This window comes from Strongylocentrotus purpuratus, unplaced genomic scaffold (assembly GCF_000002235.5).
Source record: "Strongylocentrotus purpuratus isolate Spur 01 unplaced genomic scaffold, Spur_5.0 spur5_scaffold_12, whole genome shotgun sequence".
Lineage (NCBI taxonomy): Eukaryota > Metazoa > Echinodermata > Echinoidea > Camarodonta > Strongylocentrotidae > Strongylocentrotus > Strongylocentrotus purpuratus.
This window is the reverse complement of record NW_022145597.1, coordinates 15,959,785-16,020,732: the sequence shown is the minus strand read 5'-3', so window position 1 is coordinate 16,020,732 and position 60,948 is coordinate 15,959,785. Positions and strand designations below refer to the sequence as shown.

Genomic DNA, 60,948 nt, shown 5'->3' with positions numbered 1-60,948 from the left:
TATATAGTCGTTGAAAAAAGTACTGCCATTAGAATAACACACATAGAAAATTTACACGAAATATCCACTAAACCCTTAACATATATAAATATAAGTATTAAGATTGCAAGGTAAATTCTTTTATAGACACCTATTGATAGACAAACGAAATATTTTTAATTGAGCAGCCTGTGATTAGCATAGTCAATTCCATTTTATATGACATAATAAAGCCTGTAATTCACATAAGTTATACATTTTGTACGAAAGAAATCAATTATTAATGCTATTGATGAGGTAAACGTCGTAAATGACTTGATTTGTGTGCTCTTTGAATACTGAATATAATCTAAATTTATACAATCCTTATATATATTTTTTTTTTTTTTTTTTTGTATTCATGAATTTTGTTTCTCAAAACTCGAATTATTTTACGTACATAACATAATTTATAAAAAACCGCAACATAATTATAACAAAGGTGTTATATCATCGATAAACAAACGTAAATACAACATAGTTCACTGTTCATTTTTAAATGAGTTTCATATTTCTCAACACATTATACAGCATTAAAATTATGATTTTTTCTTTTTTACTCAATTTACCCCAAATCCTCTTCCTCTCTAACTCCTTGGACTTATTTACAATATAGTTCGAAGAAAGAGAACACCTACAATGCACTTTCTTCAAAATTGTATTGTTTTTTGCAATAATATCAACAAACTATTTACAACTTACACGATATACTACAATATAGATTATGTGGCGCATAAAAACGCTACATACACAGTTTTCATTGAGCTCAGGAGAAGAATAGAAATGTTTTTGTCAAGTATTTGTTTTAAATAAATGAATTTTACATTTATACCAGGTCCGTGGTCCCATTCTCAATATGATTATTACATCACGTTACATATATATTTATATAAAATGTAATTGACATTTGTGCTACAGTTATATTAACGACATAGAACACAGAAACAAATGCGTTTTAAATTGTATTAATTCATAACTGAATTGAAGAAGTCTGGAAAAAACGATACTCAAAGTTTGGGTAAGTTCAAGTTCAAGATAGTTTTAAATACAATGTCTAGTACATGCATATCATACCATTTATTGTCGGTATAACTTGTCGAGAGAAAGAGAAGAAATGTAACAGACACCAACATACCATGGTTTAAAAATAGTGTACCAAAAAAATGGTGAAATATGCAATCTTCCGCACTTTAACTCCTTTTGCTATTGTTGCTACCAGGCCATAAAATACCTGTATATGGAAATTAAAGATTAGAGATTCACTGCCACATACTGTAAATCGCCTTTAAGAGCCAGGAGGGCTTTAAACTCTATGTTTAACTATATATATATTATTTTGCTTCTGGCTCCAAAGAGACGGAACTCAGGTTACTTGATTTAAAGGTACTATATCCCATTTGCAGGCCAATTTTGTTTGTAAAGGTTAAATTCAAACGGCAATTGAAAGATAATACGAATTAAACAACCTTCCTCAAAACGAGAGGGCTTGAAAATGGCTTTTAGTGGGAAAATAACGACCACTAGTTGTCGAATCGACTTAAGTGAATGCAATCACGTAAGCAACAGTCTGATTTTCAGCCCCTTTTACCGAATGGACTTATGTTTTGTGCTGCACATAGACTTAATCAGTTTAACGTTGGCCATTACAAGTAGTGGGTTATTGATATATATATATAAATGCTCATGTACCTGTTACAGCTCATTTTATGTATGTTATTACCACAAAAAAATATGTCAGTCAGTCACTCCATAGTGTCTGACAGTGAAATATAGAAGGTAAACGGGTTTTCTTGCATAATTGAAAGCGTGGTCCACAACTTGTAGCTGTTACATATCATATTTTTTAAAAGTGAAGCCATTTGAAAAGCCATCATTTACAGTTGACATCTTTTTCATCGATACTCTTCCACACTAACATGAAAAGATAGAAAAGCTCACAAATTAATCTTCACCTATCCCAGCTTTTCTTTAAAAGGTTGATGTGGCGGTTGGCTTGGAACTCCTCCTACTTGCCCAAGTGCTATCTGCAACACGACGACCAAGCCGAAGCTTAAGCGCTGTTTTCACCTAGATGAATATCGAGAGAGAGAGGACAAATATGGATAACATGATCGCAAATACCTTCGAAAAATCAATCCAAGGAAATATCAGTGGCTTTGTCAAGCACCTTTCTAAATGTGCGAACATTTATTTATTTACTTACTTACTTATTTTTTATTTGTTTGTCAATTTAGGTAATTAATTATTCATGAATGTATTTATTTATTTTGTCAAAACACGAACGGAAAGAGTTTGGAGAAAAAAAATATGGGAGTTCCAATCTGCTACGTACTGAATTGTGCGATTTATTTGAAAATATGAATTATGCAATGCGCATGCGATTTCTGTGGGCTATATACAATTGCTATCGAATAGCTTAAACAAAGTTCACAATGAGAACATAATAAATGGAGAGAAAAAGAGGATATATATATATATAGGGGTCGCTTAAGTGAATAAAGGAAAGAAATCATAGAACAAAACCTTACTGTGTAAAAAAAAAAAAAAAAAAAAAAAAAAACCTCCGTGTGTATTATAATAATAGCAAAAATCACTTTATTAAAGCTAAAATTAAGGTTCACTTTTAAGCCACCTTAAGCTTATTCCAGTACTCTCAGTAAACGACTGTAAATGCATTGTAAAGTTGATCAGAAAAAATTAGGAGTCCTTAAATAATCAAAGGTAGTATGACATTATAAACAAATAGAAAAGGGGCATTTTCTCGTTGTATAATGTAAATATTCAACAAAATATCTAATCACATGAGAAATGTTATTTATCGCCGTATTACCTCATTTTAAGCTTTCAAAAAAGATTACATGTAGTCATGAGATTTTGTTTGAATAGTGTTAAATGACGAGGTAAGAAAGAACTTACAGCCGGAACTAACAAGCAGTGAAACACCAAGATGGAGACACCCTGTAAAAGCATACAAAATAAAAAGAAATGAGAGAAACGGTGTTCTTTTTACCACTTTTGATGATGGGGGAGGGGGATATTACGTATCGAAGGTAGGAAAAAATAAATTCAATTTTAATTCAATTCAATTCAAGGTTTATTAAAGGCTTGTGTCGCAGCCCAATGGCTGAATTGGTCATGTGTATAATTAAACGATTCATTGCACATTTTAAACATAAAATACAGTTACAATTGATTTGTCAATATTGGAATATATATAGTTTATATGGTAAAATTGCTTGGGCAGCAAAATAAAAAAACAGAAGATAGCATGAAGTCAGAAAATTGTATTATCTTATAGAGAGTACAAATCAGGGAACTTCACCATTTGTGAAGAAAAAAATTATAATACAAAAAAAAAAAATAATAATTCATCTATTTTGATTAATTGGGCTTGGCTTTATTGAGAAGATCGACAAAGTAAGTTAGGGGGCTATTTCGAAAACGATTGGGTTTGCACTTGAATTGTTGATATTTAGATGCATGGCGTAAGAAGGTGGATATGTTTTTTCTAAAGAGGTAACCAGGTACTACATGTTGGGTGTTTAGCTAAGGATGTAGCACAATCCAGACAAAGCTTTTCCCTTCTGGATTCAAGCGTTGAAAGATCACATATTTGGCAACTGAAGCATTGGTATAATTAGTGTATTGTGGACCCAGCATGGTTCTACATACTCTTTTTTTAACTTGCTCCAAGTTTCTTACTTGTTTCTGTGTAAGCCCACCATTAACAACTGGGGTACAGTATACCATGACAGGACGAATATTGCCCGTATGTATCAGTTTCAGATCAGCTAAAGACAGTCCATATCGTTTCAGAAGCCTAAACATATACAACTTTCTATTACGTTTTTTGAGGGTTTCATTGACATGTAGATCCCATTTCAGATTGGATTGCACAATGACACCAAGAAATTTAACAGATTGGAGGTTTTACAGGGTGAGTCATAAATATAAAAGTTAGTTCGGCAGGAGGATTTTTGGAGAATGTCATACAAAGTAAAAAAAAAAAATGTAAAAATTTTTAAAAAATAAAACACTTTAAAGGATTTAATTGCATGTGATTTTGACAGGACCACTGACCCAAACGATAGGGAACAGCGGGTAAGTCGAATGGATCGGTTTTTTAACGACATTTCAACAAAGTAGGATCATCTACGTATTTATAGCAATCGATTGGTATGTTTTCACAAGCATCGTTGATCATCACTAGAAAGAGGATGGGGCCCAATTAAGTTCCATGGAGTACACCAGCATATTTAGGTATGTATTGAGATAGGGTGCCTTGGGATTTGACTCACTGTTGACGGTGTTCCAAAAAACTAACAATCCATTCAATGATGCATGGCCGCACTTGATCAATTTTCTATTAAGAATGTTATGATCCAGCCTGTCGAAAGCTTTGAAGAAGTTGGTACACACAACAGTGGATTAGCTCTTGCTCTTTTCACCATTTTCATAAAGATTGTGGAGTAAAATAACCAGATAATAAGTGGTCGATAAACCAGGGCGGTTTCCAACTTGCCGGGCGTCAATTTTGTCGACGATATCCTCAAGGAGCCATTTGGCTATGAAAGATTTTGCAATTTTCTCAAATTGACTTGTTAGTGCAATTGGTCGGAGATTGTTAATGGGTGCAGGTAATGATTTCGGAATAGGGGCTATTTGAGCTTGCCTCCACTGTTGCGAGGCGATTTTTCGTAAATTTGTTGTAGATGTATCAGGTAAACTGGACATGACACTTTGGCAGTAATAGGGGTGCTATTCACAAACGTTATACCTGACCCTTTTAGAGTTAATGTTTGATTATTCATGAAAGTTCGTGTAACCGACGACCAACGGGTCGCGACGCGACACCCGATTGAACGAAGTGAGCCATATTGAAAAGCTTCCGTTTTTCCTACCTGGAGGGAGAAACAGATGATGAAGATGTACTGAAAGCAGATGACAGCATCAGATTGGGTGAAACTGGTGATGGTTCCAGCGATCCAGGTTAAACCAAGGATTGGTAGAAGAATGCATAAGGCACGAGCCGTTGCCCTGTATAGAAAAGCGAGAAAAGAACAGATTAGTTGATAATAACGATATGATTTGTTTACCCATGGTAGCCCCATCAGTTTTATAAGGGTTCTCCCTAATGACCCTGCAATCAAATTATTACCTCGGCTACGTTTAGAGAGTGCAAATGTAGATCTATAATGTCTTGCCAGAGGACATTAGCGCCCTAGGTTTCGAACCCAGTATCTTGTACATCGTAGTCTTGGGCTTATCCACTGCACCACGACACATGGATTAATAAAGTTGCTATACAGGAGTAGGTGGATAGCCCGATTTTGTAAGCTAGGTATGAGAATCCGGACCATCTTAGTCAACGTCATTGATTAAGTAACAATAAGATTTTTTTTTCCTTTAAAGTCTTATCTTTATTTCAGTCCACCTCACTAGTACATATACTTGAAGACATACCTCAGGAATACTTCAAGATGTTTGGAATATCTGTCAAGCTAGCGAAATCCATTTCCCCTTTGCATGGCATTTTTCTGAATTCAGAAGTCCTATTTTATATTATGTAAGGAGTTCTTGGGAATGAATGGCATCTTATCTAAACTGTTATTTTAAAAGAATGTGAACCGTAAATCATTCACAACTGAGTGAGCCGGCAAAAACCAAAAGAAATCTATCTTTGTCGGTTGGATCTTTCATAAAGTAATTTCTCCAAATGCAGACGTTTCTGAATGACAGTTTTTAATCAAATTATAAAATATAAAACGTTAGTTTGACCTCTAGAGGCTGTTTACACCGGCAGAGCTAGCGCGCGCTAGACCGCGCTTTCTCTGCGGTTAGGAAGGTACAACGTCGATTCGGTCCGCCCAAAAGCGAGCCACGGCGAGCCTAAACGGCGTGCCACTGGAGCACCTCTTAGGGTTGGTCCACGAGAGATAGCGCGGTCTAGCGCGCGCTAGAAAAACAGGGGGTGCTACGATAGACCGCGCTATCTCATTGCGGTGTGAACAGCCTCTATGACTTTCGGGAACATTGATGATTACTTTTGTCTAACCCAGCCTGTTGATCTCAGGCAAAGCAATGGGAGAGAAATCCGAAGAACGCACAATATTTGGGGGGGGGGGGTGAATAATTTCTTGAAGAACTGGTAAACAGATCTTACTTGATCTTGTCGATTTCATCTTTCTTCTTGTTTGCCTTCAGGGAACTGAATGCTTTCATGACGAACCACAACACCGTAAAACTGAACTACGGGTACAAACAAAAGAGAATGCAGAAATATCGTTCACTAAAACTTAACACCTAAGTTAAAAACAATAAGTTAATATCATTTGGATAGATAGACAGATATTTTTTTTGCCGTAAAACAAATTTAGATTTTTCATATCGTCCTGTGATTATGTAAGTTCATTTAAGTGATATTTCATATATTATGTATACGTATGAATATATAAGATTTTACAGTGTAGCCATGAGCAATTAGGCTAAGTTTTTCAAAAAAAAATAAATAAATAAAAAAATGTTACCATATCATCTTATCATATCATATTACCAAATTCATGACTTCATTAATTACGTTTCTTCTTTATAGATTGACTTCTTTCTTTCAGAGAAATGCAGTACTTTCTAAGTAATAATTACGTTAAAGCTCAATATTTGCCATAAGCTAGTAAAAACTGTATAGCCAGTTTTTACTTTAGTCCTCCTTTAAAAATCAGGCAAACTCCAATCACTACATCTTACCAGTTCTGTTGCGTAGACACATCCTGCAAATATGTAGATACTGTTGTCTTCAACGTGTAACCAGCAGCTGAATAAAAAATATATTTATAACACCATTATTTGTATTTAAATAAGATTATATTACTATTTATTTTGTTTGTATTATTGTTATTATTATTATTATCATTATCACTAGTATTCTCATCACTTTAAATATTAATGATTTATTATTATAATGATAATAAATATAATGATTATTATTATTTTTCATTATTATTATTATTATCATTATCATTATATCATTTTCATTATATCTTTAGTATTACTCTTACTATTATTATTATTATTTTCATCATCGTAATCACGATCAATAATTATCAATAATATCATCATCAGCATTATAATCATCATCATGATTATTACATTATTTTCTGTAGAATTCACCAAGTATCGCGAGCCATTAATAAGAAACACATTATAGCCCAGTATACTAAACAAATTCTGTTGTTTACAAGTTGTTTAGTATATTAAGAAAAACCTGTTTAAAATGATAATTTAAGATATTACAAAAGGAATAACTGAATGTTATTGTATAATCTGAACAGAGCAACTAATGCGAAGTCCAATGCTATAACTAAAATATTTTTTAATTTCTTTAGAATATCCAATGGATCCTATGGAAGTTGTGAAACAATAAAAATTCGGATTTTCACTTCATATCCAATTACAAAAGTAAAGGAATGAACATTTAATTAACATGTAGATTAGAAACTTTAAACATGTCAACGACATAACTACAGCGGAATTTACTCTTTAAAGGGAAAGTACACGATGATATCAACTTGGTTTTAATAAAAGCAGAAAAATGAGGGAAACAAATAAGTGAAAATTGAGCAATATCCGATTAAAAAGAGGAATTTTATGAATTTGTTAGAGCTGTCTTCAGGTAAAAACAGATTTTAGCAACACTGTGACGTATTTTGCGAGCTCCTCTCCAGTTTGCTCTTTACAGGATATTTCATTTACTTTCATTTATTTATATATTGATGACGGAATTGATTGTTTCACATTTTTGCAACGATTATATAAAGGGTGAATATATCATTGGACATTTTCTTAAGGGAAAATGTAATTTCTTTGATTTTTTTTTGTTATTACAGGCCCAATTTCTACTTCTATTGAATCAACTTAATATCAGGGTAGACTTCCCCTTTAATAGACAAGTGATCAATGATATACAGAAGCCTCAGTTACTTACTATGCAGATGTTCCATACGTGTCGAAGAGAACACCAAAAGACACCCCGACAACCACAAGGGAGCCTCCTGAAATAAGTGAATTGAATCGAATTGAAATTAAAAACTGAAGGTTTATTGATAAAAATGCAAAGTCACAGCTCGAAGTTACAAATAAAACTGCAACATATAAAATACATTCAGATAGTACAATGTAAAATAGGCAAATACGAGATTTTGACATTTAGTAATTAAATTGATATGATAAGGGATAAGAAAAAGTGAAGAAAGTTATAAGAAGGAGAAAACAAAAGAAATAAAGGGAGAAAAAAGAAGAAGAAAATATGGTTTAATGGTAAAATAAGAGTTTAGAACAGACATGTTTTTATATCAGAAATAAGATTCAGTATAAAATTAGGAATTCAGTGATGAACCTGTCCCTGACTAGTGTAAAATATGTAGATACTATTTTGATTAACACAAAAGCCTCGTACTTTAAGCATTAAACAAATTATATAAACACATTGTACAGTGTAATGTTAATAATTGAAAAATATATAATCATCGAAACTTCGCAATGAATGGCTAACTTTGGTTTTTCTTTTGGAAGAACAGGAGGAAATAAGGAGATGAGGTAAAGAACAATTGAGCTACCTCAAAAAAGGATTAGGGATGCAGGAAAGTGCCTTGTATATGTATAAAAACAATGCCCTAAGTGACATCGGCAGATGAATTTGAATGATGTGATAGTACCGAATGCTTTCATATTGTAAACATCTAAATAGATGAACTGTCATCAAATATTCTATTGCGAATTCAAAAACAGATGGTTGAAAAATAATTGAGCTAGGAAAAATATCTTCAAAATCGATTGACAAGTCGAAAGATAACAACAAGCAAAGAAGATGGCATTAGGGTACTGGATATAAGCATCGACTGATTAACCATTGGCCAAAGAAACCGCCATATAATCATAAGAGATATACCTGTATTGTCATATTCACAACATGTACATGGTTGGATATAGACTTTTTAATAAAAGATCAGGTGGTGTGTATGCGCCCCCTATAGGCAGAGCCAAGTTAAGAACGGAAAATCGCTATTTTAGGCAATAGTGGACACTTGATTCCGGTCTTACCGTAAGCAATAAGACTCAGCCACCCAATCCTAAGTGCCTTGAAGCCCACGGCAGTCGTACGGTACAGGAACACGCCCTCGATCATGGTCCATGCAAGAGCTGATGTGAACAGATAGTGTAGTGTCACTGTCACGCCCTTACAGAGTGCCTGTCGTAAAACAAAACAAAAAATGTGTTTACACTTCTATTTGAGAATGGATGTTCTGTGTAACTGAAGAACCCTAAAACAATCTAAGTCGTCTATCCGAATTGAAATTAAGGTCTTAAAATGTATGCTTCCACTAAATACAGATTGATTCCTCCCCCCAAAAAGAGTCCAAACAAACATGACCAACATCGAATAATTGCTTTATTTAAGTCTTGAAATTGAGATGTTTTTAAAATGTTACCACCGGGAATCACATCCGGGTTGGATCGCTAATGCCTTAATCTCTATGCTACAGGAAATTACTAGTGATTTCGATGACAACATTTTTAATTGATCGATTGGCAAATCTTCAGCATTGTTTGGTTCATCATTTCCTTTGGCATTTGAGATTTTGTTTTGTTCTTTAAGGTGGTCATGATGGTTCTGAGAAAGAATAGGAGTCTACAATTCTCACCCTATTTTCTGTTGCCTCGGCCAAGCTCAGAAAAAGGATCTGTCCAAGGGCCGTGCATATTGCCAGGTTCATGTGAATCTGAATCTTCAGCATCTTGCAGGCTCTGTAACAAACCGTTAAACATTTTAGTGAGGGGTGAAAGAGAAAGGCCTGAGGTGATGCGACACCTCAAGATTGTTGTTCTACCTGTCTACCGAAAAACGATAACAGAGGCGTTCCGAATCGACTGCAGGCAACTTCAGTAGCTTAAAGAAACACCTTTTTTATGAGGGAAGAGTGCTATGGCATATTAATTTGATCAGATCATTATTTTCATTAGATGAGCAGGGATTCGAACCACGTACCTCGTGGTTCACCTTCCAGAGATTTATCCACTATAGACAATAAACACCTTTACAGAAACTACCGGGTTCCAGGAGCTAATTGGTTAAGGACGTTCCGCAGAAATGTTCGTTTACATCTCAGCTGCGCAGGGCCAGCTGCTCATATCTTCATAACCAGTTGGCCCTAAACAGCTAAGGTGGGCTCGAACATCACTGCGGAACGACCTCAAAACACACTCACCCAGTCACACAGTAGATGAATACAGCAAGAACCAAAGAGGCGATAGAAATTCCACCAAAAATGTAGGACAGGTAACTCTGTACTTGAGCATTGACTCCTGTAGGCGGCTACATGTAAAAAGAGGATAATAACAATAATATTTATCATAATAATAATAATAACTTCATCAATAATAATGATAATAAACACCCCCCCCCAAAAAAAAAAATAATAATAATAATAATAATAATATATATATATATATAGTAATAAAAGGCGAAGAAAAAAAAATCAATGATCCATTCGATTAACCATTACCTATCCTTTCACTTAATTTATCCATGAATTATTCAATTAATAAAGGGAACCAATACCCTTTCCTCCGCTTCAATTTATTGATTTTAATTTATTTTTTTTAAATTGCTCTGTATTTGTAGACATTTCATGCCATGTTTCTTTTTCACCCCGACCGCACGACAAGAACTGAACTTTATTTTTAAGCAGATAATGCAACAATGACTGACTGACCTTGAGAGAGAGCAGAACAGCGAAGCTAGTCAGATGACTGCTGCTGCACACAACCGAATCAGAGTCGACAGAGACGACCTGGACGCCATCAGTTGACCAAACGCTATCGTAAACAAATATTTTATAAAATCATACACAAGCGTACAATAAAAATATTTTAAAATGTTAATAAAGACTCTTAGTAACGTGTTGAATCGTTTGGTTTATCAATCTCGGTATTTAGAACTTATATATTGAATGTTGGAGCAAGTGAAACTTACTTCAAAATATAGTCATGTAACTCTTATTGTACATATCATTGTTGGATTAGAAGTTTATTATTTTGAAATCGCCCCCCCCCCCTACACAGACAAATCTTGATAATCATGATTATAAATGAATTTAGGTGAGGCACATGTGTTAAAAAAGACCCCCCCCCCCCTCCACGAGAAAAAAATGTATATACATACTTCAATTATAAGTCAAGACTCTTGATTGCAATGCATTTTTAGCCAATTGGTTTATTGTTACAGCTCGAAATTTCGACGTATCATTACGTCTTACGAAAATGCTCAAATGCATTGCAAATCAGACACGTGACTCGTCTTTACAGTCCATAAATGATTTTGTGAACAGTGTCTGATTACCTGCCGTTGACCTGGTAAGCACAGTGCACCACATAGGAACCGTCCTATTAAATAAAATACAAAATAAACAAATAAAGAACTCAGAAAGATAATAACATTTTAGCTTCGGGCTTACCGTTCATGTTATCAGAAAAGGTGGATAATTCAAAGTACATTTTGGATATAGATGGACTGTTCCGCTTTAAGGAGCTGGCCCTTTTGCTGATGTAATTAAGCAAAGGTTTGTCAATCAAAACAAATAAAATAGAAAGGATGATAGTGGTGATAATAATAGTATAACTAGTAGGATCAGCAACAACAGTTTAAGTTGTGGAAGTAGTAGTAATGATAATAATGATCATAATAATATTCATGTTAATAATGATAACAACATCAAGAATGATAATAATAGGATATATTAACTTTAATAAGTTTATATTAAGGATGTAGATGATAATATTCAATCTTAAGGATGATGAAAGTGTATAACTATACAGGATATAAATTATCTTGAAATGATAGATCGTCATTTTAGAAGGCTTCCGTGCCTTATTGTCACTTACTATATTTTACTTATCATCTCATGACCCATCAAGCATATACGCCTGATTTTTTTTCAACAAGAATTTTAAAAGAGTTGTATAGTACCTGATAACGAATTAGATAAGTATTATTATTATGAAAGATTAACGTAATGGTCAATCCTGGGCATATCTCTGGTCATCGGCTTTATTCAGCATTCCAATAGTTAGTGTAATGAAATTTGTTGTTCGGTTTGGTATCGAGCTCGATTACCTTCTTTCGTGGTCTTATGTAGGAAGGGGAGCCCTATTTCTACGCACCTAACATTTCTCTCGAAATCGGAAACATTTTTCTATTGTATTCCTTTTGTCCTAGATCTCTTTGTACTCTTTATATTCCAGGGAGTATGTGTGCCGATTTTTTTTGGTCAAAAACACCCCAGAACAGTGTAATTTTCACAAGAGAAGGCGATGTTGTCATTTTAAAATTACAAAGACAAAGGTTCCCATGTCCGCGCACTCAATCACTTTTCTCGCAGTTGTTATGATATGAGTATTTGGAATCATTAAAGTTTAAGAAATCGGCCCAATGTTGCTAATATTCACATGCCCTGTACATATAAATGTGTACACAGGACTACATAAACATTTGGCATAAGTTTGTGGCCCGGGTTGTGTTCCCAGCATTTAGCTGTTACGTGTCATATTCCAGGGGACTTTTGTTTCTATTATGCTCTTCAACACTAAGAAATAACATAAACAAAGGATAAAAGAGAACACAAATTATTTGTCGCCTTTCACAGAACTCAATCTTCCCTTTAACCGAGTAGCGATAGTGTTGTCTCACCGTTGGGGGAAAACCTTTGGTAGGCTGCATCATGAAGGTTATTTGCACAGAACCATTGGAGAGATTGATGGTCGTGCTGCCGTCAATGAGTTCGATCTTGATCACTGAGCTAATGATGCTGACAATGTTGTTCTCGTCAGCGTTGTCGGTGAGCTTTACAATTTCCGCGCCATCTTTGATATCCTCCCGGTCCGTGTAGGCGTGGTGGACGGTCACTGCTCGTTAAAGATGAGACAGGAAGGGGGAGTATCACACACTGCGTATCAAGATTCTAGACCTCTGATTAATACAAAAAACTGCAGGCATGAAATTTACCTGTTGACAGCTAGCCAGTATAGCGAAAGAAATTGATTGAGCATAGCTCTGCTTTAGCGTGCAGTGCAAGGACGCAATAGATGCATATGAAGTTAAAGGAGACCTCACCCCAAAGAATATAAAGTATAGGTATTCTTAAAAACAATTAGACGTATTCCTGCCCTGCGATGTACAATATTCCTTACGTAAAAGTTGTGCTTTATGCGACTCTATTTCACTTTGGTGGAGAATATTGTAGATTAATGGGCAAGAATATAATAAATCTCTCAGAATAAGTAAATTTATGTTTTGGGGTGAGGTTTCCTTCAACGATAGATACGCGTACTGCTCTTAGATTGCCCTGCTTATAAATAAACACATATTTTGCCAGATGCGGTATAAAAAAACAAATACTAATTTTCTTTTTTCTCGAGAAACCATTGCACAATTACAGTGTATCCCGTGATAACAGCACACGATTTGGTTGGTAACAATAGATAAATAATAGTTGTGGCTTCTTATAAACACTTAGGTCCGTAGATCATGACACGGGTGGCGCTCATTTTAGAGAAGATCGACATTTGTACATGCCCCTACCATTTCTATCATTCACTGAACCGAAGTGGAACGTGAAGGTTAAGCGGCACTGCTGGCTTCCAGATGAAAGGCCCTCAAGAACTTCCTCAGATGCCCCGCTGCCGCAGACCTACGTACAAAAAAAGTTAGGATTAAAACCAGTGATCCATGGAGCAACGGGGGCACAAGCATCCCCCAACCCACAATTAAAAAAATATGAAAAAGGAGAGGATTGGAAGTAAAATAATGGGCTTTGGACCTTATGCAGACAGTCGCGATCCATTTAAATCGCTGGCAAATTGACATCGATCGCAACTGTTTGTTTGCGATTTTAATTGAAAGAGTAAAGTGAATGAACCACTGTATCACAACAACAAAGAATGTTACTTGTATTAAAACTGTTTCCGAAATTTCGGATGAGATTCTTTTTCATAACCTTGTATTTAAGAGAGAATATTAATTTGTCTTGTCTCACGGATGAACTATGTTGTTCCTCATACCGATAAAATTCTGATACTTGATATTTTGTTTTCGATACCAGATAATGGCTATTTAATGTTAACTATAGATACATGCATATGCGCGCACTGCTCTTAGATTGGTTTATTCCCTACAAGTAAATATATTTCGAAATACACATTTCGTCAATATATCCCTTTTTGACAATCCACTCGCAATATGCAGTAAATAAAAGAAATATCGACTGCTTATTGTTGGGTTCACGGTTAATCATGTAGCTCCTCAGTGATCTCGAGACTTTATGACGCCGTTCGATTTCGTCTCGGTGGCACGGTTCAAATTTGACATAAACCTGGGCAATAGTTTTAACCGTGCCCCTCAGAGCGGTCGATATTTGTATTTTACCGATGTATTTACCGTTGTAGGAAGCTGCGTCGATGATAATGACATACTAGTAGTAAGATCAGGTGCCATTGATGGTCCTGTATTAGTGTAAGTCGGTGTTGTAGGATCCGGTGGAGATGATGTAGCTTGGTCCGATAATTGTGATATTGTTGTAGGAATGTAAGGTGCCTCTGTTGTTGTGTCTGTAGTAGGGTCCTGTAATAACGATCAATTTGTGGTACACTAAGTGCTGATTGATACTGACTAATTGTTGTGTATGCAATCCAAACTGTATATCTCATGCCGACTGAGGGCGTAGTCCCCTGATTGTAAATTGAAGCCGCCATATTAAACATACAACTGAAACTCAAACTTCTGTCTTAGTTTGCATTATTTCGGACTCAAACATAATACTAATTAAATTAAATGGTGATAAGAAATGCATGGTAAGATAACATATTATGAAAAATTAAGGTTACGGTTGCTAACGAGTTAATTAGCCATTGACTTAAGCGTACCACTCACTTAAAACAAGAATTGTTAACAGCTTGGATATATAAATCAACCCAGAAAAGAACTCCACCCGCCGGAATTTAATGGGCGAAGGGATAAGGATTATCGAGAAAATAAAGAATCCGGGCTACCTTGGCTCAAAGACAACTAGGCCAAGCTGCAGAAAACGGTCAGTTTTTGTCATTTTACCCGAACCCTAACCCTAACCCGAAACATAACCCTAACCCGAAACCTAACGCTAAACCTCCCAAAACTAACCGTTTTTGCAGCTGGGCTGAGTTGTCTTTGAGCCGAGTTGTCTTTGAGCCGAGTTAGCCCGACTCCAACATAAAGGCGGCCCTTTTGGAGCCCAGCTCGGACCTGGGTTCCGTGAGGGCCCTATTCTATGAGAGCTACTGTGGGCTTGTCGAATAGTTTACTAACAAGTAATTTGATGTAAGATGTCTGTGGGGGGGGGGGGGGGGAGGGAAAGGGAAGGGGAGAAGTAAGTGGGAAATGATAGAGGAAGAAAGAGAGAGGGGGCAAGAACGGATTAAGGACCAGCCATTGTATAAATGAGACGACATGAAAAGGTCACTTAATCATAATCATTTTTTATTCTAGACCATAAGTGAAGAGTGTCATATGTTTTTTTCATTATGATACCAAAAGAGTGTTCTTGCATAATGTGGACATATACCCGTACATGCAACAAGAAGAAGTAGAAGAAGAAGAAGAAGAAATTACCTCCCAATATAATATAACATCTAAAAAAAGGAAAACACTTTATTTACCAAGGCTGGAGTGGTATTTTGAACTGGAGGTGGTGTTCCGGTTCCATTCCACACACCTACGTTTAAACCAGACAACAGAAATTGCTCTTATCTATTAATTGAACGAATCCTACATCGAACTGAAATCAGACCGAACAAAATATAACGATATCCAATTTTTTGTCAGTTATGAGTCAGTTTGGCGGTATGACTATGGGATATCTAATAATAATAATAACGACAATAGTGGAGTCTTGTATATAGCGCTCATGTCTGGCACATTGCCATTAGTGGTGTTCAATTATTAACCGCCTCATACCATTGAATTAATAAGCAACGGAGCAAGTGTCGCTCGAGCAAATTTTGGATCACAAAGACAGTTTTTGTGTACCTCAAGGACTCTAGCATAATGGTATTCATCAATCCAACTAATTCAATAACATGGACAATCCCACACGCTAAAAGCCACAGTTTATTGAATTAGTGTAATTTAATAAATTGACAACCAAATCATTTCTCACCACCTAATGAAAAAGAAATATAACAAGCGGGGATGTTTAATATGATTTTTTTTTCCATTAAGGAAACCTAGATGATTACCATATTAATCATCTATCAATATGTTTACGTCATTAATTACCATGATGACGGATGTAATATTTACTAGCGCATGAAAACAAATGTACGCAAAATGAAAATTAAGTTTTTAAAGTGCTTATTGATTCGATACATATCCCAACTTATCGATTTAAACACCCATCATATCCAAATTAGATGAGTTAAACAGCTATACAAAATGTTGGTATTTAAATTAGGAAATGAAAATGCGTCTCATCAGCCTACGAAAACAAAATAATGAAGAAGATTTTTTTTTTTAATTTGGGCCAGTGTCGTTTTAAAAAGGTGCCAAATAAAATCATCTTTTGGTAACGCAACCCATTTTTCCCTCTCTCTTTGAATGACGATTTCTCAGTTACAATTCGTGTTTTTTTTTCATCCTGCAGCTGCATTATGGTCGTTGCACACGAGGCGTCATTGCTATTTGCATTATTACTAGCGCTACCCAAGCTATAAAAGCATTAGCCTAAGCACACGCTTATCCACACACGCTTAGCCATGTGCAATATTCATTTTGCTTTCACTTGTTTTACGATGCCACACTCCCTTAAACTGGTAAATAGGGCGTTGCACACGATGCGTTATCTGCCGACGTAAGACTCAGCGACTTGTGCCGTTGTTTTACACATAGGCAGGGGCGGCGATCCCGGGGGGACGGGTGGACACGTCCCCCCCCCCCCTTCAATTTTTGAAAAATTGAAAAAGTGAGAAAAAAAAGTGTATAGCAAATACTGACTAAAGACTGCAACAAACTTTTAGGCTCTGGAGGGTCCTAGAGTGCAGCGTTTAGACAAATAAAAATGCAAAAAACTCCGGAGCTACGCTCCCTCGCATAATATTCTTCGAAGTGTACAGTAAATATTCTAGAAAAGTGAAGTGTGAAAAAGGTATATTGCTTGTTTTTATACTATTCTTTTGCTAATTAAAGTATGTAATTTGTTAATACAACAAAACTTCAAAAAAACCTGTGAGGGGATAGTCACTTCCGTAACCTCTACCCCTCTCGTTCACTTTGCTCCCTCGCTTTGGCGTAATGATGGGGGGGGGGGGGGGCTTGGGGGCAGTTGCCCCCCTAATAAAATTCTAACGTGGTTTATTTCTAACTCGATACCAGTGATTTACAAATGTTGCTGAAATGGCATGGTTTTCCCTGAGCTTCTGGGGGCTCTGCCCACTGGACCCCACCAAGGGCCCTATGGCTGGCCCCTGTTTGCTCATCTGACCGTGATTGAATGCGTAAAACCCTGAGCTTCCGGGGGATCTGCCCCCTGAACCCCACCAGGGGCTCTAAGACGAGCCCCTGGATGCTCATCTGACCGTTATTAAATGCCTAAAACCCCTGAGCTTCATGGGCCTACGCCCCTGGACCACACACCAATTTACGCTCCACTTGATATGCTCGCTTTGCTCTACCTAATAAAAAACGTTCCGCGAGGCCTGCATGTACAATGTTAGAGTGGGGATGCGGATTTTTTTTCTCCCCCCTAACGCATTTGTTCAATATACGCCAATGCTCCCCCGTCCCTCGCATTTCGTCCCCCCCCCCCCGGTCATGAAAAGAAATCGCCGCCCCTGCATATGGGTATGGTATATGTGCGTCACAGGTTTTATTAGCCCAGGTAATGACGCAATCGAAATGACACCTCGTGTGCATAAGGCAGTACAAACTCACAGTCATATTCAGCATAAGCATAGGCTTGTTCTCCAGAGCAAAAATCTTGATCTCCTGTGCATGTGATGCCACATGGGTTCCGTGTACTACAAAGCAGTGCCCACTTTGCTGTCTGCAATACAATACATTGTCACGTATCAAAATTACGGAACAAGTTCAACCGGGGCCCCGTAACATAAAATTCGACTTATGATCAATCGTTAAAATCTTCAATCTTGCACTAATACATTGTATCCGACCATGCATTGTTTCTATCTCTTACATAAAATTAATTGTAAGGTGGTATATATATTTCTGTAATCCTATTACGCATGGATTGATAATAATAATAATAATAATAATAATAACAAGTTCTCACCGCGCTTAGGAAATGGTAAGAAACAAGTACCAACAAAAAGGTGTACCCAGCCATAAGATGACAATGAGAAATTGAGTTTTATGTTGAAATAAAGTTTCTTGGATCATTTGGTTACAGAATTGGTGTACATTTTTCAGGATTAGCAGAGCATTCTATTAAACAGAGGACACAACTAGATCATAATATGCATTTATAACTACCGGCCCTTGTGATTAAAAATGGAGAAGTCCAGAACGATTACTTTCGAAGTTTAAAAGCAATCCTGCCAAAAATCATGATTTTAATGATGCACATTCTTATTCAGAAAATGAGACCCAAAGGTAGTTATACCTTGAATGCGTTTAGTGCCCAAATGCATATTGGCGATAGTCAGGTTAATAATTGAACTATATAAGCAGCTTCATATAACAACAAAAAAACTATGTAAGCAGCTTGAGCATCCTCTGGGATGGAGCTGTGGCAATATAGCTATATTTATGTCAATATTGCTGTTATCATTAAAATTGTCCGGATGTGTTTGTCCGGAAGGTAGCTATCGGAAGGTCGCTGTCCAGAGGTGGTTGTCCGATGGTAGCTGTCTGGAGCATTACTGTCCAGAGGCAGTTGTCCATAGGTGGTTGTTCAAAAGGTAGTTGTCCTGATAGTAATTTTTTAGAGCCTAGATGTTCAGAGGTAGATGTCTAGATGTATAAAGTTGTCTAGAGGTTGTTGTCTAGAGCCTAGTTGTTCAAAGGTAGTTTTCAAGAGCCCACTTTTCCAAAGGGTAGGCCCTATACGCTTTGAGGTAGTTGTCTGGAGGGTCGGCCCCATATTAACAAAACCTTTCATAGGCTATATGACAACTAGGCTCAGTAAGGCAAGCACTAGTGTCAGGAGGGAAGTTGTCCGTAAGTAAGATTGTAAGATTTGTATTGACTCTATGAGAGTGTATGAGGAGTATGAGAGTGCAAACATATTTACATGGTATCAATATAACAATAGTATAACAATGATACACATGTGATAATATGAACGATGATATTATGATAATATGAACAAAGATAACGTGTGATAGTATGGACACTATTAAACATGTGATAATATGAGCAATAATAAACATGTGACAATATGAACAAATAAATATATTTACAAATCAGGGTAGTTGTCTGAACACGCCCTCACTCACCCTTTCCCCAATCATGATACAGGGTGCAACCAAAGACGTGTACAAGGCATCACATGCTGTCACGCGCACACAGATGCCTTCCTTTACGACGATCGTGTAGTTCGGTGGGCAAGTCAACGAGAAATGTGTGGTCGGTTCACCCCTTTCGCATTGTGTCTGGATAACAGGGTCGCCAGCTATTTAAACAAAAAAAAGGGTTATTTGCAAGGGGTAATTAGTTCTTCTCGCTTTCCTTCTCCCCACATTGAAAAAATGAACGTTTAAATTGCCACCTAAATGGCAATATAGCTAGAACAAATTTCTTAAATCTTGCTGTTTCCACAAGCCTTGGTAATTGCCGGGGCAGGATAAAATTACGTATTCCCATTATACTTATGTCGTCATATTTTGCACCGACGGATTTTGACAGCGGTGGTGTTCCACAGCCTATTTTTTTTAATATATGAACGAGCCTTAAAATTAAAGTTGAGTTCGGATCATGCAGTTACACAGTAAAAGCCTGGTTAGCAGCAATTATGAGAATAAAACTTAATTATGTAGTATAACAGTTAATGTATGCTGTGATAGGGGACATTTTTTATTATGATATTTTTTCAAATTGACAAAAACAAAATGGGCAAGCTCAAAATTTCTTTTCATTTTTACCAGAATTCAACCTTTTCTTAAGGCATACAAATTCAAACATCTGTTGGGGTTATAGGTTTCAATGTTACAATTGCAACCGGGAATGAACGCGAATCTTCCACTCTTTCTGGAGTCATATCAAGGTTCAATTCGTTTGGAGCGGAGAACACAAAATAGAAAACAAACAACAACCAAACGAACGAACCAACAAACAAACACCAGCAGCAACAATAACAATAAGAGTCAAACAAAAAACATGTAGTACAATCCACGCCCCAATTATTCACCAATACTTCGGAGTGGAATTTACTCAATCCGAAAGGTAGTAATCCCTAATATGACTCCTTAGAGTGGATTTCCACTCTTAGTGGAATCTACTCTCAAAAGAGTGAGAGATCATACATGCATTGTTATGCTATTGTCCTCGATAAGCTATTAATGAAATAACTGATTTTGAATAGAAAAAGGACATTTTAAAATGTCTTTTTCATCAAATCAAAGAGAGTCCATATAGTAAAGATATGTTCAGATTCAATTTAGCAAATGTGTGCCCCAAACGAATGAAGAAAAAAAATACCAGGATGACAAAATACGATATTCGTGCAATATTTCATACAATACGAATGATGTATTATTAACTTACCTTTGCATTTGAGGATGAAGTATGATATCTGTGAAAAGATAAATTATTATATAGGTATGATTACATTAAACCGAGAGGAATCTTTCTTCCGCAAGCACATGCCGGCTCAAGAGGGGAACTTTTCCATTCAATTAATTGTACTGGGAATAAGCTCCCGTGGGTTATCCTGTTCAAGCTGACTTAATTTGATCTGTTATTCTTGTATATTGTTGCATGTTGAAAGCTTGGTAAATAAAAATCAACAAGGAAATCAATCTACTATGTTTCCATAACTCTTATTCATACAATATAGTATACAATAATTGATATTCCGGCAATATACAATCCCCTTTAGTATAAAAGTAAATGTGTAACATTATTGATACGTCATTAATTCGATAATTTTGTATTTTCCTTTTGTTGATAGCCATCTTTGTAACCATCATTTTTTATAAGGAATACTTCTTTGTTTGTTTGTTTTTATTTCCGAAATCTATATACACATACAAGTTTAAAAAACATACATATAAAACACATTTCAAACGATAAGAAAGTAAGTAAATGTGTAAAGTATAGACAAACGGTTGGATAGCCCATTTCAGAACCATTTTCAAAATGGTCCTGTTCTTCCATAGGGTCCAAAAGCAAAAATCATAGTAATTTACCAATACACTACCCCCTTATCGATCCCCCTAACCTCACCCCCCCCCTCCCGCCACCCTCTCGATACTGCCAACCCCTCCCGTTACCCCTTCCCAAGTCCTCCAGTGTATATTATCTCTGTCATTACATTTCAAACTAAACATTTTATTTCTTTATTAAATATAGCCAAACTTCTTGATTGTTGAATGTGCATAGACAATCCATTATACAATTTACTTCCGCGATACAGAAACGTACGCTTACAATTCTGTGTTTTCGGTTTAGGCAAAACTAAATTAGTACTTCTAAGGGCATACTTAGTAGTCTTAACAATAAACTTCTCTTTCAAATATACAGGTGCCAAATCGTGAAATATTTTATACATCAAAGTATAACTGTGCCTAACTTGTCTATTTTCTAACATTTCCCAATTTAAAATATCATGAATTTCACTAATTGGTTTATGTTCAGATAATTTATATTTAAGAATAATTCTACCTGCCCTGTTCTGTAATGTTTGTAATATGTCTACTTGAGACTTAGTGCCCGAATGCCATAACACGTCACCATTATCAAAATGTGGCATTATTGCGGCATCATATACAAGTTTTAACCCAGTCTCATTAACATAGTTACGCAACCTTCCTAAGAAACTAATAATTTTTCCAACCTTTTTACATTGGAAAGAAAAACAAGAAGAAGAAATCGAGAAAAGGTGATAGCAAGGCAGAGAGAGAGAGAGAGAAAGAGAGCGAGAGAGAGGAGAATAGAAAGAAAGAGAGCGAGAGAGAGAGGGAGAGAGAGAGAGAGAGGGAGACGACGGGGACGTAGAGAAACAGAGGGAACTATAGGCAGAGAAAATACAGTATAATGAGAGAGGAAGAAAAACAGCGTCATATCTGAACGAGCTTTCAGGTCTCATTCACTGTGACGTGGAAAATCGCACACCATGCGTCATTTTGATCGCGTCATTAATTCCGCTAATCAAATTAAAGAAAATTTGTGCATACGTCAGCGAAATTCATTGCAGTGTTTCCATTGCTCATTTTGCGTTCATCTCTTTTAAACGACGTATCTAACGAAGTGTTGAACGATTTTGTTTTACCCATTGACGCAGTCCTGCGTCAGAAAAATGACAATTCAATTCAATTCAAATGAACATTTATTTTCTTCCATTTAATTTGACAACATATTTGACATCTGTTCAAACAAAATAATTTATACGTAGGAACATAAATATAATTGAAAAACTTGTATTACAAGGAAGAAGGTGCCAAACCCTATTTTAAGCAAAGCTTGTAATGGGTACGCCTGAATAGACAAATACATAATATACATTTCAACTAGAAGAAAGGAAGAAAGAGATAAGCAAGGAGGAGAGGAGGATAGAGAGCTTGGAGAAAGAGAAAAGAAGAGAGGAACAGAAGAGGACTACAACATAGTAGCAAAGGAGTGTATGACATGCATGGACAACGGCAAGATATAGGTGAAGGGTATTACATTTTTAAAAAATTGGACTGCATATATATATATATATACATACATATACTTCGTTACAAGTACATGCATTAATACAACATATGCCTATACATACATACATGTATTTTTACATAATTATACATATGCGTACAAAACATACTTACACATCCATACACATCCCCTTATACAATATTTATATATATATATATATACTCGTCAACCTAACCGGGTATAGGGCTAACACTTATGCACGTGTTGTCTCTTAATGCAGACTAGAGAAAATCCACATTGTGGATCACTGCGTGTGGGCATGGAAATCTAAATTGTGGAATCCACTCTCTGTGCATTAAAAGGGCGTCGACCGTAGCAATCCCCATTGTCTTCGTGCGAAGACTATTCTAAAAGTCCCTAATAATGACTTCTAAAGCCTTGTTCGGATTTTTGATGACGTAATTTTGATGACGTAAAATGTAATACCCTTCATATTCCTAATCTTATAACACATCGCTCAGTGAATACGCGAAGAACCTTTGTTGCACCTTTTTGCGGCGGTTTACTGCCCCATATCTGAACAGGGAGGTGAAAGAAGACACTATGAACATGACTGACAAAGAAAGCGGACAAAATATACAGTTCCTCAGGTGGACAAAGGAACATCCCTTCACTGCTATTATGTAAAAAGGTGAATATGCATGTGACACCTGTTCTACACATTTTTACATAATAGCAGTGAAGGGATGTTCCTTTGTCTACCTGAGGAACTGTATATTTTGTCCGCTTTCTTTGTCAGTCATTTTCATAGTGAAAGGAGGCGAAACTCTTGTAATTTATTCAAACGCATTCTTGAGTTCTAAAGCGTAACAATGGGATGTGTAACATTCCATCTGGCTTTGGAGTTCCATGCTCCGAACCGCGCTTCCACTGCGGGGACTTTCGGAAGCCAGGCACCAGTTTTACATTTATTACAAAATATTAAATTACCGGCAAAATTTCAGTGTAAATCAAAAACTTTATATGGGGATTTTATTTGGAATAGTGCATCAAACAAATTTTCAAATTTAGAACTCCGTCCTTCCTTTAATTTGTGTGCCAGAGTTGGTAAAAGAAAAATTACATCATGTCAAAAACTCAATATTTTAGGATGATGCGCTAATTTGTGCATGCTTTAATGCCCCGTTATTTGATCCATGATTTACAATCTTCAATAACATTAAGTTTGCTAATGCGTGTTTTCGCGTGTTTTTTTTGTATTTTTCAAGTTTAAAAAAGGATGTAAGTACACAAGTTTGTGTTCGCTTGTTCTACTCTTTACACATTCAACAATGGATGAGAAATCATTGGAAGGGACAGCGAACAGTTGCAGTGATACTATTTTCTGATGTAGGAATTCTAAATCCTGAAATTTCATGCGCTCTTTTATCTCACCACCTGGTCAACAGTTGCAGATTAGCGTATAACTTTTCGGCGGCTTGGGGCATGGGGTCAAAAGAGAGCGGCTTGATTCCAGTCCTTCTGTATAACGTCCCTGATCTGAACAACGATTAAAAGAGAGGATATACTACTACCATGCCTTTTTTGAAAGCAACTCGCAGATTCCGTCACTATTCATGTGTTAAAGTGACTCGGTAACATTGCCTCAGATTCTTAAACAAAATCCTAGATTAAGCTCATGCTGTAATCATAATTATAAACCTTTAGGTCAGTCAGGAATCCCATGTCTTTTACAAGCCGGTTATCTGTCTGATTATCAACATATTTTTGATTGGAAATCGAAATTTCATTTTTCGTTTCCTTAACGGTTTTTATAACACTACAGTCTATTGGATAAAGTGAGTAGGTAATACTGGTCACTCAAGGATTTTCACTTTTTTGAGGCAAGTCAAGATATTTTTGAAGCGCAATATTACACCATATCACAGACACTGATAACACGTAGAGTCATGCATCTCAGATTCAACATTCTTAGACTATGCCTTTAAGTTGTAGGGAAAGTTTTTTCATTATCACTTTTTTGTAGAAGGTGGAACGCTAAACGCGTCTGAAATCTGCTGATCCCATGATAGTTATACATGTATTACCCTAGCAACACCATCACCAATTTAATAAGTAAAACTAATGCTGTAGCACATCCATTTTTTCTTTGACAACTGTGCTATTTTTAAAATGGAATATCGACATCAATATCCTTAATTATCATCGGTAGGCTGACTTTTTTTTTATTTGTGTGATGCCCTGCATTTCAATGGAGACCGCATCCTACCTATTCCTCGTATCATTGCCTGTATAAGTCGATGTTCAAATATTCAATTAAATTGGATTGAGACGAAATGACACGACATTAGCTGATTACTGATGTATAAGCAGACTTTGATGAAAAGAGATTAACAGAAGATCACGCGACTTTTCGTAGATTTGCTGTTTGGTTTTCACAAAGTGACGAGTTAATTAGGGAAGGCCATTTGCCGATGAGTGGGGTTTATTTCACAAACATCACCCCCGACATTTTGTAAATACAGGGGCTTGTTTTCACAAAGGTCGGGTAACGCGAACTCAAGACCCTAAAGCCCCTTTCACACCGGATCTGCGTAGAGTTGCGTAGTGTTGCGTACCGACTACGCCGAAGTTAGGCTGCGTATTCACGAAAAAAATGATGCTTCGGCGTAGTCCCTACGTAGGTAATGCGTAGGCTGGCGTACAGTGGCGTGTGGTTACGTACCCTGTGCGTAGGCACCGCGTACCTACGTCGTATGCAATTGGCGTAGGGTTGCGTACGCTTACGTAGGCCTGGCGTAGGGTTGCTTACGCTCGGCATAGGGTTGCGTACACTCGGCGTAATCGATACGCAATACTCCGCAACTCTACGCAAGGCCCGGTATGAAAGCCTCTTAAAGCGAAGACCCAAAGATTGTAACTGTTTTGTTAAGGTTGACTCTGGTGCAACACTGCATTGACTTACTGGTACATGCGTGGAATTTGCTTCCCAGGTTCTTTAAGCGCACGTAATAAAGCGATCGAAATGATGTCTTGCGTGCATCATGTTTCAAACCCTAGATGCGTCATTTTGTCTGACGCAGGACGGCGTCAGCGATTTTGGCGGTTTAAGATTCATCATGTGTTGATGAGATCAAAGGAACGAAAGATTACTGCACACTAAACAGTGCAATCAATGCTTCGGATAATTCGGGTATGGGATGCATGGCTTCAAAGGCTCGATCGGCGCAGGAAATGACGGAACAGGCCATTTACTTAATGTATGCATTGCCTACATCACGCGCTGCTAGGCAGGACAAGCCATATTGTTTGCTTTACCTAGCAACAATTAATGTATGCTAGTCGCATTCTGACTATTGAAATACAGTTATTAGTGGCAGGTGCATAAAATAATTTGTAAAGAGGTACGTAAAGAAAGATAAGTGTATTAAATTTGATTACATTACGAAAACGGTCTATTGAAATGACACTTCGTGCGCAGATAGCCTCAATAGCTGCATATTGATTGATGCACGCAAAGCTTTTTAAATGACGTATGAGCGTGTCTCTCCAATCTCCCTTATCTCTTATCTTCCACCGGATCCTCATTTTCATCCTCCTCTTTCTCAATTCCTCACTCTCCCACGAAGGTTTTTCTCCTTCATCTATCTCCAAGTCATCCTGTGTCACGTCTCATTTGATATTTAAGTTTTTATTTGATATTATATATCTAAATAAAGCTTCAAAATAGTAACTCGTATTCCTCCATGTCATGTTAATGGTTAAAACCTTTTAGCCGTCAATTAAAAAAAAGAAGACTTAAAGGCTCATCATCAACAAAACATGCATAAAGAATTATTAATCGTCAGGATAGAAAGATATAGGGCTAGCGAAATAAGAAGAAATCAAGACGACAAATAAAAGTAGTAGTAGTAGTAAGAATAGTAGAAATAGTAGAAGTAGTAGTTGTAGCAGTAGTAGTAGTAGTAGTAGCAGTAGTGTTAATAGTACTAATATTACTAGTTTAGTATTATAACAATAATAATAATGATAATGATAATAAATAATAATATTTTCAAAACATAAATAACAATAATAACGATAATGATAATGGTAATAATAATAAAAATTATATTAAACGGTTATATTAACAAGAAGAAGACGAAAAAGAAGGGGACGTCGCTTTGCTTAATGTAAAGATTTACGGCAAATATTTAGTTTTTATTTAAGAGGAAGTTCTATGGTTAAGACCTCGTATACTTTTAGGTAAATTATTAAGGGTGAGAAAAATAATTTTCTTGTATTCTCTTAATTTTTTACGAATGACTCCTCGAAATATCTTCAGTGACACGTTAGATCAAAAACACCTACTATTGTTTTCCATATTGTTTTTTAAGGCAAATAAATTGTATACAAGCAAAGGTCCACGGGTTTGAACACATTATATACATAATTTACTTGACATTTATACTATTACAGCACAAGTCTGGCGGTTATAAACATATTAACACGTCGGTAAAATTTAAATGAATTTGCATTTAATATGCACCTTGGAATTTAATAGTTAAGAAAGAAATCAAATTAGAGAATGATCTTACAATTCAATGTCTACTGCCCCCTACTATTCCCCCTGTTTTCCGATTAGATAACATCTGAATGCATTTCCCCTTCTTCTTCATATTACCCTGACCCTCCCCTTCTTGTTCCTTCTCTTTCTCTTCTACTTTTCTTTCCTTTCCTTATAACTATAAGCGGAGGGCCAAAGAAAGAGAAGAAGGATTTGCCTGCCACTACAATACAAACTAAGCACACCTTGTTTATTCTAAAGATGTTATCATCATACACAATATTCAGAGGTGTGTTGTTGTTTTTTGCAGCGATCACCCCTAAATCGGAGGGGACGACCAATAAAGGGGCCCTTTCGACGAGAAATAAAATGATACTATGAGAAAACCTTTAACCACTATGCGTTTGCTGCCATATGAGAAGGAATTCAATTATTTATATTTTGACACTAATTTTAATGGAATTGGAATAAATGAACATCACAATTGTTAGTAAAAAACATGTTTTTGTGATTTTTTTCATAAAGTTAAATTCTATTTTTAAAAACGTTATTTTCTGTATATATTCTATTTTGCGTAACTTTCCAGGAATGTATCCATGTACTAGTACAATATTTGTTGCAAAGCAGATGCCTATATGTTTTTCTAATGAATAGTTATAGCAACCCGAAGTTATCTGCTTGAATTCCACAAAAACTGTATGCATTATGTGTATTGAAGTATTGTGGACGTGTTTGGTGCGTTTAAAACGAGTTTTAAAGATAAGTTTTAAGTAGAAAATCTTTAATCACTATGGGTCTGGTGTCAAATGATTGATAATTTTAATACCTTCAAGTTTATATCAATTTCATTGAGTTATGTAGTGTGCAAAATAAATGTTTTTAGCCGAAAATGTTTTTTTTTGTGGATAAATTTGTTTTTTGATTGATTTATTGAAAAGGTTTTATTATAATTGCACTTCGCAGCCAGATGGCTGAATTATGAACAATTTGCATTGGCAAAAATACATACAAATGTGGTTTGACATTCTCACAAAGTATAATATACAGTATATAACACTTCTTCTCTTGTGTCAAGAAGTGTTGGATATTTCAAAATATAAACAACAAAAAAACAAGTAAGCTCCCTCCCGACCTTCGTACATTGGAGCAAAATAAGCACATGAATTAAAAACTTGGACACCATCTGATCTGAATTGCCATGTCATGATTGCTACAAATCCTTATCACTATTCAATATACATTTATATATTTTTTAAAGATGTTACAAGTAATTATGGAAGCATAACATTTAAAATCTAAAATGCAGAATGTAAAAATGTAAAAATGTAAGCAAGCAATGAAATTCCGGACCATTCAACAGGTAGAGAATTAAGATTTATTCATGCATTCAACAGGTCTATTAAGTTAGGAATTGAGCTATTTCTATAGTGGTTCGTTTTACAATGAAATTGACGATACTTAGGCCTTCTTGGCAGTGAATAATCTATATCATTGTTAACAGGTAACCACGGTTTACAAAGTGGGTTGTTGGCAAGAGATGAGGCAAAATTAGTGCACAATTGTTTGCGTCTATCTGACAACGTCTGCAAAGAACACACTTCAAGAGCTTTGTCATAATTAATATATTGATCACCTAATATTGTCCTACATGCTCTTTTCTGGATTCGTTCCAAACTTAAGATATGATTTTGGGTGAGGTTTCCGTTAAAAACAGTTACTCCATAATCCAATATTGGGCGAATGTATCCCTTGTAAATTGTTACTAGGTCACAGAATGGCAATCTGTATGTTTTGAGAATACGAAGCATGAAAAGTTTTTCACTGGCACGGCATAAACGATCTGAGATATGACTGTCCCATTTCAAATCGAACTGCACAGTTATTCCTAATATTTTTGCTTTTTGTACACTATTTAAGCACTCATCCCCGATAAGCAAAGGTCTCTGATCAGCTATATTCTTAGAAAAAGAGATAAACATACAATGAAATTTCGATGGATTAAGAGTCATGTTATTACGAAGAGACCATCGATAGAAATCAGATAAAGTATTTTGTAATTTAGATGGTTGTGATAATTTACGACTTTCAACTAATGTCAGATCGTCTACATACTTGAAGTATGGTACTTCTGAGTTAAAACTTGTCCAGTATCTGTTTATTAACTGGACGATAGTGATTGGACATTTCGTAGTTTGTAGTGATAAGGAGTGTTGAGTGCAACTGGCAAGTTTTACTTCTATACTCTGAATTGTTTAGGAAATTTGGGCATGGGCAATTGCCCCGCCCCAACCCCACCCCGCTCCTTCCAGCTGTTTTTCATAATATTGCCCATGACGAATACAAATTAGTGCATCAACATGAATAAAAGACAGTGAATGGTCTGGTTTCGGTTGAATGGTTTAATTGGTCTAACAACTAAGAAAACATGTGTATGCTTGTAGGCAACCAGGGTACCAACGGTCATTAAAGTCCTATCCGAGGAATTTAGGATTAATAAATCGCCAAAGGGCACTAGCGCATCCACTTGGTGTCGCCTCCTAACTCCTGAATAAGAAGTGAACACACCTCTTGGCTTTTATCCTATGTTCTATAGCATTACTATACCATATTAGATGGGGCTGATGCGAACCTAGTTTGCTTACAAGATATTGGCGTTATCCTCGCTGTCCAGAACGCCAGCGAAAAGGGGGTGAGGCACATAATTATGCGGGTAGATTCTGAATATCTACCTTATCTCGACTAGCTATGATGCACACTATGTTATAAATTTAATAGCGATTTGAGAGATAATTAGAAAATAATAATAATAATAATAATAATAATAGCCTAAAAGTTCAATCCAAATTTTATTAAACCGAAACGGAAATTCTTTTTGCCCAATTGATCGTGAGCCCGGCAGCCACTGAGCAGCGCCAGATCGACGTTGCTCTATCCCTTATTGTTCAACGCCAAACAAGGTAGCATCAACTCCCATCTTTTAACGTCTTTTGGTATGACGCGGCCGGGGTTCGAACCCACGACCTCCCGGTTGTGGGGATGCTGACAGCATTCATTTAAATTCAGAAACTGCAATTGCGCATTTTACACTCCGACAATGACCAAATTAAAATTTTAACGAAAATGAAAAGCAGACCCTGCATACAGGCCTTTCATGATTATGAAAACGGGTGTGATGGATTTCTTTTTCCCAGACGAGCTTTTGAATAAAATAAAAATTTCCCTTAAAAAAATATTTTAAAAATCGATATATCAGAAACACATGTAGATTGGGAAAAGAGTCCTTGCTCACATCATTATTAGTCTAAGATTTTAACTAAAACGTGATTATAATGCAAAGAAAAAAATGATGGATAATTGCAACACATGGATATATTTTGGGAGAAATTTTTTTTTCCACAAAAACGCACAATTTCTATTTTACACACAACATAACCTAATGAAATCGATATTCAACATGTAGGTATGTTAATTATCCATGAATATGAAACCAAACCCATGGTGATTTAAATACTTTAAATAAAACTTATCCTTAAAGAGAAGGTTGAGTTCTGGGGAGAGGTGAAAAATATTTTGTGAGCGTTTTTCATTGTTATCATGCAAGTGTGGAAGAATATTAGAGAAAAAATATTCCCTGAAAAACGTGGAAGAATATCGGAGAAAAAATGTTCCCTGAAAAGAATGGCTCTTCAAATGCCATCATACTCTAAATATGACATATAACAACTTTAAAATGTGGGCCTTACTTTTATGCCACATGTTTGTGTAGTCCCATATACATCTTTATGTGTACAATGCTTCTTACTTTTACCAGTACTGGGCCAACTTTTGTTTAATGATTTAAGAACCTGTTACTCATTCTAATTCTATCCCTGTGCGCCTCAGAATAGTTTACTAGATCGAGGGCGCATAACAAATGCTGTATTTATTATTATAACTAGAACTCAACTTTATCTTTAAAACTCGATTCAAACATACCAATCACGTCCTCAATATACTAAATCACGTATATGCATACGTACAAAGTATTATGCGCAAAAATGTAGTTTTTGTCGATATCAAGTATATTACTTTTAGTTGCTATAATTTTTCACTCAAAAGACATATTAACCTCTACTTTATCCATATAAAAGGGCGAATTCTTAGACAGTTACGAATAAAGACATCTCTCCAATTATTATATATGGAAAAGAACGTTTTTGATAGAATGCAATTTTGTAAAAGAAATCATCGATATTATTTAATCACAATTCGATTGAAATAGGTATCAAAATGTAGATGATTTTATTTTCTTTCATATGATACCAAACCCAATGGTTTAAGGTTTCCTTAAAATAACATTTACAAAATACCATTTTTTGTCAAAAGGGCCGCTTTTTGGACTCCCCTTTTGATTTAGGGGTGACCGCTGCCAATAAAAAAAAAATAAAAAAACCTCTGATATATTGTCTATTATGGACTGACAGAGTTAGTAATGAGGAAGTTCTTACACGAGCTGGAGTGCAAAGGAAAATGATACGTGAGATGTTGATTAGGCAGTTGTAGTTCATGGGTCACATTACACGTAAAGAAGGCCTAGAGAATCTTGCTTTGACAGGGAAAATTGTGGGAAGAAGGAGTAGGGGAAGAAGGAGGATACTTTGGATGGACAGTCTGCAGAAATTGTTGGAAGAGAGAGGAGTGAAAGAACTGGGAGTGGTACTAATACAGAAGGCTAGGAACCGAGGGTTGTGGAACAACATGATCGCCAAAGTCAATCGATATGGCACTTAGAGAAAGAGAGAGAGATGATACAATGTTACGAATAAGCAAGGTGTACTTAGTTTGTGATGCAGTGACAACCAACCTTCGAAACAACTTGCTATTTACCACAGATTGTACTTCATTTATGTTGTCTACCCCTTTAGTTTTGTTATTCTTGAGTTTGTATGAATCTTAATTGTTTTTAGGTAAATACGGAACAAGTAAAGTTCATGCTGCTTGTAAGTGTCGGCTTGCATGGTGATGTAGATATACAGTAGGCTTGTGGGTGCACCATGTGAGAGAGAGGGAGGATTGAGGAGTCCTGAAAAGGACTCTCACTCCTGACGACGGATAGTCAACCTGTTCGAAACGTCGAGCCACTCCCGCCACTCATCCTCTCCAAGCGCTATAGTTCTCCTTAGAACTATAAGCTAAGAAAGATAACCAACAGTCCTTTTCAAGACTATACCAAACCCTCAAGAAAGATTAACGAGAGTCCTTTTCAGGACTCCTCAATCCTCCCTCTCTCTCACATGGTGCACCCGCAAGCCTACTGTATAAGTAAAGTTCAAGTCTCCGCTATGATATGCTGATATTTACTCACCATAAAAATCACCTGTACAATACGCTCCATCCCGGCTGTCAAGAAATCCTCCAAATGAAGCTCAAAACATCAATCTGATTCCCTTAGGATACGTCTCACAAGCAATTACGATTCTTCTTTTTTTTTGTCTCTGGGTGTGACTTTATTATCACAATCAAGCGCTAGTTTAATACTTTTTAACGTTTTTTGGCCATGTAGTAAGGAGAGATGGTCTTGGAAAGTCCCTTATAACAGGAACAGTGGAAGCCAGGCGAAGAAGATGCAGACCTGCTATTTCCTGGTTCAAAGACACATTCACATATGGACAGGGAAGAGACTGTCAGAGGCAACGAGAGCAACAGCTGACAGAGAAGGTTGGCGTAAACGTGTGATGGCCACAGCAGCGCAACTAGCGCCACCTGACTGATGAAGAAGAAGAACCTTGTTCAATATTCTTTTTAAAAAGCAATGGCATATATTATGCAATACGTTCGAGAGACACCGATGCTAAGTTGCTTTTATTTTACTGTCATGTGTTGCACTGCGACCGGAGCTTCGATGCTGCAAAAGTAAAAAGAGTGGTTGCCCCCGAGAGAGATGAAAATGTTTTCCGCAGGGGCGTGGCCTAATCCACTGCGGGCTGTGCGCAAATGAGGCACTCCGCGTGTGCTACATTTCCGTCTAAATATTTTGATACACATGTAATAAATGGTTTGTCATTAGGATAACCATAATGACCATCGAGTATGAAGCAGTTAATGATAGGATGGATAATGATCTATTAATCTGTCTGTCCTCTTACCAATAAGCCAATTGTTTCTTTCAAACTTTTTTTCTCTCAATAGCGACTGCGATTAAATTAAAAGTTCCCAAACACGAATCATAAACTATCGAGTGGCTCTGGCCTTAATTGTTGCGTGTGATGGCTTCTGTTTTTTATATTTTTATTTAGGGGGGATAGGAGATTTGATCCATGAAGGGAGCATGCGCAGTTTGAATTCGTGATTTGACATGGCAGTGTCTTATTGGTCAAATATATGATTGATAGAACGAATCCTCAGAAATAGGCCTGTTCATTGCTATTACCTCATAGTACCTACAAGACATTTTATCTCACATGCAGTATTTATGGTACGAAAAACATACAACTTAGTTTGCAACGACATTTGGAAATATTGCCTAGACGTAATGTTCTGACCTCAAAGTATATATAAAATGAAAAGGAAAAAAAAGACGTTGGAGCATCATTTTTCACTATACGGTATACCGAAGTTTTCAGTATTTTAATAGAATAAGGGCGCGTGAGTGCGTATGAGAGTGAGAAGGAGAGAGAGCAAGGAAGGATATAAAGAGATAGAGAGAGATATAGAAATACAGAAAGAGAGAGTGAGAGCACTGAGAGGGGTGTTGGGGGAGGGAGAGGTTGGATAAGGGGAGGGCAAGGTTAGGGATGGAGTTGGTATATTTGAGGCCATGTTAATATATTGCATGTTCCAGTCTGCCTTATCTTTAGCACTTGTTTTGCTGTTCGTATAAATGGTGTAATATTTCAGGCCGACTTTCATTCAAGAGACAATATAAGATAAATAATTTTTATTTTAGTTTGGCCTGAACATGTTAACATTGCATGTTTAAGCCAATGAAAATTAAATATTTGCATGATATGGAAAAGAAATTTAACTAATTAGAATTGCGAGAAATATCCCCATCCACGCAGTCACATCTCAGCGGACTCCATGGCAACCGATCATCGACCAATCGTGGTAATGGAATATTTTGTTTCTGTTTGTTGTCGGTTTCGGTGTTGGTCTGTCTCATCGAGCGTGAATGAGAGATGCTATGCCGACAGGTTTTAATTTCCGAAATGACTTCTCGAGGTAGACGAGAGAGTTATAAACTCGCATTATTGATAGTCAGGTCAATATACGGTAAAAAACACCCCAACCCCAAACAAATTGCAACAAAAGGTTTTTCAACGGTTTCTAATAGTATTCGACCTCAGGAATAACATACTAAAAGTATATCCAAATCGAAGATTCGGAAAGCTGTTATTTTCAAGATGGCGTCCAAGATGACCGCCGATACCTAAAAATGGCCATCAAATCACCTATTATCCATCCTAGAGACATAATTTTGGTGTCTATCCCATGGTTTTGGGGGTCAGAGAATCCATTGAGACAAGTAAGATTGGTTTGTGATGGTCTAGAAAACCCCAAATCCAAGATGGCGCCCAAAATGGCCGCCATAACATAAACATAGCCATAAGTCACTTGTTATCCATCCGAGGGAAATAATTGGGGTGTCTATGCTATGGTGTTCGAGGTCATAGAATCCATTAGGATAGGTAAGAACGTTAAGCAGTGGTTCAGGAAACCACGAAATCCAATATGGCGTCCAAAGGGCCACAAAACCACTAAGAATTCTCAATAGAGGGCGCACTTTATAAACAGGAAATGAACTGATAATGTTTCTCTCTTACCCTTATGGTGTCACCGACCCCACCCCCCCCCCCGCCCAGAAAAAAGGGTCAATTAAACTATTGACAGGTCATTGTCAACACTTAGGGAGTGGCCGAGGGGGAAGGGGGGGGGGGGGGGAGTGACAAAACAAAGTAACAACTTAATAATAATATCTAGACACACATTCATAATACATGTTTAAAACCTCGTGTTCATGTCATCTTATTTTGATGAGGAATGTACTTTAGTAAGGAAAATCATCTTCTGTTTCACTATCAAGAGCCTTGTTAAATGGATTGAGGCATACATAAAGTTGGCAAGGTCCACACACACACTGTTACATGGTAGTCCGTAACATCTGCAGCCTGCAGGTATAGCGAGGTGTGCTACAAAGCAGTACAGAAGTCGCAATGAATCAACTTAAGAAGATTACTAGGTGCAGCCTCCGTATGGGGCCATATTTTCAAAATATCCAAAATTTTCGGGTGTTTGCATTGTGAAAATTGTGAAAAGTGGGCTTTACTTCGAGAAAAATGACCCCTAAAAAACAGGTAGGGGTTTCTAATCTAATTTCCCCCCCCCCCCCCCCCGAGCTTAGTAGTATGTTCTGAGGGAGTGCATTTGGTGAGGCTGACGTAGGAGGGAGTTACATTGGCAATTTTCTTGACGAACAAGTTGAATCGTAATGATGCAACTGAGTCATTACAGCGGCCACCAAACATGACAGACATTGCTTTGATACCAAGTTCTTATAAGTTAGTTACTCTTGCTGTCTTGGTAGAAGGACAGTACTAGCACAGCATTCCAAAGTGAGGTTGCAATTCACAAGCTTCTGGAAGATTGCTTTCTTTCCTATTCCGAATATCCGGGTGTATAACATTAAGCAGTTGAAAGTGGACCTGGGTAAAGATCTATGCTCACAACTACTTTTTCGACATGCCTACACTGGTTGCGATTCGAGAGCAGTCTTCCAGAAGCTTGTGAAATGCAGCCCCACTTAAGAATCCAGTGCTAGTACTTTCTTTCTTCCAAGTCATCCACAGGAACTAGTAGAGTAACATGGTGTCAAAACAATGTCTTTCATGTTCGGTTCCTGCTGTAATGCCTCGTTTGTCAAGAAAATTGCCAATGCGACTCCCTCCTACGCCAGCCTCCACCAAATTCCACTCCCTCAGAACATACTACCAAGTTATGGCTTGGATGGAGAGTGAATCGTAAGACATGGACGTCACAGACAGGGGCTGGAAATTAGAGGACAATGATGATGAATACGGAGGCTGTACCTAGTAATCTTCTTAAGTTGATTCATTGCAACTGATGTACTGCTTTTAGCACACCTTGCTGTACCTGCAGATGTTACAGACTACTATGTGACAGTGTGTGTGTGTGTGTGTGTGGACCTTGCCAACTTATTGTATGCCACAATCCATAGAACGAATCACTTAGTGAAGCAGAAGATGATTTTCCATACTAAAGTACATTCCTCATCAAAATGAAGGAACATGAAGACCTGCATGTGTATTCGTTAGAAGATGACATGAACAACACAAGGTTTTAAACATGTTTAATTGTATGGTAGCCTTATGAATGTGTGTCTAGATATTATTATTAAGTTGTTACTTTGTCGTTGTCACCCCCCCCCCCCTTTGGCCACTCCCTAAGTGTTGACAATGACCTGTCAATAGTTGAATTGACCCTTTTTCTGGGAGGGGGGGGGGGGTCGGTGACATCATAAGGGTGAGAGAGAAACATCAGTTTATTTCCTGTTTATAAAGTGCGCCCTCTATTGAGAATTCTTAGGGTTTTTGTGGCCCTTTGGACACCATATTGGATTTTGCGGTTTCCTGAACCACTGCTTAAGGTTCTAACTTATCCTAATGGATTCTATTACCCCGAAAACCATATCATAGACACCCCAATTATGTCTCTCGGATGGATAATAAGTGACTTATGGCGATTTTTATGCTATGTCGGGCATTTTGGACGCCATCTTGGATTTTAGGGTTTCCTAGACAATCACAAACCATTCTTACTTGTCTCAATGGATTCTCTGATCCCCAAAACCATGGGATAGACACCGAAATTATGTCTCTAGGATGGATAATAAGTGATTTATGGCCATTTTTAGGTATCGGCGGCCATCTTGGACGCCATCTTGAAAATAACAGCTTTCCGAACCTTCGATTTAGGTATACTTTTAGTATGTTATTCCTGAGGCATACTACTAGAAACCGTTGAAAAACCTTTTGTTGCAATTTTTGGGGGTCAAACCATATCTTGACCTGATTATGAGTTATTGTCTCTGCTAATAGAATCCACGTTTATTTTTACCATTGCATTTAATATATGAAATAATTATTGTACATTTCTTATAATATGTGAAATATGAAACAATAAACTTAAACCTGAAACTGAAACTTTTCTAATCTTGATTCGACATTTTTCTCTTTCCATATGGTGTGAATATTTATGTGTGAATATTTGGTAACAATTTGGTGTCAATATTTTCACGTCTTTCCTCTTCTCTCTCTCTCTCTCTCTCTCTTTCTCTCTCTTCCTCTCCCATATCTAAGCGCATAGAGACGATTATGTAATATGCGTTATATTAGAATTGAACATTATTATTATTATTATTATTATTAGAGATATTTCAGGTGGACTTTTCTGTCATGTGAGGTATACATATTTTGTGTAGATGTCCATTGGATTTACCTTGTTGACATGCAAGTTAACGTATGCGAAACATGGTATATTACCATAATAACGTGGCTTCATGGAGTCCGAATGTTTTCAGACAGTTTTGTTCAACTTTGAGTCCCCGATCTATTAAAGTAAAGAGCGGCAAAAGGTCATTCGCAATATCAAAATAATAATACATAAATATCTAATATGAGTCTCAGATTTTTGGGCACCTCGCAATTTATCAGTGCTTGCCCCTTGTGCTATTTCTTAACATTATTTCCAAAGAAGTTTAGTGTCACGTTTTAATGACGTTTTGTGTTATCCTTTAGTGTCTGAGAGCAGAAAGTGCAAAATTCGCTGGAGAGTTTTACTCTATTTCTGCAGAATATTATTGAATATTATCGAATATTATCTTGAATAAGACCCATTAAAAACAAAAAAATCATCGAAGTCTGTAAATTGGCAATGCAGAGTAAAATCTATCTAATCAATATTTCGTGTACAAATGTCTTGGTCATATTTTCGTGGTAATTTCCATGTACACTGGTTCATTTAATACACACTCTATTCTTTTAATGTGGAAGAGTGAAAAATACAAATAATTTGTTATGATTTGAGGAGGAAAAGCTGATTAATTTAGACCTTTAGAAACACCGAACCGCTATGGGTCAATTCAAAGGCCACTGAATAAATTACCCCGGTGCATCGCTTAAGACCGGTGGAAAATTCAATTTTCAGAGACTCATAAATAAAAGCTCTAGGGCATGATCCCCTCGGAAGTATATTTGATCATTCACTTCGGGGCTTTTTGAAATGCTATGAACGATGCTGCATTCTCAATATACAAGCTTAAATCTACCCTGCTCTAAACGGACGATTTCTCGTTCGAAGCCGGCTATTTTGCACCTTTATTGATTAGGACTAGGGGCCTGGAGGTCACGCACATACAAAGAGAAGGTTGACTTCTGGGAAGAGGTGACAAATAATTTGTGAGCGTTATCATTGTTATTATGAAAGTGTGGAAGAACATTAGATAAAACACGTTCCCTGAAAAGCATGGCTCTTTAAATGCCTTCATATTCTAAATTATGTCATGTACATCGTAAAAATCGGGACAGATTTTTTACGCCACGTGTTCGTGTAGAGAGCCATATACATCTTTCTGTGTACAGTGTTTGTAACTTTACCAAAATTTGGCCAAATTCCTTATCATGTTGATGGTTCCATAACCTTGCGATACACATGAATACTTATATGCTAGAGTGATCAACCTTTTCTGATCGATTCCACACCGTTTCTTTCACAATGCAATCGCATGACCAGAACTCAACTTCATCCGGGTGTCCCGAACGAGTGATAAACACTCACACGCACGCTGATATTAGCTCGCACACATACCACGCACGCACATGCACGCACACTCTTTCATAGCATCGTCTATTAGCACAACCAACCCGCTACCTCGAATGTCATCCATCTAGTATCTACATACGTGCCCCCTACCCTTTACCCCAACCAGCGCTCCTGACCGGACCTACATCATGCTGCTTATAAAGTCATCAAAATAATTTCATCAATTCACGAAATTTACTCTCACAATTTACTCGTGCAACACAATCAATTTATGCCACAAAATAGTGACCCGACATGTGCCCCAGCGACATATGCTTCAGGCTTTATTGTATAGGGTTAAGTTATGGATTGCAATTAGGATTAGGTCTTAGGGTTAGTGTCAGGATTAGGTAAAGTGTTTTGTCTAGGGTTTCAATAAGAGTTCGGAAAGTGGTGTAGGATATTGACAGGGAAGCAATAATTGTCCCTCACCAGAGCCTGTGTCGTTAATACCCCCACAACTAAAAAAGTTTTTTTTTCACAAGTTTATTCCATTGTGATTGATTGCATGTTGTATTTCTGTCTTTTAGGCCATCATCTATTGTTCTCATACATGTAGTTATTGGCCTTTATCTCCTTTTCCCCCCCGAAACTGGCGGTTTTAATCCAATTGAGTGCATACTTTAAACAAAAAAATGCGTCTTCCTCATATCCAAGTATGCAAACCGAACTCAATATTATTATTGTTTTCATTATTTATGATGTATGTACTATGTTCTGTTTATATCTGGATTCATTTAAAAATGTTAAAGCATATAATTATATTTTTATGTCTATGGAATTGTTTTTACCTTGTAAATTCACTTGCATCAGCCTCCAGCTGTATTGTTGAATATTCGAATAAAACCTTATCAAATCAAATCAAATCAAATCCTCCATGCAAAATACACGTCATTCTTCGGTCCCTATCAGAGATTTTTTTTTTTTTTTTTTTTTTTGGGGGGGGGGGTCTACATTCCTAAAACGATGTTTCCCGGTTATTACCAAGATTCTTCTGAGCATCAAACAAACAGGCAATCATACAAGAAAACAAACAAACAAATACAAAACGAAACATGGAACCTTTCATAAATGCAAGGAAGACCCTTGTGTTTTTTTTTATCAATTCATCAACAAAACTAAAGAACCATTCAGGAATCATTGGATAAGGAAAATGTGGATTCGGTTTGACTAATTCGTATTTGTATTCAGTATTTTTAAGCAGGATTGCTTCCGTCACTACTTTGAGGGCCCCTGTTTTGGTAACTGTTAAATCAATATAATTTGCGGGAAAATAACATACGGAGACAGTTAAAGGACATCGGAGGCGGCACAACCAGATGCTTGGTTAGATTGATTGCTAATAAAGAGAAATGAACAGAACCATACAAACAAAACATAAGAGATCACGTGTAGTTCTTACAGACATAGACATTATCATAATCCCCTTCAAGGTACAAATATACGTATCTTGCCCTTAGAAGGGCAATAATACGAAGACAAAGATGATGATCAAAATAATAATGAAATAACAATAATTTACTGTTATGAATAACGATTGATGAAAATTGATTAGATCTTTATTAATATTCTTTGATCAGCTTTAGATGTACGGTAATATCGAATACACTGACTCTTTCATTTTGCCAACGAAGAATACATAAACATACATTCAGCTTATCGATACCAAATTAACAATCTTCCAAATACAAAGAAAGTATGAAAGCACCGATTTTGTCAACTTCAGGGGTTCTGATAAATGTCGATGACTTGGGGAGTAGCTTGGACATATAGTTGACGAAATATGTGTCCAAATTGCCTTTGAAGACTTTGAAGACAACCCCCGGACTAGTTTTCAGCGGAGACTCTATAAAAGTAATATCTATCGATTTTGAACATCATGTTGTTCCATAGTCTTTTCTCTAGCCACCTCTGCAGAATATCCAACCTTAATACCATCCTCCTTCTACTCCCCCTTACTCTTTCGAAAGGAGACCTCCCTTTTTAAAGGCATCGGGTAGAATTAAAATTTAATTAAAAGCATCGGGTAAAAATGCCTGACTTCAGGACGACGATGTGTCCGCCCAACTTTGGACTATCTTATTTCCAATTTGCGACTCGAGTGATGTTTTACCTGATAACGATCACCTTTAACTACAAATTGAGAAAAGTCATTCAAGTTAGGCATGTAATTGCCAATAACAAGTTAGTGCGACACATAATTCCTTCGACGTCGGGCATTTCTTATACGATATCTTTCTAGTATATAAAAACCTTGTGCTTGCTTTCCGTCCAGGTTAAGTCAGCTAAACATAATGGCGTCTACTTAACTACTTATATCATAATTACGAATTAAGTTTGAAGACAGATGATTTCAGCATCATGTTCTTTTTAACCAATGAAACTGGGTAGCGTGGAAGATTGTCCTGTCCTTTCGATGGTATTTTTCACCTTCATCAATTTTATAGTAGCGTCTTTAAAAAAATCTCGACTAATCATCAACTTTATCCGCTGCATCCAATAAAATCGACACGATTAACCGAAAGACTTTTGTCTTCTTTATTCCAACATCACATAGCTACGGTAGTTAGTACGACATTGAATATCGTTCAGTCAGTGCTTGTTCCCTCGGGGTGAAATCTATAAAATTGAAAAACTTTGCTTCAAATCGGTTGAGTCATCTCATATATTACCTCTACACTGTATCACCTAAATAGAGAGTGGTCTAGTGGATAAGTATCCTGACTGTGAACCACAAGGTACGGGGTTCGAATCCCGCTGATGTCCCTTGCAGGGGTTGTAAGTGGGTACCTGGTAGGATTCATTCCTTGAATGCAATGAGCGCTACGGTTGCTAAAGCTAAAGCCGGGGTAATAGTATCCTAAGTCCTGTAGAAGCGCATAGAGACGATATGTCATAATGTGAATATGCGCTATTCAATAACGGCATAACAGTAATATCATTTAGACAAAGGGAGAAGCACTGTATAACAAACATTGACCTATTATTTCGTATTACTTCCAATTGTTTTGTGCACATTTTCTGAACAAAAGGCAATCCTTCAGTTTTGATGATTAAAATCATATTTCAGTCATGTCTTCCCAGAGATATAAACTTCAGATGGTCTCTTAATTTTGGCTTATAAAATACAAAGATGACAATTTCCGTTGCCATTTCAAGCGGGCATGTTGCTGCTATTGGTAGGACACGAGAGCTTACTACTACTGGGCACAAAGCTTCTTTGGAATAAATAGGCAGGGATTCGTGCATGTACAATGTCCTTGTAGGCAGTTCTATCACATGCCTCTACGCGAAAACCTTGACGCAGTCATTGCCGTAATCAACGACCACCACTTTGACGTCATCGGTGATCGCGATACCGTTCGGGTAACGGAGACCGTCCTCGTCGCTGTCTACGCGTTTGACGAAGGTCCCGTCCGGTGAGAACTTGAGCACCCGGCCGTTCCAGTCGTTGCACACGTAGATGTTGTCGTTGAGGTCGGTAGCGACGCCGGTCGGGTACTTGAACTCGTCGTCGCCCTCGCCCGACGGCGTCACCTCGAGGAGATAATCGCCGTCCGTGTCGAAGATCTGACCAAGAGGAGAAAGAAGGAATAGAAAGATGAGAACAGTAGGGGGAAAAGGGGAGGAGAGAGAGTTTAAAGGAGGAGAGGATATACGTATATGTTTTATAAGAGATAAGGAAGAAGAGGGGTTCGAGGCAGAGAAGACAGAGACAAAGAGAGGTATATGGAAAGGAGAGAGAGAAAGAGAGGAGAAGAAGGGGAGAAAATGAGAGCCATTTGAAGTGAATGGTAGAGATAGAGGTGACAGGGGGGCAGACTAGGTAGAGACAAAGAGATGAGTACAGGACGAGAGATCGAGAGAGAGGAAGGGAGAAAGATATATGAAAGAGACCGACACATGGAAGAAAGAGATGTTTAATCGTGGAGGGATCGGACAGCGAACGAAAAAGAGGTTCACTCCCACTTGCCTGTTAACGAATATTTTGTCATGGCGGATTTTTAAGCCGGCCATGACATGTTTGACCGAGACGTAAAGCTTGAGCAACATTTTCTCACCTGCAGACGATGGTTGTCCCGATCGGACACGATCAGTTCGTCTTTGCTGTTGACCGCAGCCGAGATGGGTCCTCTGAAGTATCCCAGCGTGTTCCCGTACCCTCCCATATCTCGTACGTGAAGTCCGTCGGGGTCGTAGACCCGCACGCAATGCGACTCGTGGTCGGTGACGTACACGTAGCCGAGGCTGTTGACTGCGACGCCGCACGGTCGCCGGAGCTCTGCAGCACCGAAGATCTGAGTCAGCGTACCGTCTTGGTTGCATACCAATACCTGTTAAAAAGAAGTTTGATAATGCATTCACTTTCAACAGAATATGTTCAGTATTAAAATTATGATTCGAGGTGTTTTGTAAGCCAATATCTTTGTATCACGAGTGAACAGTCAATCAGATGATGGGCACGGCAGGTCATAATTTTGGACTGAAATTCCAATAAACCTCTTGTAAACTTTACATCCCTAATAACACTAGATAGCATTAAAGGGTTTCTGAAATAACAGGTGTGATGTTTAATGGTATAGTTGTGTATAAATAGCCAACGCACAGGTTTGTGGCTTTGATTTGTCCAAATGTGAATCTGATATTCAAATAGTGTTGTCCTAAAACTTATTCCAAATTAATCTGACAACCTTCAACATCATAATCATACGTGTTTTGAGATGGCAAAATAGCAATCAAAATGATATTTAACATTTTTAGTAGACTAGAAGGCAGATGTCACTATGCGACGACGTCGGCGGCAGTCAGGGGATTGGCATACACTTGCCTGTTGATTTCTGTGGTCGGTGATCACCAGGTTGTCGTTGTTGTTGAGCGTCAGATCGACGGGCTCGAAACGCTGGGCGAAGTTCGGGAAGCCAAGTTGTCCCTTGGCATTGCCGTCGATGTCAAAGACACGGATACAGCTGTTACCGGTGTCGGCGACGTAGATGAGCCCGGTTCGGTCCGACACCGTCACGCCCCAAGGCTCCCGTAATCGAGCATCGGCCATGAACGGGTTCACCCCCGACGTCGTTAGATTACCGAACGTGATAACCTGTGGTAAAAATAGAGTAGAAGATATTAAAAGATGGTGAAAGTGGAGAAGGTGAGGACGAAATAAAGGGAAAGGAACAGAAGGAAAAAGAAGAAGAAGGGTAGGATGGAGCTCGAGAATAACACGATTAAAGAAAGGAGGAAAAGTGATACTACGAGGAAGAAGATTATAACATTTGGGAATGACAAATAGAGGCAATTTATAGAGATTTAGAGAAATAATCGTGCACATTGAGTAGATGTCAATTATTATTGAATGCTTATCAAAAAAGGGGGAAATGAAGTGTACAGGAGAATTGAGCAGTGTTAATATAAAATAACATAATTCTTTGACGATTGCGAAATTTGGCTTTAAAAATATATACATTTTTGTTAAGTTAACGCCATGATCTAGCAATCCAAGAAATCATTTACACCGTTTAGAAATTCCTGGAATACTAGTGTATGACGATTTACCTGTCTCTCTGGCTGCATCACATCAAACTCAAGAGGGCTTTCTCCAATCTGCTTCCCAAAGACAGACACGATCAGCCGATGTTTTCCCGCGCAGTTTGGTCTAAAAGTGATATCATAGTTGCCGTCCATGCGGTCACGAACCCTCGCTATCCCGACCTCGCCCGCCGGTGAACAGAGCTTGGCTGTCACCGGAGCACCACCGTTCCGTACCTGCTGTCCTCCTGCATTCCTCGTTGTCACCGTAAGGCACACGTCTTCGCCCGCGGAGATGACGGGCGGGCACGACGGCTGGAGTCCGATGGCGATGTGCGACGTCGAGGTCATGGTGGGGTTCTGCACTTGTCCGAACGCCGCTGCGCGGTCGTAACTGTCCTCGCCCACGTTAAACCCAATATAACCATTATCCTCGGTCTCGACACCGGCACTGAAGTTGATGGATTCCTCTAACTTCCAGGTGGTGTCCCGACTGATGTATAGCAACGCATGGTCGTCCCCTTCACCGTGGAGATTCTCCAGGACGTTGCAGACACTGACAGTCTTGTCCAGCAGTCGTTGCTTGGTCTCGATCTCTTCCTCTAGTTTGGTGTCTCTTGATGAGAATTCCTCGCCGAGTTCAGCGCTGGCTTCCTGCTCGAAGAGTTCAATCATTTCGATCATCTTCTGCTTCCTCTGTTTGATCTGACCGTCGATGCGATCTCGGCTCATCTTGAGACGACGTTGTGTCTCCTGCAAATTATGATATATTATTTTACTGATATTCAGACACAGCAGAAAGATAACAACAATACCAGATAACATCGGGGCTCTGTAAAATAAAAATTGACTCTGAACAATCAGAAATGGAAAGAAATTTACGGAAGCACCATATATATATAGTTCCTACAACATGTACAAGAACTGTTGGGATTATTTCGGCAAGAGTTTTGCAGGAACTTTTCTCACTGAAAAGTATCACAATTGACAAGGTGCTTCCATAAACTTCTTTATATTTCTTTTTTTTTCCATTACCAAACCTACAAAATTCATATTACGATCAATCATACAGACAATGTTTCTCCAATGTTGCTGCAATCAATGTATCTTACAATATACATATTTGTAACATGAAAGTTACCAATTCTCTGCATTGATTCATGATTGATTGAAAAAGATACGATTGATTTGGAGGAGATACAATTATTGATTGTAAAATTAATGTTACAGGGACCTTAGATAAACATACCACCCTCAATTGGCGAATATAAGCAATATAAAACGATATCGGTCGCGTCAATATACCACTTTTTACATCTGGATAGAGATTAGGCCTTGCATAATATTTCCAATACCTTGCAAAAGAAAAGAATAATTTAAGGGGGCTCGAACCCACGACCCTTCATACGACATTCAATATAAAAACAATGTAAATGTGAGGAACCTAATAGAGGTCAAGTATTTAGGCCACCCGAATACGAGATGTTCTTTTGGATTAGTAATATCTATTGACAAAACAAATCCATCCGATCTCTTATGTACGTTACCTTGAGGATTGTGACAGAGTCTCGAAGGCCAGACACCCTTTCCTTGGCCGTGGCTGCCAGGGTGCCAAGGGTCTTCCGACGGCTGGCCGCTGTCTCTTGAAGCGTATCATGGACGTGTTTGGATGGCGGGTGGTCTTTAAGCACACAAAGACGGCAAATGGGAATGTCACAGGAATGGCAGAAAAGCTCTAGAAGATATCCCCGATGACTCCTGCACATCTTGTCATCCTGCTTGGCGAAATCACAGTCTACTCGCATGCCACTTGACTGTAGGGAAAAGACGAAATGAAATACATATTTAGAACTCTCTGTAGACTTGCAGTAGCACGTCTTAGTAACATTTAATCGCTCAGCAATTTTTTGTGTTTTCCTTTTTGAGGCGGGGAAGCTCTTGTAGTCGACTTATACTTTCATGTGATACATCCACACAAATTTAAATAGAATGTATGCCTTTCAATGTGTTCTAAAGGGGAGAGAACAGTAACGGGCAAATCCTGACTATTCTGATATATCTGGGTGTGGAAATAAACTGTCGGAAAATACATGAATGTTATATACAGGTCAGAACTTTGGGTCATTGATGGATTAGGACAGGTAATTGCGTAGTTCACACGACGCCTCGTGTGCAATGCGCGCATCAGAAGTTAACCTAAAATCTGCATGCGATAACCGAATTCCTTACCTGGTGTTCGTCTAGCGTTGTCAACTTGTGATTTTTCGTCAAACGAAGCCGACGATGCGCTCCGGCACAATCGAAGCACAACTCCTCCTCGCAGTTCGTACAATAATGCGAGGCCTCGTTCTCGCATCCGTGGCACGTCAACGCCGTCGCCGACGCCTGCCGCTTCCGACCGATAAAATCGATGATGCTGTTGACGAAGAAATTGTCGGGGAGGGAGTGGACGCCGGCTTGGGGAAGCTCGTACTCGTTGCGGCAGACGGGGCAGGAGAGTTGGTCGTTGTTCTTGGCCACCCATAACTCGAGGCAACCCACGCAGAAGGTGTGTTGACAGGAAAGAACCTTTGGCTTCTGGAGACGGTCGATGCATAAGGGACACTGAAGGAACTCGCGATCAATGTCTTCTGCCCGGACTACACTACTTGCCATGCTATACTTGGATTGTGGTCAGTTCATTGATAAGTACCTGAAATGGAGAATGAATTAATGAGAGAGAGAAAGGGAGAGAGAAATAGAAGTTATTAATACTGTCGATTAATATGTGGGAATGTTTACAATGATGGGATTAACATTTCCTTTCAGCCCGTTTACTAAAAGTATGAACCACTAGGCCACTATCATTCAATGCTAACTCAAATCCAAAAGTAAAACAACTCGTTTTAATGTAATCTTCTAAATATTCCTTCTCATTTCCAAATAACTCGATAAATACAGGATTTAGTAATTATGACATTTAGATTATGGTCAGTATTCTTCTAATTTATAAATCCAGTGTCGGGTTTTAATATTAGTGCAATATGGGCATATACTTCGAAATAACATCCATCCCCACGATAAATCCTATTGAGATTTGTTAATCAATATACATCAGGTATTAATACATCTTGCACGTCGATACATTTACATTTATTTTCTATTTTTGAAGGAGCATGGGGGTATTGACACCCGTTATGCTCTAAAACGATCATCGAATTAAAATAGCAATACTGACAATTTAAAGATATAGACCGATAGTGGCAAAATTGCGGTTCAAGGGTTTTGGGTGCAAAATATCCATTAAATATTGTTTGAATTTACCAAATATATCAATTAGTAGGCGGTTTCCCTGCAAAATTTGTATCATCACGTATTAGTCAAAACATATTCTTTCACATGATTGGTAATAAGAGCTTCCATTTCATTTTTTGAGAGGGGGCGTTTCCAAAACTGGTCTATACCTTTAAGTTCCAAGCATTTTCTGGCAGTTTCGGAACGATGGTGGTACCTCAAAACTCAATTAACGGCTAGCACTTCCGCAGACCACAGGTATTAATGATGAGATCGTATTCAGTGGCGTCTCAAGTTGGGGGGGGGGGGTGGAACCCAACCTTATTCAAGTTGTTGATAGACCTTAACATGGTGTGGGCAATGAATTCAAATTGAAGATTTCTTTGTTATATTTAGATATTGTGAACAGCTGGTGATGGCAAACTTAAAGATCTTTGTCACCAAATTAAGAAAATCTATGCACCTCTCGATATAATAATTGCTTTTCATTTTGAAAACTATTAGGCAAACTGATATGGACGCCCACCCCATTTAGAATATTCTAGCTAGCGACGCCCCTAACTGTTCATGCTTGCCGAGAAGCTCTGATAAACAAGCAGACCACAAAATAAGTGAATCAGTTTATTTTCTTTAGCAGATAAATGGTGACTAATTTTAATATTGCCGACACAAATCTGGTTTTCCCAACATAATTTCAAAAGGGGACAGTGTTACCTGCCACCCCACCCCTAGTCCCTCTATCAATACCCTGGTCATCATGATCCATACAATCCATTCAATTCAATTCAATTCAATATGATGTGATTATTCGACCATGCTGATGTAGGAACACATCAAGTCATTAACCCCTTTAATTCATCAATCCCTAGAGTCGATCGCCAGACGAAAACGTGATGGCAATGAGGCACAGGGAAACTTTAGAAGAGCTAGGATGAGATCATCTCCCTTGGACGATCTCAAACATGACTCATACTTCCATTACACTCAAGGTCGGTTGTGTCAGATTTACATCTGGTAAAGATACATGATGATGGTGAACCATAATAAACATGGCTCTGGTATAGGGTGGGGGTACAGCTACTAGGGTTGTACGACACATGCTCTTGCAACAATTGCGCCGAAAACAATTTCCTACACTTATTAATTCTAATCGTATACCTGACCTAAACGCATCTGAAATTCTAATCCTTACCCAAAGCCTACATTATAATAGTCGCCGTAGAAGATGTCGGACTATTTCCGAAGCCTCTAAATATACGGAATTTACTTGAAAATGTCCAAAAAGAATGGCGAGAAGGCACATGAGTGCGCCCGATCAACATTTGGCGTTTTACGCACTGATTTAAGACTGATGATATTCCTTTTCAAAACATCGAACCAAGCTCGGCTTTAAACCTATAACCCGGTAATCAAGCTTAACATTATAACTTTTTAAGAGTAATTTTTTCCTTTTCAATCTGAAATGTTTTTCTGTAACATTTGTATACATTGTCTTTGATTGCATGGCTTTGTCCCAAGTTTAAATGTATCAAAGCGTATTTCAAATAGATCTCAACAAATCAAAATTTTGGTTATATCGGTGTTTAATCGAGAAAAAGAATTGCAAAGCTTTAAACAAAGAAAAACTTTTGTGCCCCCAGACGAAAATGTAATGCAATCCATTATTCTTAATACATGTAGCTCCTTTTTTTCCTTCTATTTCTGTTTACATGAAGGAAAGAGACAGATTTATAATATATACAGCATAGCTGTTGTGACTGTCACTCTTACAGCTTAAGTCATTGGAGTGACCATTGTTCTTACCAGCAGGACAATTGACCTAACCTTTGAGACGTGTGATAATTTTCAAAATGGCACTTCAAGCGTTGGTGGGGCAAAGTGCGTTGACCTCCAACTTGAGTCTATATTTAACATTTCAATTGAAACCCATCAGGGGTCCGCTATACACAATGCCTATGATAAATGAACTCTAACAGCGATATCATAATCAAGTGTACAGTGCAATTTGAGAAGGAGGTTAACATTGCAAAAGTTCAGTGGCGGGACCGTGATTTTATTTAAAGGGGGAGGGGTAGCAATTTGTGTGAGGGACCGTCATAGAGCAGGCCTCTACATGTAGATATGGCCTAAACAAATCCAAATGCATATATTTCATTGAAATAAAATCTTGACATGATAGGATTATCATACAAACAAACAAAACAGAGTAAAATTAAGTAGAAGCATGCTAAACAAAGGCGAAACCTCAACAAAACAAAGGCCAATTAACAAAAACTTTGCAGTTTACATACACTAATTGTTTACAACTTTCTTTTGTACAGAAGCTGTGGAAAACTGATGATATAGACTTAGGGTGATTAAACGTCCCAATTGCACCCCCCCCCCTGGAGCTGACGGAGGATGGCAAAATTGGGATCGGGATGACTCTTAGGGTGAACAAATGCCCCACTTGCTCCCGCCCCCTCCCCCGGGTGACGTCACTAGGGATTTCTTCTTACCGAGTATAACGTCCTAATTCGAATCATAAAGTAATAACCCGGTGTGACACGTCTGTTTTTTTTATTTTACTTCTTTTGACTGCAATTTTATTTCAATAATATTGTATCTCGTTCTCTATTGTATTATAAAACATGATTTGATTCATAACCACCATCTGCTGAGCAGAAATCTTGAAGGTGGTTAACGTTTTCATTTCTCTCAGAACACGATATCGTGTTTTGTTTATGTTTACATTGCATGTATAACGACTATGGACAACATAAAGGTCGGATATACCTTCAAATCTGTTGCATTTTGGTGTCCTTTGCCAGATGGTACGACTGCGTCAGCGAGCGGGGTCAGCGACAGGCATGACATTTGTCCCGGTGGGGGGGGGGGGGGGGGGGGGGGGGGGGGGGTCACTCTCATACACAAGTGCTACCCACCCGTATCCATCAACCTCTGAAATGGACCCTAATGGCGTATATCGCATCTTTCCTGAAATGAATCCTAATGGCGTATTGCACCTTTTCTGAAGTGACCTTAATGGCGTATATTATGTCGCACATTTTCCAAAATGGATCCTACTGGCGTATCGCACCTTTTCTGAAATGACCTTCATGGCGTATGTATTGCACATTTTCCGAAATGGACCCTAACGGCGTATCGCACCTATTCTGAAATGGACCATAATGGCGTATGTATCGCAAATTTTCCGAAATGACCCTTAAAGACGTATCACACATTTTAAAGTTAACACCACTAAATTGCTATAAAATGGCTTTGAACAAGTTGACGCAAAATGTTATATGTATTATTTTACTGAATGCTTTACCCATGAAAGTCGAAACCTGTGAACCTGAAAAGGTAACAATTTTGATGGGGGGGGGGGTGGTGGGGGGGGGGGGGCAATCAGTGCTTGAAAAAAAAACCTTTTTAAGGAAAACGTCGACGACGCCGTATAGCTGAAAAATATACCCTTTTGACACTTTTGCTGGACGCGGATGCGTGAGCCAGTCGTGTTTGGAGTGACCGTGTGAGAGTGTTATTGTACATAAAATTAATACAAACGAACATTTTAATAGGGGGTTGAGAGTTGGTCTAGCTGTGCGTTTAATTGTTCAACTCTCTGTCTTCGCCTACAAACTGCCTTAGACGGAACCCCGCCCCCCCCCCCCACTCAGTGTTATTTAGGGTACGCATATGCGTGTTCCCTCCTTTTGAAAACACCCCCTAAGTCCGGTGTGTAAAGTCAATTTTGTGTATGTACGAGCCGGACTTTGGTGCGTGAAAAGTATCCCTTTACCGTACATTTTGGTAACACGGATGTGGTCATTCTGACCCCGGAGTGGGCGGGGGGGGGGGGGGGGACGGAACCCTGGTTCGAAATTTGTAGTCGCGTCTTTTGGATTGTGACGTTAAAGGACGGTCCCGTGACGTAAATAACCATATCTGATTTATAAAACACTTTAAAAATCCAATGACACACACACCCTCACACACAAACGCACACATGAACACCACAAACGTTGCCTTGAATAGTATTGTACTAGCGTCCTTGCATAGATTGCCTCCACAAGTTTTAAAAGCGACGCCGCGTGTGCAATATGCATTCGCTGTATCCTCACATCCTATACAGGACGCATTACTAGTCCATTTAAAATTCACTGTAGGCCTACGCCAACAAAACTATTCCAACCCTCTCAGACAACCCTTGATGATCATCAAATAGACATTTTATTCTATTTCTGTCCGGAGCTATGCTAGACAGCTCCCCACGTACATAGCTCAACTAATCATTGATTTACCTTTGTCAAAATACCAGGCGGGACTTTTCAGAACCCCGGTGCATAGTCGCACGAGCATAATTTTATCTCTTATCTGTACATTATTGACTCTCACTTTTAATTTTGAGAGTGAGCTAAGTACTTGACAGTTTATTACAGTGACAAATGTATATTTTTCCATCACAATAATACACAACCTGATCCTGCAGAAAAGACCACCTCACTGCCTGAATAAGAGTTGGCAGCTGCCCGAATGTCGGTAATTTGAGGGGGAGGGGTTACGGTATGAATGGGACATGAGGTATATTTCCAGTCTCGGTATTTGCCCCATTTAACTGCCCACCGCACTTGCCCCGCTCATGTCGGCATCATTATGTAAAAATAATAATAATCATCATCATGATGATGAAAGGATATTTATAATTATCATTGTTTATCTCCTCGTCATTTTTTGGTGTGCCTATCTTTTATCCAGGCGCTCGTTTTTACTGAGGACGCAAGTGAATGATATATGTTTAAAAAGAGAAAGAAATATTCTCAGTTATGCTTCGGGAAATGTGCTCTTATTCTAATCCCTCCTCAACAAAGGAACAAGCTTTTAAAACACACTTCTTTTCCCGTCTTTGTGGTTAGCAGATTGATAAATATGATTTTGTGTTTCAATGTTGATATTATCCTTGCCAATACTTTTACTCCTCCCACGTTTTAATTCTATGTATCGCCTGTGGGAAGGGGCCATGAGCAGAAAATCGTCCCGCGATTTTTTTCCTCTTTTGTGCGCACCCCCCCCCCCCCAATTTGTTGTTATGTTTATTGCATCCCAACATCACTCAAAACCGATGCAATTTTGGAACAAACAGAGAAGAAACTTTGGAGGAAAAAAAATGAAAGAAGGTCCCTCGCCTGTCCTTTCTTAGATCTAAAGCTAGTATGCACCAATGAAGCTAACGACTTTATGAATGTAATCTCTCTTTCTCTCTCTCTTTCTCTCTGCGGTATATGAATGTACATGGATAATATATCATATACATCTATACAAGAGTCGCATACTCGGTATATCTATTCCAGTATAGTAGCAGCTGGCGAGTGCACCGGAGTTGATATGAGAACCACTCGTATGCACCGTGACAGGCAGGCAGGTCGGATGGCGTATCACCGCGGTAAGATAGCGCGCGATCTGTACATGCTCTTATCAGCTATAGACGAGAAGGAATTTGGGCTGTATTCCCTGGATGGTGTGGAGTATTTCCACATAATGATGCAAATTAATTAAGCAAAGTGTTTTTAAACCCCTTCAAAACTGCATGCTGGACGTGTAGTAATGTTTTCGTTCAAACATACGTAATGATAACATGGGAGGGTAACACATGAGAATTAATTTTGATGCAAACTAATTAGTCGAAGTGTTTTTAAACCCCTTCGAAACTGCATGCATGCTTGCGTAGTAATTTTTTCGTTCATAGATACGTAATGATAACATAGTAGGGTAACACATGAGAATTAATTTTGCTTTTCATGTCATATTCAATCAAAGAAACGTATAATAGCATGATGCAATGTAATTTATATTGTTCTAGGTATTGAATAGGAGCACCGCTTTTCGAGTTTTCGCCTCCTAATATCAATGAATAATTTGCAACGTTACTACGTTTAACACATTATTCCGTTAAGTATTAATCAAAAGAAAATGAATTCAAGGTCTAACTTAACAATGTCTTATGTGCTATGACAGGCTTGGCATATTATCACCACGGTATGATAAAGCACGATCTACACATTGTACACAATTTGGGCTATTATATAGTCACTATTCCCAGCTGGCCTGCTGTCGTGTTTTTTGGAACCCCCTGAACCGTTACTGCTATAATTATAACTACAGTTTATTTTATTCTCATACTTAAAATATCCGACAAATCATTCTGTTTGTTAAAATATGCTGTAAATTTGGTCTGGTTTGATTATATAGCATTTCTATCATACTAAACAACAAATCTTTTTTAATTTAACCTTGTACAATATCATTGTCATTTCTCTTGTTAAACACTCGAAAATACAGCTTCATACTTTAAAAGGGGCTTACCATTACAAGCCACGCTTTTCAATAAGCCCTCCATATTCACATGTCACATAGAAAAAGTCCTAATTTCAATTACATGTATGATCAAACTGTCAAATTTTAAAAATCTTCAATAATGTTATAACAAAATCGCAATTTTTATATTGTTTCCAGATGTAATATATCCCCTAGTTTGTTATATCTTATGTTTTCTTCCTACATTAGAGCATGTAAAATAAATACAATATATTCATCTCAATTCAATTTTATTCAATTCAGATAACGTGTATCAATTAACACAGTGATGTAGATATAGCGAGGCACGGGGGCACGTGCCTCCTACCCCCCTCCCCCCCCCCCCCCCCCTCACCGAAAAAATCGGACGACGAAGAAAAAGAAGAAAAAATCCCCCGGACGTCAAACTACCACATTGAGTGGGGGAGGGGTGGGTTAGGTGTGTAAGGTGAGTCGGACAGATGTTATCGTTTATGTACACCAAAATTCCTAACAAGCCAACAAACACAAGAATAATTTGTTTGTTTTTTTAATTAAAAAAAGTAAAAAACTAAAGCGCAAACTAAATATTTAGAAAAAAACTGAGACAAAAAAAAGAGCAATTTTTTTTTAAGCTAAGAAAAAAAAGAAGAAAAGAATAGATAAAAAATAAAAAGCGAAATCTCTACATTTTCAAATTAGCAGAAAGAGAAATAAAACATGAACTATATAAAGTAGTGTATCTCTCAACACTATTAACTAAAGAAAAGCCAACTTTGAATGCTTAAATACCCCCATCATCTATAGACATGGGCCTCCAAACTGGGGTGCTGCTGTACCCCCCTTTTTGCAACCCCCCCCCCCCCCCGACGAGCCTGAAGAATCCATTATCAGGGGACATGGTATAAAGGAAACAATATCAGCGCCTCCACAGTGAAAAGTACTGAGGAATCGTTGTTGTTGCTGTTGCTCATTTTTTGTAGTCGATCAACAGGTAAGCCCAAATATGATATTTTTGCCTGTCAAAGAATTGTTGGCCTTGCCACCCTCACCCCCCCCCCCCCCCCACCGTAGAGTCATGGATACACCACTCACATGGAACATAATTATCAGCAGGTCACAAATTATTATTAATTGCTTATTTTTAAATCTCCGTATGTGTTAATGTGACAGCCAGACCACTAATAAAACCGATACAATGATGATAGAACCCCAAGCCATTGATGCATAAATCCGTCTCCACAATAAGATTACAACTCATAGCACCAATGGCCCCAAATGGGACCTAGCTAGTACCTTTAAGAGGTAAGGAAAAAGATGAATTAAGTTGATTATAATCAATCTTCATCTCCGTCTGTATAAATGTGGCAGCCATTCCATTTATATTTCAATACAACGGATAGTGTAACAACAAAACTACCCAACGGATTAATGCATTTATCCCGTCTGTACAATTACAACTTAACTCACGTCAATGTATTCATATCTACGCACGAGAAACAAGAATGATATGTCGAGCATGATACGTACCCTATAATCTTGAAGAATTATTCACATCCGCGGGGAAAAGAAGTCACTTACATCCAAGCTTATATCCATTATACAAATAGGAGAGAATCAGTCATAAAAAGGGTGATATATTTACACACACAATCCAATATACAGATGTGATATATGAAGTATATTAACTATATGAAAACTATATACACGGAACAGTAAGTTCCACCGCGGTATCAGTCTTCCTCCTATTCTAGATCCATTTCGCCGTACGTTATCCACACTAGAGTTATCTACATGATGTACATGGTGGAAGTCAACATCTTCTTTTGTTCTTGTTGTTTAAAGTTTTACTCTAACCCTGGTAGAGGTTGGAAGGTTGGGAGCACGGTGTACAGACAGCCGACATCGCGACTCGCTCGGGCCAGATGAGAGGTGGTGAAGTACGCATGCGCTGGAATGCACGGCACGTGAATCATGCGGTTGATTTATGTGTGTCTGCTAGTGAGAAGCAAGGGAACGAATTGGTGTGCCATCGTGTGTGCCATTGGCCCTATTGTTACCTAGCTACATACAGTACGTGTTATATACTAGTGAAATATTAATAGCATAAAGTGTCTTCTGAGAAAAACCCCACGATATCTTTAATATTTTCTCGAACACTAATGATAATAATATATAAGACAAACAATCGTGCATCAGGGACAGAAGGAAGGGGGGGCAACGGCATGGAGTGTCGGGTCATCGCCCCCCCCCCCCCCCCCACACACACACATACACAAACACACCCGAATCAATCCGTTGTGCTGGATAGAAATGAAATGATAAATAATAAAGAAGTATGGACCTGCTAATGATATGCTCACAGGACTTTTATATATGATATTCAATCGCATACTTATTGACATTATATAATTATATTTGTAATACTTACTTTGGTGAAGTTTGGACATAATTCTTTAAACACAAATTAATTTTGTAAACGTTTTGAAATATACTTTATCATTACAGGCCTATTCCTATATCCTAGTCTCATATAACATTGCGTTAACATATAACATATCCGATTACATAATCTAACACAACACTTAAACTTAATCTATACAGGCATGCATTATATACTTGCAATAACCCCTCCCCGGCCCACCTTCGTCATTCAACCCTGCCCCTCTCTCTTCCACCCCCCTTTCAAATAGTGTTACTCTTCCCCTTTAATTGATATATTATCTCCCACCCCCCCCCCCTCTTTCTCTCCTTCCCCGTCTCTTTCTCTCTCTCTCTCTCTCTCTCTCTCCATTTCTAATTATGTTACTCTGCCCTCTTAATTGACATATTTATCCCCCCCCCCCTCTCTCTCTCCCTTCCCTAACTTCTACTCTTTTACTCACTCCTTTGAATTTTCAACGTTTTCCCTCAGCACTCATTTCCTTTTGTTACATTATTCATTCCTTCGTCTACGTGTAAGAGTATTCTCATTTCTCTTTCATTTTTCCTTTCTTTGCTTCAACACAGAAATATAATTGGGCAATACAAATTCATGTCAAAATATCTTTTTATTTCAATTAAGTAAAAAAATTATTGATTGCACAAAATGAGCTCTCCTAGCCATATTCCTTTGAATTAAAAAAACCCTGTAAAATTGGTCCATAATACACTTTATTCTTCAAACATTTTTGTTCTGAGTGTCAATTTCTTTGCCACTGAAGACATGTTGGCATATATTTAAGAATAATTTTCCAAATTAATCATTCCCAATGACTACAAAACAGAAATAAGCTCGAATTTCAAACTGGCTTTTGAGCAAAAGTACTTACCAGTACATGAATAATATATAACATTTATGACAATATTATATACAAATATACTACTTTGAATCAAATTTCTTAAAATATCCAAGCATGATTGCAAAGAATATCAAGAAAATCAACCTAATGGAGAGTTTGATGGTATCAACTTATAAAATGTGAGAATATCAAGATGGCATATTTCATAATCTGAAGATGATTTCTATAAACCATAATAGGGTTGAAATTGCCAGTGAGTTCATTTACCGGTAGTGACAGTCTTTGAAATCATGCTAAAAAAAAATGTACCTACAACACATGATATGCAGGAGGTATATATCTAGTATTAACATGTGAAAAATTGTGCATGACACGTCATATAAGATATAATCAAAATTAAATTTTATTAAAACAAATCTTACTTGAATACATATCTATAAGCTTAAAATAATCATTTGCTGAAATGAAATTCTGTTGATCTAATTTTCAAAAGATAACAGAAAAATATTTATAAAAAAAGTATTCTGTAAAGTTATCATGGTTCAATGTGTAAATGGTGAAATAACCAGCAATGTATTTAGCTTGTTATTTTCACAATAGACCATGAAGTTTACAATATATCTTTTTATTTATTTATTATTTATTTATTATTTATTTTATTATCTATTCGGCAACTCTCAAAAATATAACGGTGTAAATATGAGTAAACAAACATTAAAGGAATGTTATAAATGCACAATCTTCCTGGAGGTCCTCTTGGTGCATCAGTTGGTTACCGGGGAAGAGGAAAGCAAACTTAATCACTGCAAGTGTAATGGTCCCTCTTCCCGAACAACTGGTGCACCCAGAAGACCTGTATCCAACCACCACTACATGTAGTTATCTCTATCACCATTCCCCCCAACGGCCTAGAAGACCACCAGAGGCCAAAATACAATGTTTCCTTTGTCTAGAGTCAGAAGGGAATTAATTCATATTATTTTACAATGAAAGAATTCCTTTCTGGCTACAAACAAACAATTTGATATAGTAGGCAGTAAATTGCAATTCCAGTCCAAGGAGATACAAAAATTAATTGCATTCACCAACGGGCTTGGTTGCATGAACATATATACATGTATATTTTTATGTCTTTAATGCTTTAAAAATTATATTTTGATTGAAAACACAATGTTGTTATCTCAAACCTAAACATATTGTCTATTGAGAGCCAGGAGGGTGTTACCTCTGTGGAAAATTAGTATAAAAGTTCAGATGTACCAATCATCTGTGGACGTTTTATGAAATTGGCACAAACTTTTGGCAAGCTTGGGTGCCAAGTTCCCCGACAAAGAATGCCCCTGTTGATTTGCTGACAGCAACGAGGTGCGGCTTGGTGTCCTTACCAAGGGTTATGGTGTCCAGCCGATGACAGTCCCCTATTGGACCCGATCCCGGAGCCGCCTTTACCAGCACGATCTGGTCCGAGTTTAGCTGGGTCACAATGAAGTGACCTTTGTCTTTGCTAAGTCTAAATAAAAGTGAGAGAAAGAGAATAATGTAATTAATTTCTGATATTGTGATTCTTTCAGTGTACTTTATAATTCACAGTCATTTAAAGACGCAGAGTAGTGGGCTCTCATGTGGAATTCGAAACCATTCAGGTGTCTACCCAATAACAGGTGTTGTCAATCACAAGGACTATTATCCTTCAGTTTTATGACCAACAGGCCTTCTGCCCATTCCCCCATATCACAAAGTCTTTATCTTCACCTGAAGACTCTCAGAGAGACTAGGGGGTATATTTTGTTATAGGACCTCTGGTTTGCTGTGTGCAGGTTTGTACACTCATTACCGGTAATGGTATTTTTACCAAGTCCGCTGTCGGTGAATTATGACCTTCTGCACATGGAAACTGATGACTATCTCCCTCTAACCAATGTGCTTTTTAGAACTCTGTAGCATTTATATCTGCTGTTTTCATTTCTCACAGCTACCAACTGGAGTGGTGTATGACTATCTTGCAAGTGATGTCAGGAATTTAAAAAAGGACAGAAAACTTTAAAATCCATCAATTGGCAACACAAAGTCCTTGTTTTTTAATAAAAATTGGCTACTTTTCAACTTTTTGACAACCTTCCCTCGCATGTTTATTGTTTTCAGAAACATTATATTCTATCAAAATAATGTTGCAATAATAGAAAAAATATTATTGGTGCCAATTTGAAGGACAACATGTGATCAATTTAGCCCTAAAAATAAATCCTTTTTTGAAAGGGAGTTAGAGCAACTTATATACCTGACAGAATATGGCTCTCCATCCTTGAAGCACGAACTCCAAATCCCGAGAAGTTCTCCCGTCTTGGCATCGAAGGCCTCCAACCTCCCGTTCATCCGATCGGCAACCCAGAGTCTACCGCCCTCGTCCAGCTCCACACTGTGCGGGATGTGGAACTGGCCCGGAGAGCTTCCGTTGCCTCCTATACTCCACATCGCCAAGGTGCCAGAGTTCCCTGCCCAGGGAATCAGGTTAATGATAGTGATTAGAACAGGTGTTTCACAAAACTTTTCATCAGTGTCAAATGAGAGTTTCTGTTATAAGCTAGTGAAATCCTTGCTTCTGATAGGTTATCAGTAAAGTTGTCACTGTTTTTTGTCATTTGTCATTGAAAAAAGGCTTTGTGAAACACCCCCCAGATGCTCAGATATTGAAAACTCTCATTTATACAGTTTGGCGAACTTCAGTATATTTGGCAAGGGTATTAGGTTGTATGACACATGCTCTGTTGTCAATATTCTACACTCACCAAAATTGTAACTTCGATCCAGGATAAAACACTATACCCAGCCCTAACCGTAATCCTAATCTAAAAACTCAATCACAAGCACAAATCTATCCCTATAACCCTGCATCTTGTTCAAAGTAAAGCCTGGGACAATGGTTGATCAAATGTTGGATCACACAATGAAGAAACAAAGAATGATTCTCTTCGTCTTTTTAGACAGGGATAACTTCCAAAAGTCACTTAAAGTGTCTGGGTTACATTGCCTCAGATTCAAAAACAAATCCTGGATTTAGCCCATGCTGCAATAATAATTATAAACCTTTAGGTCAGTCAGGAATCCCGTGACTTTTACAAGCCGATCGCCTGTCTGATTACCAAGATATTTATGATTTTTGAGGCACTTCATGATCATTTTGAAGTGCAATTTTTTTTAGGGCTTCAATATTACACCATATCACATACACTGCTAACACGTAG

At 37.8% G+C, this 60,948-nt stretch overlaps 3 protein-coding genes across 3 annotated transcripts in view; all 3 read right to left on the bottom strand.

The window, feature by feature from the left end:
- Positions 1-1,747: 1,747 nt before the first annotated feature.
- LOC105438818 (adhesion G-protein coupled receptor D1-like) lies at positions 1,748-9,257 on the bottom strand. The gene is made up of 7 exons (XM_011667113.2): positions 9,115-9,257; positions 8,000-8,066; positions 6,763-6,829; positions 6,182-6,267; positions 4,920-5,055; positions 2,935-2,976; positions 1,748-2,085 (listed from the first exon to the last, which is right to left on the bottom strand). The coding sequence occupies exons 1-7, from the start codon at positions 9,197-9,199 to the stop codon at positions 1,987-1,989; spliced, it is 582 nt and encodes a 193-aa protein (XP_011665415.2). The 5' UTR covers positions 9,200-9,257; the 3' UTR covers positions 1,748-1,986.
- A 32,817-nt stretch (positions 9,258-42,074) lies between these two features.
- LOC100890056 (tripartite motif-containing protein 2) lies at positions 42,075-56,197 on the bottom strand. The gene is made up of 7 exons (XM_003730048.3): positions 55,956-56,197; positions 47,067-47,529; positions 46,385-46,651; positions 44,865-45,590; positions 44,140-44,409; positions 43,373-43,645; positions 42,075-42,881 (listed from the first exon to the last, which is right to left on the bottom strand). Exons 2-7 carry the CDS (start codon positions 47,490-47,492, stop codon positions 42,597-42,599), a joined length of 2,247 nt encoding a protein of 748 aa, XP_003730096.2. The 5' UTR covers positions 47,493-47,529; positions 55,956-56,197; the 3' UTR covers positions 42,075-42,596.
- Positions 56,198-57,456: 1,259 nt separating this feature from the next.
- The window catches only part of LOC585180 (NHL repeat-containing protein 3), a 6,262-nt gene continuing 2,770 nt past the window's right edge, over positions 57,457-60,948 (bottom strand). Inside the window, exons 4-6 of the mRNA XM_030981938.1 lie at positions 59,985-60,198; positions 58,967-59,216; positions 57,457-58,529 (exon numbers count right to left, since the gene is read on the bottom strand). Of these exons, the coding sequence (XP_030837798.1) occupies positions 58,985-59,216; positions 59,985-60,198 (446 nt within the window). The 3' untranslated portion in view covers positions 57,457-58,529; positions 58,967-58,984. The remainder of the gene's footprint in view (positions 58,530-58,966; positions 59,217-59,984; positions 60,199-60,948) is intronic.

Excerpts from the sequence above, each read along its gene's own strand:
- LOC100890056 (XM_003730048.3), bottom strand. The coding sequence starts at position 47,492 with ATGGCAAGTAGTGTAGTCCGGGCAGAAGACATTGATCGCGAGTTCCTT. Across the intron at positions 45,591-46,384 it reads ACTCTGTCACAATCCTCAAG|GAGACACAACGTCGTCTCAA; the intron begins GTAACGTACATA and ends CATAATTTGCAG. Across the intron at positions 42,882-43,372 it reads GGGACAACCATCGTCTGCAG|ATCTTCGACACGGACGGCGA; the intron begins GTGAGAAAATGT and ends CCTCTTGGTCAG.
- LOC105438818 (XM_011667113.2), bottom strand. The coding sequence starts at position 9,199 with ATGATCGAGGGCGTGTTCCTGTACCGTACGACTGCCGTGGGCTTCAAG. Across the intron at positions 2,977-4,919 it reads TCATCTGTTTCTCCCTCCAG|GGTGTCTCCATCTTGGTGTT; the intron begins GTAGGAAAAACG and ends ATGCTTTTACAG. Across the intron at positions 2,086-2,934 it reads ACTGCTTGTTAGTTCCGGCT|GTGAAAACAGCGCTTAAGCT; the intron begins GTAAGTTCTTTC and ends ATATTCATCTAG.